A 72089-nucleotide genomic window follows, 5' to 3' on the forward strand; every position below is an offset into this window, starting at 1 on the left:
GTGAATGTTATGGACGAATAGGTGAGAATGGAGTGAGTGTGTGCGAGTGAATGGCAAATGCCTGGAGTGTTTGGTTCGGATCAGGTGAGTGGTGTGTGGTGGTTGATGAGCATATCATGTGTGTGCCAGGTGAATGATATCTGGTGAGTGGTGAGGGCGATAGGTCAGTTGTCATGCATGTGAGGTCACGCCACCTTATCCGTCCCCGAGTGTGTCAATAATAATAATAATAATGTCAACTTTCAACACGCCGCTACCGCACATCACTCGCTCGCTCTCGCAGAGAGGACAACGACTCTGAGGCGCGAGGAGGAACCACGGATGAGCGGGAAGGCAGCAGCCAGGCGACTAGTCGGCGCCAACGATTGCCCAAGCTCTGCGGTCCTCTACAATTTGAGGTGGTGTGGGCCAATCAATGTGGGAGGAAACCGGAGCACCTGAAGAATAACTAAACTAAAAAATGTTTACCAGGTAAAGTTCACTCAGCTTTGCAGCTCTTTTTTCAGAAACGACCTGGCCCCAAATGATAGCTCAACGAAGTGGCGTATCTTGTGGAAATTTATAGCAGTCAAATACTCAAAACGCTCGTTTATTCTCTATCTGAGGAGGTTAAAACCGGAGGACTCGGAAAAAATCAACGCGACCACGGGGAGACAGAGACATGCAAACTCCAAATATACATTCTAGATTTGAAGCTTTCGTGACTGCAATGATTCATATTCTCAGGTTTTTTCGGTAAAGTCACGTAGGTAAAACATTAAAAGTAATGAAAGTAAAATAAAACAAAACAAAAATAAAAAATAAAAATAAAAATAATAATAATAATAATAATATTTTTAATAATAATAATATATTATTTTTATTTTTTATTTTTGTTTTGTTTTATTTTACTTTCATTACTTTTAATGTTTTACCTACGTGACTTTACCGAAAAAACCTGAGAATATCCAAATATACAGCAGGCGTCTGGGTCGGGATCGAATCCACGACCTCCTGTATACCAGGCGTTGAAGGTAACATCTCACCACCGTGGTGCCCATGCGTGCGAAGGGGGCCAACACTCAATCCCATGCAGTCCACATTCTTTCTGTACCGCCTTCTCCTGGCATAGCCAGGGTATGGCACCTCCTCGACGCCCATGGCAAGGGAGTTTCACAACATCGAAGTGCGGTGATCCATTCGCTGCTGCCTCCACAGTGCTGCAGCCACGTGCAGCAGCGTCGCCGCCACCGCCCAGCTTTTGTTGTGTGCGTGTCTACACAGGAGACGGTAAAAAAACGAGGAATAAGCAAACAATAAATGCAATTGTAAATTCTGAATTGTGACGAATTGAATTATTGGTGGGCTACATAACTGCGTGCCTAGGAACCATCCGCCAGCAGCAGGTCTACCGATGTTTTCAATACTCTTAGTTCTTTCGGTAAAGTCACGTAGGTAAAAAAAAATTAAAAATTAATAATTATTTTTAGGTAAAAAAACATGAAATTTAAATTAATAATTCATTTTAATTTCATTTTTTACCTACGTGACTTTACCGAAAGAACTAAGAGTATGAATTTTTGCAGTCACGAAAGCTTCAAATCTAGATGTTTTCAATCTCAGTTTATACTAATGTTTTACATTTCCATGCATTTGTTTCCTTCTTCAGCACGCAGATGCTGATACATTAATCGAGAGATCATACGTCATTGTCTTCCTCGTCCAAGTATTAGCTACACTCATTTGATATATCGGTGTGTCTGATCCATACGTCACAGCAGGTGATAGATGCACCGTTTATAAACGTGATTCCCTGAGCACATAGCTACGTCGATATTCAGAATAACTTCAATCTAACGTCGTCCCCCTCTCTTTTGTCCTGGCTATGATTCCGGTCTGCCTTCAATAACTCCCCTAGGTACTGTTTACATGTGAGCATGTACTTTCCAGTTCCTCCAACATTGATTTCATAGGGAGCTACAATTATTTTACAATATTTTTCCACGGAAACTTTCACCACTCTACATGGTGAATAGGCCTGATTAGTTACGTACAGTATTGGCATGAGGTGGATGTGACTGTGATTCTCGTATTGTAAAATGTTTTAGCACTAAAGTCAGGACTGGAATTAGGAATGGACGATCGGGGCGGCTACGCACGGGCGAAAATCTGTAATGGAAAATAATGAGGGCATCGACATGGGCAAATAGGGGGGGGAGAGAAAGACACGGAGAGAAACAAACACAGCGAAAGATAGACACAGAAATAGTCAGTGAGAGTACAGTGAGAAACAAACACACAACAACAACAACAAATGCCATACGCAACTAAGTGGCGGTTACGTCACCACGACGCTTGTATCAGGCTATGTGCACCTTGAGGCCACGTGAAGTGTCGAACGCCCGCTGGCATGAGGTCACGGGGCAGACCCAGATGCCACGGGTCGACTGACTGAGACGACTGGCTGATGCACCACCTGTGCCCCCTACTGTGCCAACTTGCTGTGCTTTAGACACCCGGCACTCCGCGCATTGTTGTGAGCGTCGCTCCTCCGCCCTCCTTTGTTGTTGGAGGGCGACTGCATCCAACTGCACAGTAGCGTCCTTCACGAGTCTCCTCCACAGAGGCCGATCTTGACACCGCTGGTACCAGTCATCGGCAAGTCCACTCACCTCCACATCCTCTTATACCACATCACTCCATCTTTACTCTAGCCCGTACCGCGCCCGTTTCACCCCCTCGATCCGGCTGAACAAAAGCTGTTAAGGCATGTGGTGGCTGGGCATGCGGGCGACATGATCCAGCCAACGCAACCTTGCCTGCCGGAGGAGCTCACCAATGGGACTTTGTCCACATCTTTCAAGGAATTGTGAGCTCCTCACACAATCTAGCCTGGTTAAACCCAGGATGGATCGTAGGCAGGCCAGAAAAAATGTGTCTAACCGGCTAAGATGTTCCATTAAGGGTGTCCACGTTTCGCAAGCTTAGAGAAGGCAGGGAATGACCGTGGCTGAGAAGACCTGAAGCTTTGTGTGGAGTGATAGACCAAGTAGCTTCCAAACAGCGATATGCAACCAATGAAAAGATAATGCCGCTCGACTAATTCGGAGTGAGACCTCTGCTGTTAAACCGGAGACGGTCATGAGCACACTGCCAAGGTATGGGAAACTCTCCACTCTCTCCACAACTGTCCTATCACCAATTGGGAGTTGTGGGGTGGAGTGTCCGATGGTACAAAATACCCAGGCAGGTGCTAAGTTTTGGTGGGGCTGATGGTAAGGCCCCACCTCTTAGTGGCAAGCTCCAGGTTCAGCAGCAGAGCCTCCAACTCCTCCTCTGAGTGAGCAGCAATTACACGGGCATCGATTAGCCTTCCATTGTATCTGTACCAAATGGAAATTCCTCCGGTACAGCGTTGAAGGCTTCACGAACTACGTGGTCAAAATAGATGTTAAATAATGTGGGAGCCAGAGGACATCCCTGTCGCACCCCAAGGTGTACAGGGAATGGCTCTGACTCCCGGCCACGTAGTTTTACCCGGGCCCGCTCACCATCATGAAGGTCCTTAATGATTGTGAGCAGAGGGTTAGGGACTTCGAAAGCACGAAGAACTACACAGAGCCCAGGCCTACAAACACACACACACAAAGGGACACAGACACAGAGAAAAACCATCACGAGGACTCCGGTCATCCTCACAGTGGCTTTTGGCTGGCCATCGAACAAAGACAGTCACCGCATCGCGTGTTTTCTGATGCAGTTTTACGCCCGTCTGGAACGCTGTCCCGATATAAGGAAGCCACTGGAGGTATGCAATTTTAAATATAGATTGAAAACTAATTTCTTGAAACTTCTTTTTGTGTTTGATAGGCTGTATTTCCCTCGCACCTCCGATTAGCACGGTTGGCTATCCACGGTACAAAAGAAGTTCCACATGTATATAGAGACAGACACAGAGATAGAAACATAAATACAGAAACATAGGGAGAAAGATACAGACACAGAGTGATACACAGACTGACATAGAAACAGATAGAGAAACAGAAATGTAAAGAGAGATGCAGAGAGAGAGAGCGACATACAAGGACAGACGGAGACCACCCTGTTGCTAGTGACCTCTATCCCTGCTGGTGACCTCTAGGGGTACATGAGGTTGTTTTTGTTTCCCAAGGCCACCAAACACATGAAGACTGTACCTGTCTAGAATGTTTCCTGTGTGGTATGCAGTCACATCCGATGACAGGATTCCAAGCTTTCTCGCTATCATTGGTAGTGGGTGACAGACTGTCAGCGCAGCAGGTTCGCCGAGTGGTTGCACGTCACAGCAAAAAGGGCTTTGGTTCAATTACCGACTAGGGTGCCTTTCTGAGTGGAGTTTGTATGTTCTCCCGCTGTTCTGCATGGTTTCCGGCCATCGTAAAACTGGTATTGGCCAAACATCCAATTGCTGATAAATGACCTGCATGTTATTCCATTGTGATGACACACACAGCCACATCTCCCCTACTGCGATGAAAACTGGGCAATATGGCCCTCCTGTTAAAGAGTCTGGAGACTTAATGAGGCTTTGCTGGGTAAACAAACACGTGTAATACTACTAACTAGCAGGAACCCGCGGAACTTCCGCGTGGATTTTATGATGGGGAGCAGAGCGCTATTCAGGAGTAAACTCTTAAAATTTAACACACACTCACACTTTCACATGCGAACACAAAGACAAATATCCCCCTTGTAACCTTAGCATACTCTTGGGGCAAGTGCACTTAGAGAGCAACATCTATGATGGCCGGCACGGCACACGAGGTGGATGGGCAGCAATAGGTCCGGTTGCCTGTCTACCCAGTGGGGATGTTGACACACCGCACTCGGTGCCCAATGAAGATGAGGTTGACCTCGGGGAGGCCGACCTCAGCAGGAACCTGTGGAACTCCCGTGAGGATTTTGTGAAGAGGAGCGGGACGCGACTTCAAAACTCCACTCGCATCACGATGTCCCCCAATGTCCTCCATCATCACCGCCCATCACCATTCCCTACCCAATCCCATCACACTGTACCCCCTCCACATCTCAGTTGCATACCTGTCAACCCATACGATTTACCTGTATTCTTGTATGGGGAAATTGAGTTTCCAGGTCCATAAGGCGTAAAAGCCCTTTTTTACGAGCAATTTTTTTCATGTACTATATATTACATATTCAATAATTATTTTTTATTTTTTGTCAATTTGTTTGTGTTTCTCCCTTTTGATGGGACTTTGTAGGATGAACGTTGAGATTTATAAGGGCACGGGGTGACTAATACTGTCTGAATTGGTCTGTAATAAGGTAGGCACTGATAAGGGGTTGACATGTATGTAGTTGCTTTCCCCATCAAACCTCAGCCACTCTCACAATCAGCATGAACCCCATCCTTCCTGCAATCACCCTCTCCAACCCCCACGAACATCACCAATCTCCATCACTCCATCCGCATCACCCGACCAACTCGAGTCCCATAATCACCATGAAGCTGGCCCATCACTGTAATCACTACCATCATACATTTTGATTTAAAATATTTTCGTGAATGCAGGAATATATTTTGATTCTTTCGGTAAAGTCACGTAGAAAGAAAGTAAATTAAATAATAATAGAATACGACATTTCGATTGCAACACAAGCAACCATCATCAGGTACGAATGAATGAGAAAACAAACATAGCAAACTTAGAAATATAATGCAATTAAAACGTCGTATTCTATTATTATTTAATTAATTTCCTTTCGAAATTACTTTACTAAAATAACTAAAGAGTAATTCCTGCAGTCACGAAAGCTTCGAATCTAGTTTAATATATTTTGAGCTTTTCTGAGTTCTTGGGGGTGGAGAAATCCCTCCGCTCATATAACAAAATGGGGCAAGGTGGGATTGACCCTGCTGGGCCTGCGGCACCTCAAATATTGGAGGAAATAGCCTTTACATTTTTACATGAAACTTTCGTGACTGCAGGAATTCATATTATATGGTTCTTTCGGTAAAGTCACGTTGATAGAAAAAATAATAACAATAACATAATTTTAAAAATAATTAAAATATCACGACGTTTTGATCGCAACACAAGCAATCGTCATCAGGAGAAAAAAGAGGGGGAACGCTGCTGAGGGAGGCTGTTTATAAAGGTTTAGAGATGGGCTGGGCAGCTGTTAATGTAAGAGAGGTCTCCGACACCGGCAGTAGTTCTACACCAATCATAGCATTGCACCTCGCTTCACACATCAACACTGCTGACGGTGGAGGTGGACAAGAAAACACAAATCAAGTCATGACCCAGAGTGGTTGATGACATTCTTCGAATGATTGCTGTGGTTAAAACCGTCGTCTCGGTTGAAATTGTGTCTGGGTCTGTATATATGGATGTCTTCGTGAACGAATCTTTGTTGATAGCCAGTCGGCTTGCAAAGTACCATCGTCTTTGAGAAATCAATTTCATGTGAGCCAGCCGCATTAAAGTAATGATCAGCCACAGCAGAAGTATTGGTCCTGCTATGTTTCAGATCTGCCTTATGTTCACGAACACGTTTCGAGACATGTCGTTTGGTTTCCCCAATATAACTGCTGCCGCAGATACAGCTTAGTTTGTAGACGCCTGGATATTGCATGTCAGGAATCTTGTCCTTCACAGATGGGTTCAAGTCACGAATTTTATGCACTGTGTTAAATCGGACCTGGATCTTGTGTTTGTTCATGATTTTGGAAATCTTTTTGGTTATCCCTGCGAAGTAAGATAAGGTGATGGTTTTCATTGGATCTTCAGATGGCTCCTTCCTCACGGTTGGGGTGATGGCTTTGTTGATTGCATAGTGTTTGAGTTCACTGGTCAGGTGTTCATGCTCGGAGATACATTGAGCTATATGGTGTAGCATTTTGATGAGGCAATTCTTCTGGGATGAATGGTGGTGGGAATCAGGTTTTAGGTAGGCGTCAGTATGGGTTACCTTCCTGTCGACAGAATGGCTCCGAGCCATCTGGTCTCTTTTTGATTAGGACATTCAAGAAAGATAGCATGCCATCCTTTTCTACCTCCATGGTGAATTTGATGGTTGGGTGTATGGAATTGATGTGGTTGAGGAATTGGTTAGAGCCGGTCGGCCATGTGGCTAGATGACAAACGTGTCATCCACGTACCACTTCCACAAGGACGGGCGTAGAGTGGATGCCTGGATGGCGTCCGTCTCAAATATTTCCATGAAAATATTGGCTACAACCGGAGAGAAGGGAGAACCCATTGGGTGCCTTCAGTTTTTTTGTTGTAAAATGATGGTGATAGCATTTGCTATTAAAATATAAAATAATTATTCTTTATTAGATGTTAAATAATGTTGAAGCCAGAGAACATCCCTGTCGCACATATACATACGCGCACAGGTACACACACTCTCAGCGGTGATGTTAGGACTCATTACAGCTGGCTCCGCCAAACCAAATGGTTGGGTGGTTCGTATCGCCAGTGCAATTCGGCGTTGTCAAGCTGTTATTAAAAGTTTTTTTTTCTCACGGAATGTGTTATCTCTGTGTTGTCATAAATGGGGCTTTCGTTCACTGAGTGTCAACTTACAATGAGTTGGATCAATGAACGGGCCTCAGGCACACAACCTGTTCGTGAAGCGGGAACTGGCCGTAAAGTGTTATGACGGTGAGTTGCAAATATATATATTTATCGCAAGTTTGTATCTTCACGTTTACAGGGCATGTATACGTGACATATCACTCAGCAAGCAGCCACTCAGCCTGTGCGATGGCGCTAAGTAAAAAAATTGTTAATGAGCCCTGTTGCAAGAGGTAAATTTGCCTCTTGCCTGTGAGCTGCTGGTGTCAAAAATTTTACCGTGTGTAACCCGTTTGTGATGTATAACATTTTTCCCACTCAAATTCGCAATGCAAAAATAATAGCAATGCAAATTGCTACTCTGATTAGCACGGTTGGCTAAGCGAAAGAAATTCAACATACATACATATGTAATAACAGCTATAGTGGGTTCACGTGGGGGATTGGCTTGCCGGTCCTGCTTGTAGCCAATAAGGGTCGAGATAGGGAGCGTGGGGCCGGCGTGATCACGGCATGTCATCAGGGGTGATTGGCCCAGCCATTGGGGCCCCAGCTAATGGGGATCCGGATAAGAGGCGTGGTCCCGGGAGTGACAGGGAACCATCGAGAACGGTCGAGATTGCCCATGGAGGATTGGCTGGGGGGACCACGTGACGAAGGGATTAAGAGGGAGGAGAGAGGGATGATCGAGAGGAGACGGGGAACTGAACGGGGTGAGAGCCACGCGCGAACGGGGCTCCGGGTGCCACGTGCGCGGTGGGAGTTGTGGGAGTCTGCCGCTCTCCGTTGTCTGCCAGCAACGGAGCGTGTGGGAACAAGTGTACCGTGAAGTGAAAATAAAGAAGACCGATTCCGAATCCGTCTCCGGAGAATTATTACATTGGTGTCAGAAGTACTTCTGCGACTGTTTGGACGATCGTCAAGATGTCCAAGCACCCCAGAAAAAAGAACCTACCTGTGCCTCTATCGGAGGAGGAGGTCGAGACGGATGAAGATGAGCTGTTGGGAGCTACAGCCCCTATGCCGCCTGCTGAAAATGTACTTCTCGACGTCTCTCAGCGTCGACCGACGGAAAATGCGACCGCTGCAGGAACAAAAGGCGAGTGGCGGCTGATGGCGGAGCAGATCGAGTCATTACGCGCCATTCTGCTTAGTCTGGTGACCGCGGTGGCATCCTCACCAGCCGCGGGCCGCCAGATTGCCGATCAACTGGACGCCGCGGGAAGGAGTCCGGTGAAAGAACCTGCGTCCGCCATTCCTTCTGCTACGCGGGAGGACGCCGTCATTCTGGGTGGAGCGGCTGCGCCGGAGCCGTCGGCCGCCATTTTGGGCGCGCCTACCGCCACGCGGCCGCCGGCCGCCATTTTGCCTGATACGGGTGGAGAGCGGGAACGTCAGTCGGAGACGCCCGCGGCGCGCGCTTGCCACCGCGGGCATCGCCTTCCACAAATCAAAGAATTCATCGCCGGGGGTGATTGGAGTGCTTTCACATGGCGCTTTGAATCGGCTTTTAGATCCGTCAATTGGACGGAGGATGAAGCGCTAGGAGCGCTACCTACACTGCTCGACGATGTTTCTCTGGGGGTCTTCCTTTCCATCCCGGCGGCCAAGAAGAAGACACTGCGGGACGCGTTCGCGGAGATGGCGGAATTCTATGACCCACCGACGTCGGCCACCAGAAAATTTATGTTACGTCGCCGAGCATCGGAGGAATCGCCGTTGGCCTATCGTGGGGCGTTGATGGCGCTGGCCATGGCTGCCTACCCCGACGCGACGGCCGACCATTTGGATCCTCTCATCCTCTCCCGTATGCTGGAGTTGGCTCAGGAACTCAAGATTTCGCTGCCAGTTTGCGGCCACGAACCACTTACATCGCGATGGGTGGCGCGCTGCCTGGACGCAAAATTTAATATCAGGCGTTGGGACCAGATGGCGGCGTGGACGGGGAAACCAGAGATCGACGGGCCACCTTTGGGGTGGTCTCCACGACTGGTGGTCCACTGCTCCGACGACTCGGGCGACAACGACATGCTGGCTGCTGCTGTTTCGCACGGGATTCCGGGACGGCGGCTGCGCGACCAGCGTGGCAACTACATGGGCCGTCCGTGTGCAAGGGCCGGGTCGTCCGACCGCCGGCCGACGTCGGCGGCGTGCTTCAAGTGCGGCAGACGGGGCCATTTCGCCCGTGACTGCCGCTGTCGACCTCTACTGTCGCCTCCTCCGACGAGGGGACCTCCATCTCCTCCACCTACTGCGGAGCCGCAACAACCTCGGGCGAGTCGGCACACATCGGACACCCGGCAGGTCCTGTCACATCACCCATCCATTCGCACTCATTCTCACACTCCTCAGGAAAAATTTACTTCCCCCGCTACAGTTACGCGCTCTGCTACGCAGTGGAAAAAATTGGCTCGCAGGGTTGTAGCTGCGGCTTCGGGCTCGTCGACGGTACGCGGTACCATCGACGGCGTTGATGTGCGCATCTTGGTGGACACGGGCGCGTCGACCACCATCATTTCTGATGTTATTTTTCATTTGTTGTCCATCCCTGCGTCGCAGATACGTAAGGTTAATGATGCGTGTGTCGCCGCGAATGGGGGAAGCATGGGTATCTGTGGCCAGGCAGATGTGAGCATCACTATCGGGAATATTACCGCCGCAGGACCTGTATTGATCTCTCGCTCGCTAGCTGTTCCATGCTTACTCGGTACTGATTTCCTGCGTCGGATGCCGCTGAAAATACGAGTCGACCAGGACTGTTTGGAAATGCCGGGGGGTCGTCGAATGGCGTTCCTGCCTTCCTTGCTGGCCAGCGCGCCTGCAAGTAACGCAGTTACTGCCGTTGTTGCTACGGTAGAAGTACCACCGGGAGCACAGATGCTAATACCGTTGCGTTATCGTAAACCCCTTCGAATGGGGAAGGGTGCAGAAGGCGTGCTGCTATCCCCATCGAATTCGGCATCTAAATCCTTTTCTTTAGCGGCGGCACAAACGATCGTGCGACCGGGTCAAGCACCTTTTATACAGGTGTTAAATGGGGGACCTGACCGCGTTATTGTTCCGGAGGGGTCGGTGTTGGCTCACGCCACTACCGACTTCGCCTCTTGCAACGCAGCGCCGCGCGCACGAATGCCCGCTGGTAGGCCCCCACACGATCGCTCTCAAGAACGTTGGATCGCTGATTTGTGCGGAGAAAATTCTTCCTTGTCGAACGAACAAAGGAACGCCCTGCGTTCATTATTGATACAGTACACTGATGTTTTCAGTAAAAATGATTTGGACCTCGGCCGCACGTCGCTTTTGTCGCACCATATTGACACCGGTGCGACGCCTCCCATCTGTATGCACCCTCATCGCATGAGCCCGGCGGAAAGGGATCACGTGCGCGGAGCGGTAAATGAATTGTTGGCGGCGGACATCATTTCGCCGTCCAACAACCCTTGGGCCGCGCCCGTCGTTCTGGTAAAGAAGAAAGATGGTGGTACAAGATTTTGTGTTGATTTCCGCCGGTTAAACAAAGTTTCGGTGGCAGATGCATACCCCTTACCGAGGATGGATGATTCGTTGGACGCTTTATCGGGTGCTAAGTTTTTTTCCACCCTTGACCTGTCCTCGGGGTTCTGGCAGCTTCCCCTCGACGATGAGTCGAAGGCGAAAACGGCGTTCCGCACGCCGCAAGGTCTCTTTGAATTTAATCGGTTGCCTATGGGCTTGAATGCGGCACCGGCGACGTTTCAGCGGCTCATGGAATTGGTGTTGACGGGACTGCAGTGGGAAACGTGCCTCATATATCTTGACGATATAATTGTTTTCAGCCGCACGTTCGAAGAACACCTCCAACGTCTAGAGGCGGTTTTTCAAAGAATGCGTACGGCTGACCTTAAATTTAAACCTAAAAAATGCCACCTTCTGCAACACTCTGTCCGTTACTTGGGTCATATTGTCAGTTCGGACGGTGTATCCACTGACCCTCTGAAAACGAAATGTGTACGAGAGTGGCCCACACCCACTTCGGTGGGAGATGTTCGGCGGTTTATTGGGTTCGCTTCCTATTATCGCCGCTTCGTTAAAAATTTTGCGACGTTGGCAAAGCCATTACACGTTCTGACTGGCAAAAATCAAAGGTTTAAATGGGGAGCGGAAGAGGAAAAATCTTTTATGGCACTTCGGGACCACCTCGCCACGGCGCCAACGCTGGATTACCCAGATTTCTCACAGCCGTTCATCCTCGATACGGATGCTAGTGATATCGGCATTGGGGCCGTTTTGTCGCAACGTAAGGACGGGGTAGAGCGAGTAGTGGCGTACGGCAGCCGGGTTTTGTCCCCTGCGGAAACACGCTATTGTGTGACAAGACGGGAACTTTTGGCAATTGTTCACTTTGTCCGATTGTACCGGCCGTACCTGTATGGACGGAAATTCCTAGTTCGCTCAGATCATGCGGCTTTACAATACTCCTTGAAATTAGATCAACCGTCAGGCCAATTGGCTAGGTGGTTGGAATCGCTACAGGAATTTTCCTTTGATATTACATACAGGAAGGGGACCCGTCACACGAACGCTGACGCGCTCTCACGGCTGCCGCCCCTTCCTCAGTGCACTTGCCTGACGGGCACGCACCGCTGTGCGGCACCAGCCACCTCGCCTTGTCCGGTTATGGGGGCGATAGCGGATGAGGATGCAGGGGCGAAAGCGAAGGAGGACGACCAGCAAGGGTCGGTGGACACGGATGATATCTTACGGCTACCACACGCGGTCTGGCTACGTGAGCAGGAGGCTGATGCCTCGCTGTCTCCGCTACGGAAATTGATAGGGAAACAAAAATCTCAATTGGCGGGTTGGAAATGGCAGATGTTCCGAGGCAAGTCGGGATTGTTAATGTGTACTGACGGGTTGTCTGACCGACCACGCTTGGTGGTGCCTACTTCGCTTCGCTACGACCTGCTTCGTGCTCTGCACGCTGATAAGTTGATGCACCTCGGTGTCCAAAAGACTTTGGCCGCGCTGCAGAAGGATTTCTTTTGGGCCGGTATGACGGCAGACGTCAAGGACTTTATTCGCTCATGCCAGGACTGTGCAAAGAGAAAGCCGCCTCGGAACCCCTATGTACCACCGTTACGTTCCATTGAGGTGTCCCGCATTAACGAATTGGTTGCTCTCGATATTCTGGGCCCGTTTCCCCCGTCGGCGAGGGGCAATAAATACCTTCTCGTCGGGGTGGAATATTTTTCTCGATGGCCGATGGCCTGGCCTCTGCCCGACCAGACGGCAGCATCCATTACCGACGCTTTCTTGCTTAAGGAAGTTTGTGACGCGTTGGGTACGAAGAAAATTCAAACTTCTCCTTACCACCCACAAACAGATGGTATGGTGGAACGATTCAACCGCACCCTCTCGACTATGCTTTGTCACACGGTCAGTGAAAAGCAAACCGATTGGGACCTGCACATACCAGGCGTCTTAGCGGCTTATCGCATGGTTCCACACACGTCCACGGGATACTCACCATTCTTTTTGATGTATGGCCGTGAAAATGTTCCACCCATCGATGTGCAATTGGGTGAGCCGAGTAAGCGACCGTCCCGTTCCTTGCCTGACCACGTGCGTGACTCGCTTGAATGAGTGACGGAGGCGCGAGAGGCTGCCCGGTGTGCGACGGCCCGTGCTCAGGCAAGGAACGAACGTTATGCGCGTCAATCGCATACTCACATGTCTTGGTCAGTGGGGGACCGGGCGTGGCTCCACTGCCCCCGGTACCGGCGGGCACATCCCCCAAGCTGCACAGGCCGTGGCGAGGGCCTGTGACACTAGTGGATGTTCGGAACTTGCAGAGTATCCGTGTTCAGTACGAAAATCGGCGGTGGTATGTCCACTCCTCCCGGCTTAAACCCTATGTTGACGCGCGTGTCGGCCCTTCATCCCCACTAGTTGACCTGCCGGGTTCCGTCGAGCCGACCACGCCGATTGTCACATCCATTGATCCCAAGGGGGACTGTGTTGTGCCTCCTACAGATGAACAGGTTCTGAGGGCTGAGGCGGCCCCAGCCGCCCCCCCTCCAATGAGACCTGCCCTGGACGTGACCGAGCATCAACAACCTACTTCTTCTTCGAGCCTACCACCTCCTGTCCATCCGGAAGCAAGGGGATCATGCGCTGGAAGCGGAGGGGGTCCCGCGTCGCGTACGCGGTCGAAATCTCTTCCGTTTCGTTAACGTTTGATCGTTCGTTTATTTCCCTGTTGTTACTGCGCTGCAGGGGCGCCCTAATGTATGTGGTGATTCTTGTTGTATGGGTGACTTTTTTAAATGTTGTTGGGCGCAGGGACGCCGGTTCACCCTCGTATCGTTAAATGCACCTTGGTGCCCTAATAATGTGTTCGGAATTGGTTTATCACCCTTTCCCAGCCGAGAAGGCTACTTTTTTTCACCGGGGGGGGGGGGGGGGGTGATGTAATAACAGCTATAGTGGGTTCACGTGGGGGATTGGCTTGCCGGTCCTGCTTGTAGCCAATAAGGGTCGAGATAGGGAGCGTGGGGCCGGCGTGATCACGGCATGTCATCAGGGGTGATTGGCCCAGCCATTGGGGCCCCAGCTAATGGGGATCCGGATAAGAGGCGTGGTCCCGGGAGTGACAGGGAACCATCGAGAACGGTCGAGATTGCCCATGGAGGATTGGCTGGGGGGACCACGTGACGAAGGGATTAAGAGGGAGGAGAGAGGGATGATCGAGAGGAGACGGGGAACTGAACGGGGTGAGAGCCACGCGCGAACGGGGCTCCGGGTGCCACGTGCGCGGTGGGAGTTGTGGGAGTCTGCCGCTCTCCGCTGTCTGCCAGCAACGGAGCGTGTGGGAACAAGTGTACCGTGAAGTGAAAATAAAGAAGACCGATTCCGAATCCGTCTCCGGAGAATTATTACACATACAAACGAACTCGAGTCAATGTGAATTATCAAGACAATTTATTTACAGTTGGTAATACATAACATAGGTTTCATGAGTTAGATTGCGTAAATATAAATGTGTCGCGGAACACGCCACCACCCGACACAGTAAGGTTTGTCACGTAAACAGAACATGCCAATTAATTACAAGTACAGCAGACCGGTGTGTTGGAGAGCAAATCCACAACATTTACAATCTGAATATGACGTTTGGCCAGTAATTACAAACAGCTTCATCAGGCGACCGGAGATTTGTGTATAAATCCTCCTGTTTCATTCCTTAAAGAGGGATAGATGTGATGACGTCACTTGTGAGCCCTTCTTGTGCGAAGGGGGAGGGGGTGGATTCATGTATGCATATGAATAACAATGGGGGTATCTATTGCCGGTTGGGTTATTGATATGTTAATCAACGTACATTGTGCATGAACATTATTCTTGTACCTCCTGTCGTTTGAGTGCAATAAAATAACAGCACCTGGTATTGTCTGCATACAGTTGATCCCCATTTATGTATGGTGACCTGTATAGGCATGCATTTAAACAATTATTTGAACATTCAATTCTGAGCAGCACTAAGGCTGTAGCTATCCGAATGGTTAAGATTATTTGTATTTAACACGTAGGCTTTCGCGACCAATATTATTCATAATAAAGGTTTTTTGGTTAGATCACGTTATTAATAAATGTGTCCTAACTCTCCACCAAAATTGAGTCACGTTGACAAAAGTCAAATAGTTCACGACAATTTGTCTTTTGTCAACGTGACAATTTTTTACTGTTCAGCTGTGTCGGGTGGTGGAGGGTTACGACACATTTATAAATAACGCGATGAATCCCAAAAATCTTTATTATTAATTATTTGTATTTATCTCCATTTCGATAGATTCTCTAATTAGTCTTGGCCAGTAGTAACTAGTCTTGCACAGAACGTCAATGAGTGTCCTTGTTGGCATGCGTGTTCTAACACTGCTGACAGTTGTATTTGGGAGTATTTCATATTTCTTTGGTGTTAATTTAGTCTCGTGCTGATCATTCTTACTGTCTGCTCAACATAGCATTGGGCACAAGTGCAATTCATCCGTTATAGACCTTCTGTTAAATGCTTCGTTAATAAATCTTCTGACTCAGATGTTTTTTTTTCTCCAAAAATCTCACTAGTTTTTCCATTACTCCCACAATGTACGGTATTTTAAATATTTTTAATTAATAACACGAGTTAAACTGACCAAGTAATTCAAACTACTAAAATACCGTACATCAACTAGCCAGATTTTTGGAAAAACAAAACATCCGAATCAGAGTTGGCGCAGTACACAAAATACAAAAACGAATATCTGGTACTAAAGATGTTTTACCGAATCTTGATTTGAAGTTTTCGTGACTGCAAGAATCCATATACTCTTTGGTTCTTTCGGTAAAGTCACGTAGTTAGAAATAAAATAAAACAAATCACGACGTTTCGATCACAACACAAGCGAACTTCATCAGGTGGGACAACCACAGCAAGAAAATATTTGCTGAAGTGGGCGAGAGAGCTGCCGTGGCATGAGGTTATATAGGTAAGAAAGGGGGGAGGAAAAAGGGGGGAAAGAGAGATAGAGAGAGGGGGGGAGCGCTGCGTGAGTGCTCGGGGGAGAAAGGATGTGAGGCCAGAGGTGGGGGAGTGGGCAGGGCTGGAAGTGGGAGGCTGGGACAGCTGGGGATGCGGGGAGAAATTATCTCGGAAAAATAGGCAAGTACCCGGCAGATAAACATCCATAAAGAGTTAAGGTTTTACCTGGTTAATAACACCCTTCCAATGAGTGCTCCATTTGTATCCATCTTCTCGGTTGAAGTTATGTTTATATATCTGGATGGCTTCATGAACAAACGTTTTATAGTAGCCGAAAGGTTTGCAGAGTACCTTGGTCTCGGAAAAAAACATTATCATGCGAGCTCACAGCATTATAACAAAGGTCAGCCATGGCAGAGGTATTGGTTTTCTGCCGTGTTTCAGATCTGCCTTGTGTTCGCGAACACGGTCCGAGAGATGTCGTTTCGTTTCCCCAATGTAACTGCTACCGCAAGTTTGTAAACTCCAGGATATTGCATGTCAGGAATCACATCCTTCACAGATGCGATTAGATAACGGATTTTGTGTACTGTATTGAATCGGACCTGGATTTTGTGTTTGTTTAAGATTTTCGAAATATTTTTGGTAACACCTGCTATGTATGGTAACGCGATAGTTTTGATCGGCTTCTCAGGGGGTTGTTTCTCCATGGTTGGAAAAACAGCTTTGGGAATAATGCGGTCCGAGTACCCATTCATCTTGAGGGCCTGGTGTATGTTTGTCTAAATAATCAAGTTCAAGACGGGGTAGTCTTATCCTCTCTGAGATTAGAGAAAGGCTAGCTCTGAATAATATTAGTTTGGCGTTAGAAGTGACAGAAGCAGATGTTAGTGTAAGAGTATGGATGCCTGCAGTCACGAAAGCTTCAAATCAAGATTGAACCACCTCTACGGGTAGGGTTTTCACACATCTGTTAGAGCTTTTAACAGACTACGAGACAAGGTGGCTCACATGATCGAGTCTTTCACCTTTCTGAAGAGATGCTGCGACAACAAGGTAATACCGACCACATTTACACTGTGGTCGGTATTACCTTGTCACTACTCCTAACGCCAAACAGATCTAATTCAGAGCGAGGCTTTCTCTAATCTCAGAGAGGATAAGACTACTCCGTCTTGAACTTGATAATTTAGACAAATGTCTCCTACAATCACACTTAACATTAACAGATAAAATGTCCGCATTTGATTGGAACCTTGTAGATAACATGACTACTTATTCTGCCGCAACAATGTCCTCCAAATGTAAGGTTAACCTTATTGCTAAATTCAATAACTTGTCAAAAAATAAAAATCAGATCCACACATTAAAAAGCTAGATGTTAACAAGACTTATCAATCAGAGTAGCAGCACAATCTCCGATAGCCTAAAATCGGTACTAGCTAGAGGGATGAATTTTGCTGTCACCCCCAAACACATCCCAGTCGATTATATAATTGCCCAGGTAGATGTAGCCCTCAAATGCTTGGGGCACATCCCGACAGACGTGGCAACATCTGAAATTGCCACCATCCTTAAAAATGCTAAGAAACCCATTAGTAACATCACCAAAGACGAGCGCTCTGAACTCGCTAAATTGAAAAAGAGAGATGACATAGTCATCCTCTCAGCCGACAAGGACAATGCTCCTGTCATCATGGATAAAACCACATACAACAACAAAATCCAGGACCTTCTTAATGATGGAAGTTACACTAAAATCAACAAAGATCCTACCAACCGCCTGGGTACAAAAACCAACAATATCATTACCAGTTCAACTCCTCTAATAGAGCCATTCAAACGGCTCTCCCTAAAACCTTCTGCTACTAGACCACCCAGATTCTATGGTCTTTCAAAATTCCATAAAGAAGGTACTCCACTTCGGCCCATCGTTTCCACTATCAACTCACCTACCTACAAACTGGCCCGTTGTCTGTCTGATACCTTGCTTCCATTCACGGGCAAGACCACCTCAGCAGTACATAACTCAGCTCAATTGGGCTCTCTAATCAAGGGCATTTCACTGTCCCCAGATGATTTGCTCGTCAGCTTTGATGTAGTTTCTCTGTTCACCAAGGTTCCTGCACCTGACACCTTAGCAATAATTGAAGACTTAGTCCAACATGGACTGAATCCTGATGTACATACTCTGGTTAGGCACTGCCTTACCAACACTTACTTCACCTGGAATGGTACTTTCTAGAAACAAAATGAAGGTTCCCCCCCTTATCACCAGTGATTGCGAATGTTTTCATGGAGAAATTTGAAACAGATGCCATCCAGATATCCACCCTACGTCCTTCATTGTGGAAGAGAAATATAGACGACACTTTCGGTGTTTGGCCTGCCAGTATTGAACCAATTTCTCAACCACATCAATTCCATACACCCATCCATCAAATTCACCATGGAAGCAGAGAAGGATGGTAAGCTACCATTCCTGGATGTTTTATTTGAGAAGAGACTTGATGGCTCGTTGGGACACTGTCTACAGGAAAGCCACCCACACAGATTCCTACCTGAAACCGGATTCCCACCCCCATCCGGCACAGAAGAATTCTCATCAAAACACTACACAATAGGGCCAACTGCATTTACGACCGACACCACCTAGCCAGTGAACTGGAACACGTACACCAGCCCTCAAGATCAATGAGACCGCATTATTCGCTAAGCTGTTTCTCCAACCATGGAGAAACAACCCCCTGAGAAGCCGATCAAAACCATCACGTTACCATACATAGCAGGTGTTACCAAACAGATTTCCAAAATATTAAACAAACACAAGATCCAGGTCCGATTCAATACAGTAGACAAAATCAGTGATCTAATCCCATCTGTGAAGGATGTCATTCCTGACATGCAATATCCTGGGGTTTACAAATCGAGTTGTACCTGTGGTAGCAATTACATTGGGGAAACGAAACGACATGTCTCGGACTGTGTTCGCGAACACAAGGCAGATATATAAACATAACTTCAACCAAGAAGATGGATACAAATGGAGCACTCATTGGAAGGATGTTATTAACCAGGTAAAACCTTAACTGTTTATGGTTTCATCATATCTGCCGGGTACTAGCCTATTTTCCGAGTTAATTTCTACCCGCATCCCCAGCTTTCCACTTCCAGCCCCGCCCACTTCCCCCCCCCCCCCCACCTCATGTCCTCTCTCCCCCGAACGCTCACGCAGCGCCCCGCCCCCTACCCCATACCCCCCCCCCCTCTCTCTCTCCCCCTTTGCTGCTCCCCCTTTTCTTACCTACATAACCTCTTGGCACGGCAGCTCTCTCGCCCACTTCAGCAAATGTTTTCTTGCTGTGGTTGTCCCACCTGATGATGGACACTTGTGTTGCGCCCGAAACTTCGTGATTTGTTTAATTTTATTTCTTACTACGTGACTTTACCGAAAGAACCAAAGAGTATATGGATTCCTGCAGTCCCGAAAGCTTCAAATCAAGATTCGGTAATACATCTTTAGTACCAGATATTAGATTTTGTATTTTTTGTACTGTACCAACTCTGATTCGGATGTTTTGTTTTTCCAAAAATCTGGCTAGTTGTTGTTCGATATTTTAGTAGTTTGAATTACTTCGTCAGTTTCAACTCGTGTTAATAATTAAAACTATCCAAAATACGTACATTGTGGGAGTAATGGATAAACTAGTGATATTTTTGGAAAAACAAAACATCCGAGTCAGATTTGGCATGGTACAAAACATACATAAATTAATATCTAGTACTGAAGATTTATTAACGAAGCATTCAACAGAAGGTGTGCAACGGATTAATTGCACTTGTGCCAAATGCTATATTGGGCAGATATGACGAATGATCAGCACGACCAAAAGAACACCAAATCAATATCAAATACTCCCAAATACAACTGTCAGCAGTGGCAGAATACGCATGAGGAGCGATCTCCCAGAGTTTCCCAGCGGAAGAACCGTGTTCACCGGAGGTGCCGAACCAGCAGCACACTCAATCTCCCATCTCGCAGGCGGCGGGGTCGGGGTGGGGCGGACGCTCGTGGCTGCTTACCACAGTTGGCTGGCGCAAGGCGCAACGTTGATAAATCTGCGGAAGAAAACGAGCGTCAAGCCGCACAGTCCGTTGGTGCCCCCCCCCTCCCATCTTTCCCACCTGGCACACGCAAGCTGAGTCAGCGCAGCAGGAGGGGTACGGCGCGGGGGTGAGGCCGAAAGAGGTCCCGTGTCCGTGCCTGGACGGGATGTGGCGCCGGGTGTGAACGGCGATGCTCTCGTGACCGTGCGTTCGTTTGTGTGTATGCACGCGTGCGTCTCACCTGTGGCCGTCCTTCTGCTGCACGAACCCCGGTGGCTGTTGGTTTTCATACAATGGGGAAGCATTTCCCTCCCGGGGCTGGGAGACCTGTGAAGGAGACCGCCATGGACATTAGCTCGTCGAGAACGCCCGAGGCAAACGAGCGATTCGCTCGCACATCCGAAACCCATGCTCTGGGCTTCACAGCGAACACCTTAACATGGCTATCATTGCATGTGTGTGTACGCATATGTTGGTACTTGTACGTGTGTGTATGTACGTGCGGAGCAGTAGTGTAGCGGATAGCGCGCTGCCCTACTAACCCGGTGGCCCGACTTCTATGGCCGCTTATGGACAATACCAGTGACGATTATCTGAATGGGTCCTGGGGCTTCCCGAAGTCGACTGAGCCTCAAATGAGTACTTTGTGAAGTGTGTCAACATTGTCATTGGGAAGACAAAGGCGGCCGGGCGTAGTATTGGCCACCTACCCCCTTGTGTGCCACAATGACGACCTTCATAAATGCTTGCTAACAGCACTTGCTCCAAAAGTCTTTTAGGCTCTGTAGGGGATCTTTGTCTTTTTTACAGTTCTGTATGTGTTTGCATATGCAAGTAACTCCCTACCGATTCATGGCCAAACTTCCAATCAGCTAGCCGTGGCTTGCTGGAAGTGCCCCGGTCAAGGTACAGCATACCACTTGCATCCACAACCGTGGTGTCCGGGTTCACGAGTTCCTGCAGTAGGGAGAATAGGAAATCAGCACGCCCAAGTGCCATTCGTCACGACGTCCCGGTGATAGTTTGCCTCTCGAGAAGAAACATTAACTCACACTCATCAACGATACTGTGGCCTTGAAATAAAAAAACATAAACATGCATATGTGTAATTGGCGAGATACAAAGTTATATTCACCATTTCGAGAGGTGGAGGGGCACAAGGGTCGTCCTTGAGGAGGCCATCATCATCTGTATCGATGGGCGTGGAGTCTGTTAACATCTCGGACTCAGACTGTGGCAGGTAGCCACTGCTGCCCCCGCTGCTGGCGCCACTGCTGCTGCCGCTGCTGCTGTTGCTTTTGCAGAAGCTGCTACCACAGCCGACGTACATGTCGATGCTGATGCTGGCGTGGCTCGTGTGCACACTGTTGCTGCTTCCCTCGAGGAGCAGCGCGTCCGCAGTGTGGACGGGGTGGAAGCTCATCGCCTCATCCACGAGCTCGATCAGCGCATCCCGATCTATCTCTCGCCGGGCGGTTGTTCCTGCGACAAAAGGACCACCCCCCTCGTGACTCACGCGCACTCGCAGCGCCCGAGAAGGTGGCATCGCAGAACGACTTTCAAAACCGTTTGGACGAGAGCCTCTGTCCGCATTAAAGGCACTGCTTCAACATGTCTTACCTTTATCCCGACCCTGATGCCTGTTGTATATTGGGAATTTGCATGTCTCTCTCCCTGTGGTCACGTATATTTTTCTCACGGTCCTTCGGTTTTTCCCTCCACATTTAGAATCAACATCACGTGTTTAGCAACACCTTAGACTGGGCGAGTCTCTCATCGCGAGCTGAGCTCAATCTCCTCACCTGGTCTCCTACCCTTGCCAGACAAGTCCATCGTGCGCCTCCATCTGCCGAGCGCCTTCTTGACATCTCCTTCCATGCTCTCCTTCTCCTCCTCCTTCCGCTCCTTGGCGGCATCGACCGCGGCGGCGTCCCGCCACAGCTCCTCCAGGACCTGGCGCGCCCTCATCTGGGTCTTGGCGAGCTTTCTCTGCGCCTTGAGGAGGGCTTTATCCGCCGCTGACCGACGTGACCCCTTCCCACAAAAAAGGCCCCAGCAGAACAGGCTGCTCTCCTCCTTCTCCGGCAGGTCGTTGTCGGGCGACAGGTTGTAACGCGTCGCGGTCGGAATGTGGTCAATGGCCACTTGTCTGCAAAGACAGACGGAGTGTAATTTGGGGTCACAGATGCTTTGCAGCCGTCGCGCCAACAGTCACGGGCTTCTGTCAACTTGCATTCACACTCGAGTCAAGTGAAATTAGAATCTTTATTTATATTGGAGGAATACGATGAACTATGAAGCTATTTTGGGGCCGTCCATAAATGACGTCTCGCACCTAGGGGGAGGGAGGGGGGTCAGACATTTGTGACGATGTGTGACGAGGGGGGGAGGGGGTTTTGATAAATGTGACGTCACATCAAAATGCGCAACTTTAAATAAACTTAATTAAATAGAATTGTTATAACAACACTAATTTTGATTAATTTTCATTAATAACTATTCGATTATTTATATTTACTAAGGTCACCTTTTTATTTATTCCATGAAGGAGCATTTTGCTTCTCCATGGGAAAATGGAGAAACATAAATTAATAAAAAATTTGAATTATTGTTAATAAACATTTTGATTCTAATGATTCTACCAGGACTTTTCATTCTGTGGAATGAATATGTGATTGTTATAATTGTACTCTCCATTTTGCTTATTTCTACTACTAAATTTCAACTATTTTTTATAGTTATAATTACCTAAAAAAATGTATAATCATAAGAAAATTTCAATATAATATTCTGAACATCTACAGTTTTATTTAGGCGTTGAATATTTATAAATGAATTGTATGCTAAATTTCAGCTTTCTAATGCCTCCTTTTAAATAAATGTTTCTCCTATAAGTGCAGCACCACGTAAAATACGCACTACAATGACAATAGTTTAAAGCGATTTGAAGCATGTTTTAGTTTCAAAATGTAAATATGGTTGGGGGGGGGGGGGCAGAGCCTAGTGACGTCATATTTGAAGGGGGTCTGACTTTTTTGTGACGCCGTGTGACGAGGGGGGGGGGGGAGCAAAAATCGGCCAAAATCGCGTGACGTCATTTATGGACGGCCCCTATTCATAGATGTCTAGTTGGGGGTTGCTCAAAAAGTTACAACAATAGAAAAACACGATAGGAGTGCAAAGTACAGGAAAGGTAAGCAAATCACTTCAAAAATATATACAAATGAAACTCAACTAGGTTCATCCTAACAGGTAAAGCCCACAGAGCTATTAGCTTTTTTCAGAAGCCAGATGGCCACAAATGGTAGAGGGGGCCGTCGGGATAAGAGGGGATGTCGGCAGGAGGAGTGGATGAGAGCAGCTGATGAGGAGGAGAGAGCAGTGCATGAGGAGGATGAGAGAGAGTTGCGTGTGAAGGAGGGATTGGAGGACTGGAACGCTTTGCCTGTCTCCGTGTGTTGGTGCGGAGTGTTCGCTCCCAAGAGAAAAGCAACTTATAGTCTGCCTCCTGTGTCTCTGTTGTGTCCACGTGTCTCCCTCACGGTCTGTATCAATGTCCGTCTGAAAGCAACGAGCGATCTGACGAAGGCCTCGGCCACAACACAGGCGGCGTGTGCCGTGTCCAGGGCCGTCGTCTCCCTCGCCCGCTGCACACGAGTCACAGGCGTCTTTGTCTCTCTCCCCAGTGCCGTCTCACACTCACCTCGGAGATGTTCTCATCCTTCGACCGTCTGCGGCAGCAAGTCGGCGAGAAGGGTCTTCAGTGAAGCTGGGAGAGCGAGGCGAGTGAGAGGCTCCCCCAGAGAGGCGAGTCTCGGCGTCGTGAGTCTCGGAGTGAACCGACTGGAGCGGGAGCCTCCACTGCAATGTCGCAGAACGGGCGGCAGTTGGGCGTGACGTCACGCGACGGTGGGCGGGGCCTGTGTCTGTGGGGGGGAGGGGCGCGTGGGACTGGGGGGAGGGTTGTGAGGGGGAGGGGCTTGCGGGGGATGGGGGGGCGTGCGGGGCGGGGCTCTCCAACGGGCGATGCACCAAGCGTCCCCAATAGCGTGTTTGTGTTGTTGTTACATGATAACAACAACACGTGTTTGTGTTGTTGTTACATAACATAACAACAACACTTGTTTGTGTTATATTCTTGGTTCTTTCGGTAAAGTCACGTACGAGGGAAATAATAAAGTAATAAAAATATCAAACAACAAAATTCTCACGACGTTTCGACTGAAACACAAGCAATCATCATCAGGTGTGAAATTCACAGAAAGAAATTTTGAAAAAAGTGGCGTTTTTTCTTAACTTTAACAACCCAGGACAGCGATTGCTCAGCCAGAAACCATCTTCTCGGTTGAAATTGTCTTTTTGTTTGTATATGTGGATAGCCTCATGAAAGAATCTCTTCTGGCTTAGCAATCATTGGATGTGATTAACCATTTCGGGTCTTAATTGATTGTGTTCACGCTAACGGTGACTTTCAGACCGCATTCCATTCTCCTTCTCTCCCCCCTCCTCCGTTCCGAGCATAGATGGACTCGTCCGTCTGAACGACCGCTAGTTGCTGTCCGTGGTGCTGACGTTAAGAAAAAAACGCCACTTTTTCAAATCTTCTTGCTGTGGTTTTCACACCTGGCGATGATTGCCTGTGTTGCAATAGAAACGTCGTGAGAATTTTATAGTTTTATTTTTATTATTTTATTATTTCCTTTCTACGTGACTTTACCGAAAGAGCCAAGAATATGAATCCCTGCAGTCAGGAAAGCTTTAAATCGAAATTTAATTGCACCATTACTATAAATTCCCTAACATCAGAACCATAATCTTCATTTAGGCTGGAGGGATCCGATGAGCTATGAATCTCTTCTTTACAGATGTCCAGTTCGGGCTGGTTACATGTAATTGCGGTATTGCTATCAATATCAGCAGGAATCCGCGAAACTTCGGCGAGGATTTGGGCAGTCCTCGATTTACGAAGGGAATCTGTTCTAACGACATACAAGAGAAAAACAAAGATCCCCCGTGTAGCCTTGGTAGACTGTCGGGGCAAGTGCTGTTAGTGAGCACCTATGAAGGCCGGCACGGCACACGAGGGGGTGGGTACCATGCCCGGCCACCTTTGTCTCCCCAGTAGCGATGTTTACACACCACACCAGGTACTCATTTCAGGCTGAGTCGACCTAGGGGAGGCCCAGAACGCATTAAGATAATCCTCACTGGTGTTGGCCTTGAGCGAGAATCAAACTCGGGTCGCTGGGTTCGTAGAGCAGCGCGCTAACGTCTTCATTACAACAAAGCGCTCACAACTACACTACTGCTCCCGACCCAACTTTCACGTACACACAAAAAAAGACAAAGATCCCCCTATAGCCTTAACAGACTGGTGGGGCAAGTGCTGTTAGCGAGCAGCACATCTGAAGGACCGAATGGCACACGAGGTGGGTGGCCAGCACCACGCCCGGCGACCTTTTTCTCCACAGTGGCGTTGTTTACACACCGCACCAGGTAGGCATTTCAGACTAAGTAGACCTAGGTGATCGGGGATAATCGTCACAGCTGTTAAGGCACATTCACATGCACACAGACTAAGATCCCTCACATAGCTTTAACAGACTGTTGGGGCGAGTGCAGTTAGCGAGCAAATATGAAGGCCGACACGGCACACAAGAGGGTGGGTGGCCAGCACCACAGCGGACCGCCTTTGTCTCCCAAATGGCGATGTTTACTGGTACTCATTTTAGGCCGAGTCTTCAGTGCAGGTGTTCCTCAGGCGGGTGCTCATACGTCGGGTGTTCGTAAGTCGAGGGTTTCCTGTAATTTTCATTTTACGGTCCAGCTGATTTTAACTAGAAACTGATAACCTATGGCAGATAGCCTCTAAACTAGCTTAAAGAAAAATCTGTGGTTCATGTGGTGGATGGAGCTGAACAGGGCCAACTGTTGGAGGGGCGATTCCAAGGCAAGGAGTGAGGCCAGCCTCTGGAGAGGCAAAAAGGGAGACATGTGTGAGTTATGGCACAATTAGCAGGCAACAAAGTCAACGTGAACATTCTACAGGTTTATGCTCCAACAGCAGATAAACAAGATCATGAAATCGAATCGTTCTATGAGCAACTAACCAACACGCTGAAGCCGCTGAAGAAGCAAGACATCACTATAATCCTCGGCGATTTCAATGCCAAGGTTGGCCACGGTCGAATGCAGAACATTGTCGGAGAACACGGACTAGGAACAAGGAATGAACGAGGCGACAGACTGGTTCAATTCTGCCAAGAAGAACGTTTCAGTATTGCTAACACGTGGTTCCAATTACCACCTCGACGACTGTACACGTGGACCTCGCCGCAAGACTCCGACAACAACATCGTCAGGAACCAAATCGATTATATCCTAATTAACATCAGGTTTAAGTCCAGTGTGATTACAGCAAAAACCTACCCTGGAGCCGATATATCGTCAGATCATAACCCAGTAACAGCTACAATAAGACTCAAATTGCGATCAATACAATGTACAAAGACGAGACGAACAGACCTGGAGAAACTGAAGAACAGCGCCGATAAAAGACAAGTACAGCAACATCTCAACGATAGCATCCGCTCAATAACAACAGAAACAGCAGATGTTCAGGAGTACTGGCGCTCGTTCAAACAATGCATCACAGAAACAACAGAAGTCATGCTGGGACATCAGCCACCGAAAAAGAAACAACGATGGATGACACATTGTATTCTCGATCTAATGAGCCAACGAAGAATGTACAAAAACAACAACTTGGAGAAGTACAAACAAATGCAACAGAAGATCAGAGAAGCAATCCGACATGCAAAAGAAAAGTGGATGGAAGAACAATGCGCCGAGATTGAAGAACTAATTAAAAAACATGACAATTTTACTCTGCACAAGAAGCTCAAAGAAGCTGGTAACATCTACAGACCAGCCCCAACAGCTACCTTGTATGCGGACAACAACCAACCAATCCTAAATAAACAAGAAAAAATGGACACCTGGACAAACTATATACACAAGCTCTATGGCGCCATTAGAACACCTGCAGAAAAAGACCAACAGATATCGAAAGACGCTCTACACATTTTAACATCAGAAGTAGAATATGCAATCAAAACAGCTAAGTCAGGCAAAGCGTGCGGGCCCGACACAATCCATGTAGAATTGCTCAAACTATTAGACAGTAACAACATACGACAACTGACTAATTGGTACAATCAAATATACAATGGCAATAAAATTCCATCCGACTGGCTACAATCCATCTTTGTGGCCATACCAAAGAAAGCAACAAGCCGGAAATGCGAGGACTACAGACTGATAAGCTTGATGAGCCACGTGCTGAAAGTCTTCCTGAAGGTGATCCAACAGCGCATACGCTCCACATGCGAAAATGCATTGAAGAACACACAGTTTGGCTTCTGCAAAGGACTAGGCACAAGAGAAGCAATCTTCTGTCTACAGATACTACTACAGCGATGCTACGAACATCAGAAAGAAGTGTACATCTGCTTCATAGATTACGAGAAAGCCTTTGACTCAGTCGACCACGACCGACTAGCAGCTCTATTAAAACAACTGGGACTAGATAAAAACGACATCAACTTCATCATTGCTCTTTATTGGAAGCAAACAGCCCAACTCCGATATGACAACGAATTGACAGACCCAACACCAATACAAAAAGGTGTACGACAAGGCTGCCCACTTTCACCCAGTCTTTTCAACATCTACTCGGAGCAGATTTTTGATCGAACACTAGCAGATAGAAACATTGGTATTAAAGTCAATGGACAATACATCAACAACATCAGGTATGCCGACGACACTGCACTGCTGGCCGATTCGGAACAAGACCTACAACAAATCTTGGACGAGGTTGCCACAGAGAGTCAAATATGGGGCTTACGAATTAATAAAAAGAAAACAAAGGTTATGAAGGTCAGCCGAACTACAAGCGAAATAACAATCAAGCTTGGTAGCGAAAAATTGGAACAAGTACACCGATTTAAATACCTTGGTGTAATCATTGACGATCAGTTGAACCATGAAGTCGAAATCAAGAGCAGAATTGAACAAGCAAGGCAAGCATTTATTAAATGGAAAACACTCCTTGCAGACCGCAACTTGAGTACATCACTGAAACTGCGCACACTGAAATGCTACATCTGGTCAATTTTGCTGTACGGAGTTGAGACGTGGACACTGACAACAACAGCAACAAAAAGGCTCGAAGCTTTCGAGATGTGGCTGTATCGAAGAATGCTGAAAATCCCATGGACAGCCAAAACCACCAATACACAAGTTCTGCAAGATATGGGCACTGACAGGCAACTGCTGAAGACCATCATTAGCAGGAAGTGTTACTACCTAGGCCACATTGCCCGAAACGACCACAAATACCAGCTATTAAAGCTAATCCTGGAAGGAAAAATCGAAGGGAAAAAACGACCAGGACGGCCAAAAACGACATGGCTCAGTAACATCAAAACATGGCTACAATTAACAACAGCACAAACTCTACACGCCGTGCTAGACCGGGACCAATATCATCGTGAAGTCGCACACGCCGTTAGGCAGCACTAAAGAAGAAGATGAATCGGTTTACATAAGCCGGTGTTTTTCGCAGCATTAATTTGAGTAGTTCTCAAAGAATATAATCGGAAGATAACTTATTTTGACCGTATTAATCCAGCTGGCTATGGTATTAAATGTGAACTTTGTACGACGTATGAATTTTATCTCAGAATTTAAAAAATATATATAATCCAGTGCGTGACACAGGTCGGGTGTTTGATGGCAATCTGAAACACCCACCATAATCACCCATGGGGGTCTTTGGAATTGCACATTGCCTATGTTATGACTCTTGACCTCGATTAAAAAAACAAGTCACGTGCTGCAGTGCAATGACAACTCAGTGAAAATTCGTAAATAACAAACTGTGGTCTTAAAAGTATTTATTTTTTAATACGCGACATCTGGTCAATTGCTCTTCTTCATAGCACGTAAAGCCAACACGTGCGTCAACAAAACTGCCGAAGCAGCCCCTGCTGGACTAAACGCGCTATTGTGCCACGGAGACAATACGCATTAGACGGCCAAAAGCGAGTGGTGTCAAGTATGATCGTGATTATTATGAGGCTTTTCGATTTAAAGCTTTCGTGACTGCAGGGATTCATCTTCTTGGTTCTTTCGGTGAAGTCACGTAGAATGGAAATAATAAAATAATAAAAATAAAACATAATCAAATAATTCTCACGACGTTTCGGCCACAACGCAAGCAGCCGTCCTCAGGTGAAGAACAGGTCTGTCGAGAAGACAGCGTCTGAATGAAACACCCCAGGCTTGGAGCGTATATTTAAGCTGGTGTTGGAGGGGGAAGAGCGCCTTGACAAAATAATTTGCATATCAAGAGGAATTTAGCATATTTATGGGAAATACAGATGTAGTGGTGATACGCGCTGGGGTAGGGATCGTGTGTCAGCGTGTAGTGATTGGCTGTGTGTGATGGTGACGCGCGCTGACGGTGGGGGATCAGGGGTCAGCGCGGGGTCATGGGTTGTGTGGTGGTGATTGGCTGTGTGCCGGTGACGCGCTCGAGAGGGAGTGATCGTGTGGCAGCGCGGCGTGATTGGTTGTGTAGTGGTAACACGCGCTGGGGAAAACGGATCGTAGGAACAGCGCGGCGTGATTGGCCAACTAAGGAGCGATGCTCACGTCGAGGTCCGCATACACTCCGTCTCCCGTGAGTGGGGACTATATAAGGGGATGCGCACAGACGCACGGGGAGAGAGTACCAGCGAAGACGGAAGACGGAGGAAGAGGCGGAACCCTGGGACCCGGGGCCGAACGTCCGTGGGAGAGCCGGCTCGTGGGACTCGGAGGTGGTGGCCCACGCCCAAGCCGGGGTGGGCCTGTAGGTTTCACGGACGTTACGGGGCCAAGTGAAGTGTGTGTAGCCGGAGGAGTAGAAGCTACACGAGTCAAGCGAAGTGTGTGTAGCTGGAGGAATAGATGCTACACGAGTCAAGTGAAGTGTGTGTAGCTGGAGGAATAGATGCTACACGAGTCAAGTGAAGTGTGTGTAGCCGGAGGAATAGTAATTACACGTGTCGAGTGAAGTGGGTGTAGTCCGAGGAATAGAGACCACTCGTTGTATAGTGACAAGTCAAGATTTAATAAAAAGTGTGTTACCCGTCAAGGAGTTTCCTGCCGTCATTCAAATACTTCAACTGGCGTCAGAAGTGAAACAGTCTTCCAAGCATGGATACAAGGAAGACCCGTCGGACTCACGAGATTGACCGCGAGGATAACCTTGACGACTCGGGCCAGCTGGCATCGGGGGGTGAGGAAGAAGAAATGCCGACGCCGCAGGATCCGCTGAGGGTACCGGACGAGCGATTGGGGACCGAAGCCGTGCTCCGCGAGGCGCATTCCCGTCTGGCGGAGCTGCTGCTCGCCGCCGCGTCCATCCTGGCGGAGATCAGCACGTCGGGAGGAGCGGGGACGTCGGCGGACATTCAACAGGGTCGCCCCGCGGATTCCCGCCAGAATGACTGGGGGATTCCCGCCCTTTCTACTGCGCGGCCATCTTTTGGCGGGAACGGCGAGCACCACGTGGCGGCGGTTCTCCAAGCGCGCCCGCTTACGTCATCAACGCGCGCTGCGGACCGCCATCAGACACCCGCCATTGGGGCCGCCATCTCGCACACCGACGGAGCGGCGGAGAGGAACCACGAGGCAGAGGACGCCTTCATCTTTCAACAGCGCCTTCCAACATTGTCAGCCTTCAAGGCGGATGGTGGGGATTGGGCCCAATTCCAGCGCAGATTTCTGGCGCATCAGGAAATGTCCGCCTGGTCCGACGCTACGGCGCTGCGGGCACTGCCTGCCATGTTGGACGACAACGCGCTCGCAGCCTTCACGTCAGCACGGAGGTCCGACCGCTCCACGCTTAAGGCCGCGTTGGGTCTCATGGCCAGGGTCTACGGACCTCCCTCGGCGTGTCGCCATCATTTTTACGCAAGGCGGAAGGCAGACACGGAGACCGTGCTCGCCTACCGGACGGCGTTGCTGGCTCTCGCCGACGCCGCGTTCCCTCGTATGGACGAGGAGGGCCAGGACGCGATGGTCTTGGAGCAACTGCTCAAGTTGGCGCAGGACCTGGGGGTCCCCATCAACACGGCCGACGAGATCGATATTTCTTCCTTGCGGGTCGCAACAAGTATACAGGCGCACGAGGTCCTTCAACGTAAACAGGGAGTCGTCTGCAACGCTGCCGTGGCCTCAGCTCCGGGCCCGGTGGTCACCGAACCCCAAGTTGTCAGCCCACGAGAGGAGGCGTTCACCACGGGACGACCGGGGGACTGGAGGTCGGGGGGTCGTTCGCCTCTGCGATCGGCCCGCAAGCTGGAGCAACCGAGATCTCCGACGACCCTCATCACGTGTTATAACTGCGGCCTCCGGGGCCACGTGGCGTCCGGTTGCCGCGCTCCACGTCAGCGCGCCATTTGACCTCGGCTGGACGACGACCAAGGCCCCAAGTCGTCCCTACTAAACCCGGCAAGTCGCGGCACCTCACATGCTCGGCCTACGTGCACGACACACATGGGCCGTCGCGTTGCAGTAGAGGAGAGCCGGTTAGGGTTCGGGAATTCGGTTCGGCGAGGGGGGTTCGGCCGGGACCGGGGGGACATTAAATGGTCGGAGTTGGGGCACAGAATAGTGGCTGCCTCGGCGGGATCATCCGTCGTTACGGGATTCATTGATGGGGTCGAGGTCAGGGTGTTAGTGGACACGGGGGCGTCGGCGACTATTATATCGGACCTCATTTACAACATTCTCCCCGTCCAATGTCGACCGCTGCTCCCAGTGGACGTGCCATTTTTCGCCGCTAATGGGGGATCGTTGGGCATTATCGGTCAGATTAGGGCGTCCATTTGCATTGGAGATATAAAATTGTCGGGACCCGTTTTCGTTTCTTCTTCCTTGGCGGTTCTTTGTCTATTGGGCACAGCTTTTTTGGCTAAAATGCCCATTAAAATTCTCATCGATCAGCGTTGCATTGAACTACCATCAGGTCGCCGTATTTCATTTTTGACGAACCCTACTGAAATTCGGACGGCGTGCGCTACGATACAAGCGTTAGTGACACAGACCGTGCACGTGCCCCCGGGTTCACAGATGTTAATTCCCCTCCGGTTGCGGAAACCGTGGGTGGGGGAGACCTCGGAACAAGGCATGCTGTTGGGTCCTTCAAATAGGGCTGTCGGAGGTCTCGATTTGTCGGTGGCTCACACTTTGGTTCGGGCTGACAAGGACCCGTTTGTGATGGTTTTAAACGCTGGGTCGCGGCCGGCCGTTATTCAGCAGGGCACTGTGCTAGCTCACGCGGCACGGGTCCCTGCGGAAGAGCGGCTGGTTGTGCAGGTTGATCCGAGCCCCACGCGGAACATTACAGTGAGGGAGGACCTTGTATGGGTTGATTCGCTGTGCGCGGACTCGAACGATTTGTCAACGGTACAGTTGGGTGCGCTGCGGGTGTTGCTGATAGAGTTTTCTGATGTGTTTAGTAAGCATAAGTATGACATTGGGTGCACGAACCTGTTACGCCACCATATTGAAACGGGCGATGCGGCACCGGTCAGGCAAAATCCCTTCCGACTGAGTCCTGCTGAGAAGGAACACGTTCAGTCGGCCGTCAACGATATGCTGGAAGCCGACATTATTTCGCCTTCTTCCAGTCCTTGGGGAGCACCTATTGTGCTGGTTAAAAAGCAAGACGGGTCCTTGCGATTTTGCGTAGATTTCCGTCGCCTGAATAAAATCTCTGTGGCTGACACGTATCCGCTCCCCAGAATGGACGAGTCCCTCGATGCATTGTCTGGTGCGCGATATTTTTCGATTCTTGATTTATTATCGGGATTCTGGCAGTTGCCACTCGACGACGAGTCTAAACCTAAGACAGCGTTTCGGACTCCAGGGGGCCTGTTCCAGTTTAACCGGTTACCCATGGGACTTCATTCCCTCCCGCGACGTTTCAGCGCCTTATGGAGTTGGTTTTGTCGGGCTTGCCATGGGATACGTGCTTGATTTACCTTGACGATGTCATTGTTTTCAGTAAGACGTTTGAGGAACACCTCCAGCGATTGAGAGGGGTGTTCTTGAGAATGCGATCGGCTAATTTAAAGTTTAAACCGGCCAAATGCCACCTTCTTCGTAAGCCCGTTAGATACTTGGGCCACATTGTCGACTCTTCGGGGATCTCTACCGATCCCGCGAAGACGGACTGTGTCAGTTCATGGCCGACGCCCACGTCAGTTTCGGACGTGCGCAGTTTCATTGGGTTTGCTTCTTATTACCGCCGATTGGTTGAGCATTTCGCCACCATTGCAAAACCCTTGCATGCTCTAACGGCAAAAGGAATCAAGTTCCGATGGGGACCGGAGGAGGAGGCTGCGTTCTGCTCCCTCCGGGACGCCTTGGTGGGTGCCCAACCCTTGCGTGATCCTGACTTTGCGAGTCCCTTCTTGCTAGACACGGATGCTAGCAACACGGGCATTGGGGGGGTGCTCTCACAAGTCGTTGGAGGAGTCGAAAGGGTGGTCGCCTATGGTAGCAGGGTATTGTCACCGGCGGAGCAGCGCTACTGCGTCACTCGTCGCGAGCTGCTTGCTATTGTTTTTTTTGTACAACAGTTTAGACCGTATCTCTATGGCCGTCACTTTACGGTCCGGACGGACCACGCGGCGCTTCAGTATTCATTCAGGGTCGCCCAATCCTCGGGCCAATTGTCACGGTGGTTGGAAGTCCTCCAGGACTATCAGTTCACGACTACATACCGTAAGGGGTTGCGCCACACAAACGCCGATGCCCTGTCGCGATTGTCGCCTTGTCACAAATGTGCGTGCTTATCGGGATCGGCGCGCTGTAAACCGACAGTTCGGGAAGGTAGGTGGGCGTTGGTTGTGACCGCGGGTGCACCGATTGGGGATGTTCCCACTACCCCTGAGGGAGAGGATTCGCTACTCTCACTGTCGCTGATTGAGTGGGGCCGTCTCCAAATGGAAGACAGCTAGCATTGCGCCGCAGGGTGGGGGGTCCCGAGGAGGGCCGGGAGCGAACTGGCTCCTGGGTACTTAAGCAAGGCCTATTAATGAGATGAGATAGTTTGTCCCGGCGGCACGCACTTGTGGTGCCTTCCGCTGTGAGGGGGAAAGTTGTCCTGGCCGCACATGAACGCCTCTTGCATTTGGGAGTAAACAAAACGCTTGCTCTGCTTCAGCGTGACTATTATTGGCCGGGGATGGGGAGTGACGTGGTAAATATTCTAAAGGGATGTGTTGATTGCGCCAGACGGAAACCACCGCCCGTGGCATCTAATCCACCGCTGCAATCTATTCAGGTCTCGCGCACTAACGAGCTCGTTGCGCTCGATATTTTGGGGCCTTTTCCAGTCACGCCTAGGGGTAATAGGTACCTGTTGGTGGGTGTCGAATATTTTACCCGGTGGCCTATGGCGTGGCCACTCGCCAACCAGTCGGCGGCGGCTGTGACGGACGCCTTTGTCCAGGGCTACGTCCTGGACAAGGGGGCTCCCGAACGCTTGCTGACCGACCAAGGGAAATTTTTTTCAAGTAAATTGCTGCAAGAGGTGTGCGACCTATTGGGTACTAAGAAGGTGTGTACCTCCCCGTACCACCCACAGACGGACGGGATGGTGGAGAGACTCCACAGGACTTTGACTTCTATGCTGTGCCAGCAGGTGTGTGAGGCACATGTTGATTGGGACCTGCAGGTCCCGGGGGTCCTCGCCGCGTATAGAATGGCCCCCCATTCAGCAACGGGATTTTCCCCATTCTATCTGATGTACGGTCGGGAAGCCGACCCGCCCATGGAAACGCAGCTGGGCCTGTCCGCACCACGAACAAATTCGAAATTGGCAGCACATATTAAATTTAATATCCATAAGCTGACAGAGGCAAGGGAGGCCGCACGGCTTAATTCGCGGGCTAGCCAAATTGCAAACGAGCGGTTGCGTGCACGGAAGGTGTCCGTGCACGACTGGAAACCTGGTGATAGGGCCTGGCTGCATTGCCCTCAGGCACCTTTGGCTACGTCGCCTAAATTGTTGAAGCCATGGCGGGGACCCGTGGAGGTCGTGCGGGTTGCACGCCCCCAGTGCGTTCAAATAAAATGGGGAAAGCGTCGTTGGTACGTCCACCCCTCCCGACTGAAACCGTTCTCGCCTCCATATGGCCTCCCTTTGTGTCGTGAGGGCCGAGCATGTGACGTGACCGACGACCCAAGGGGGGAAATGTCTCTGCCTGATCCTCACGTGTCTCCGCCTGATCCGCTCCCAGGTGTCTCGGAACTGACAGCTGCCGACCACCGGCGGCCGGATCTCCGCGGCGCGACCGGTCATTCCAGGCCCGATCCGCGCCGTCCAGAGCAGCCGGAGCCACCGGACGGTCGTCAGCGTCCCATCCCATACGATGGACCGGCCAGGCGGATTCGCGCTAGGTCGCGCTACTTGTTATGATCTACCGATTGAGGAGTCGAGGCGGCCGGAGCGCCTCGTCACTGCATGTAGTCGCAGAGACACTGGACGCGTTCATTTTCTGGAATTCGCTTTTATTGTGTTGTTCGTCGGGCTGTACATAGCTTCTTATCTGGGTGTTGTGTGTGTTGTTGTTGACTTTTATTGCGTTGGTTGTCGATTTGTACATAAGTTGTTGTTGTTGTTGTGTTGTTGTTGTTGCATTACGGGGCACACTGGGGGGTGGGGTTTTCTTGTGTTGACGTTGTGTTGTGTTGTTGTTTAGCAGCCGGGCCGGCTGCGAGCTATGTGGGAGGGGGTGATGTAGTGGTGATACGCGCTGGGGTAGGGATCGTGTGTCAGCGTGTAGTGATTGGCTGTGTGTGATGGTGACGTGCGCTGACGGTGGGGGATCAGGGGTCAGCGCGGGGTCATGGGTTGTGTGGTGGTGATTGGCTGTGTGCCGGTGACGCGCTCGAGAGGGAGTGATCGTGTGGCAGCGCGGCGTGATTGGTTGTGTAGTGGTAACACGCGCTGGGGAAAACGGATCGTAGGAACAGCGTGGCGTGATTGGCCAACTAAGGAGCGATGCTCACGTCGAGGTCCGCATACACTCCGTCTCCCGTGAGCGGGGACTGTATAAGGGGATGCGCACAGGCGCACGGGGAGAGAGTACCAGCGAAGACGGAAGACGGAGGAAGAGGCGGAACCCTGGGACCCGGGGCCGAACGTCCGTGGGAGAGCCGGCTCGTGGGACTCGGAGGTGGTGGCCCACGCCCAAGCCGGGGTAGGCCTGTAGGCTTCACGGACGTTACAGGGCCAAGTGAAGTGTGTGTAGCCGGAGGAGTAGAAGCTACACGAGTCAAGCGAAGTGTGTGTAGCTGGAGGAATAGATGCTACACGAGTCAAGTGAAGTGTGTGTAGCTGGAGGAATAGATGCTACACGAGTCAAGTGAAGTGTGTGTAGCCGGAGGAATAGTAATTACACGTGTCGAGTGAAGTGGGTGTAGTCCGAGGAATAGAGACCACTCGCTGTATAGTGACAAGTCAAGATTTAATAAAAAGTGTGTTACCCGTCAAGGAGTTTCCTGCCGTCATTCAAATACTTCACAGATATGGGATTAGTACTACTTGTGAAATGCGTAGGAGGTGGGCGGGGGGTTTCAAAGTCATATTATGCCCGTGCATTATGCAGGATTAGCAGCATCAAAGGGAGGGGATAGGGGTAGCATTAATAAAGGGAAGGAATGTTAATAGTATGTAGCTGCAGTAACTAAACCACCACGTAAAAAACTAAAGTATAAACTACATAGTATCATCAGTATACTAAATATACTCTCCAATAAGCTGAGCTACTAACAGTAAGTAATACATTACAATTCTATGTCGCAAAAAATATAATATGCTTCCAGCTAAACTTTTTTCTCTTACATCACACGGGTCTACCCCGTACTATATACTGCCATAGACAAACCCAACATTAAATTATATACTGTATTACTATACACCACCCTATAACTTCGACTATACATTGTAATATTACACTATGTATTATTCTACACATCCTACTGTATATCACACTGCTGTATATTCACTATACAATTACGATACTATATGCCAGTTTTTACAGTATAATCCCAATTGAGTAATGTGTACTTTATATCAGAATATATCACACTACAGTATATATTTTGCGTGACAACTTGGACTCATTATCTTGAAGTTAGCGGGGGTGGGGCGTCTTTGCTTATTAGCATCTTTAGTATCTTGCGATTCACCAACGTTGGTTGGGGCAAGCCTGACTACTGATGAGACGCTGAATGTCGAAGCGAGCCCATAGCTTGCTTTGTATTGAACTAATACTGCTGACTTTAAGCACTCCAAGAAGACCGTGGGGCTGATGGGATAAAAAAAAACATTGATTTTGTTGTTTTATGCGATGAGACAGATACAGGATTGTGAATGAGACGTGTTTTTTGTCAATGTTATGGACGAATAGGTGAGAATGGAGTGAGTGTGTGCGAGTGAATGGCAAATGCCTGGAGTGTTTGGTTCGGATCAGGTGAGTGGTGTGTGGTGGTTGATGAGCATATCATGTGTGTGCCAGGTGAATGATATCTGGTGAGTGGTGAGGGCGATAAGTCAGTTGTCATGCATGTGAGGTCACGCCACCTTATCCGTCCCCGAGTGTGTCAATAATAATAATAATAATGTCAACTTTCAACACGCCGCTACCGCACATCACTCGCTCGCTCTCGCAGAGAGGACAACGACTCTGAGGCGCGAGGAGGAACCACGGATGAGCGGGAAGGCAGCAGCCAGGCGACTAGTCGGCGCCAACGATTGCCCAAGCTCTGCGGTCCTCTACAATTTGAGGTGGTGTGGGCCAATCAATGTGGGAGGAAACCGGAGCACCTGAAGAATAACTAAACAAAAAAATGTTTACCAGGTAAAGTTCACTCAGCTTTGCAGCTCTTTTTTCAGAAACGACCTGGCCCCAAATGATAGCTCAACGAAGTGGCGTATCTTGTGGAAATTTATAGCAGTCAAATACTCAAAACGCTCGTTTATTCTCTATCTGAGGAGGTTAAAACCGGAGGACTCGGAAAAAATAAACGCGACCACGGGGAGACAGAGACATGCAAACTCCAAATATACAGCAGGCGTCTGGGTCGGGATCGAATCCACGACCTCCTGTATACCAGGCGTTGAAGGTAACATCTCACCACCGTGGTGCCCATGCGTGCGAAGGGGGCCAACACTCAATCCCATGCAGTCCACATTCTTTCTGTACCGCCTTCTCCTGGCATAGCCAGGGTATGGCACCTCCTCGACGCCCATGGCAAGGGAGTTTCACAACATCGAAGTGCGGTGATCCATTCGCTGCTGCCTCCACAGTGCTGCAGCCACGTGCAGCAGCGTCGCCGCCACCGCCCAGCTTTTGTTGTGTGCGTGTCTACACAGGAGACGGTAAAAAAAACGAGGCATAAGCAAACAATAAATGCAATTGTAAATTCTGAATTGTGACGAATTGAATTATTGGTGGGCTACATAACTGCGTGCCTAGGAACCATCCGCCAGCAGCAGGTCTACCGATGTTTTCAATACTCTTAGTTCTTTCGGTAAAGTCACGTAGGTAAAAATAAATTAAAAATTAATAATTATTTTTAGGTAAAAAAACATGAAATTTCAATTAATAATTCATTTTAATTTCATTTTTTACCTACGTGACTTTACCGAAAGAACTAAGATTATGAATTCTTGCAGTCACGAAAGCTTCAAATCTAGATGTTTTCAATCTAAGTTTATACTAATGTTTTACATTTCCATGCATTTGTTTCCTTCTTCAGCACGCAGATGCTGATACATTAATCGAGAGATCATATGTCATTGTCTTCCTCGTCCAAGTATTAGCTACACTCATTTGATATATCGGTGTGTCTGATCCATACGTCACAGCAGGTGATAGATGCACCGTTTGTAAACGTGATTCCCTGAGCACATAGCTACGTCGATATTCAGAATTACTTCCATCTAACGTCGTCCCCCTCTCTTTTGTCCTGGCTATGATTCCGGTCTGCCTTCAATAACTCCCCTAGGTACTGTTTACATGTGAGCATGTACTTTCCAGTTCCTCCAACATTGATTTCATAGGGAGCTACAATGATTTTACAATATTTTTCCACGGAAACTTTCATCACTCTACATGGTGAATAGGCCTGATTAGTTACGTCTTCATGCTACGTATATGGTACAGTATTGGCATGAGGTGGATGTGACTGTGATTCTCGTATTGTAAAATGTTTTAGCACTAAAGTCAGGACTGGAATTAGGAATGGACGATCGGGGCGGCTACGCACGGGCGAAAATCTGTAATGGAAAATAATGAGGGCATCGACATGGGCAAATAGGTGGGGAGAGAAAGACACGGAGAGAAACAAACACAGCGAAAGATAGACACAGAAATAGTCAGTGAGAGACATAGGAGTACAGTGAGAAACAAACACACAACAACAACAACAAATGCCATACGCAACTAAGTGGCGGTTACGTCACCACGACGCTTGTATCAGGCTATATGCACCTTGAGGCCACGTGAAGTGTCGAACGCCCGCTGGCATGAGGTCACGGGGCAGACCCAGATGCCACGGGTCGACTGACTGAGACGACTGGCTGATGCACCACCTGTGCCCCCTACTGTGCCAACTTGCTGTGCTTTAGACACCCGGCACTCCGCGCATTGTTGTGAGCGTCGCTCCTCCGCCCTCCTTTGTTGTTGGAGGGCGACTGCATCCAACTGCACAGTAGCGTCCTTCACGAGTCTCCTCCACAGAGGCCGATCTTGACACCGCTGGTACCAGTCATCGGCAAGTCCACTCACCTCCACATCCTCCTATACCACATCACTCCATCTTTACTCTAGCCCGTACCGCGCCCGTTTCACCCCCTCGATCCGTCTGAACAAAAGCTGTTAAGGCATGTGGTGGCTGGGCATGCGGGCGACATGATCCAGCCAACGCAACCTTGCCTGCCGGAGGAGCTCACCAATGGGACTTTGTCCACATCTTTCAAGGAATTGTGAGCTCCTCACACAATCCAGCCTGGTTAAACCCAGGATGGATCGTAGGCAGGCCAGAAAAAAATGTGTCTAACCGGCTAAGATGTTCCATTAAGGGTGTCCACGTTTCGCAAGCTTAGAGAAGGCAGGGAATGACCGTGGCTGAGAAGACCTGAAGCTTTGTGTGGAGTGATAGACCAGGTAGCTTCCAAACAGTGATATGCAACCAATGAAAAGATAATGCCGCTCGACTAATTCGGAGTGAGACCTCTGCTGTTAAACCGGAGACGGCCATGAGCACACTGCCCCACCTCTTAGTGGCAAGCTCCAGGTTCAGCAGCAGAGCCTCCAACTCCTCCTCTGAGTGAGCAGCAATTACACGGGCATCGATCAGCCTTCCATTGTATCTGTACCAAATGGAAATTCCTCCGGTACAGCATTGAAGGCTTCACGAACTACGTGGTCAAAATAGATGTTAAATAATGTGGGAGCCAGAGGACATCCCTGTCGCACCCCAAGGTGTACAGGGAATGGCTCTGACTCCCGGCCACGTAGTTTTACCCGGGCCCGCTCACCATCATGAAGGTCCTTAATGATTGTGAGCAGAGGGTTAGGGACTTCGAAAGCACGAAGAACTACACAGAGCCCAGGCCTACAAACACACACACACAAAGGGACACAGACACAGAGAAAAACCATCACGAGGACTCCGGTCATCCTCACAGTGGCTTTTGGCTGGCCATCGAACAAAGACAGTCACCGCATCGCGTGTTTTCTGATGCTGTTTTACGCCCGTCTGGAACGCTGTCCCGATATAAGGAAGCCACTGGAGGTATGCAATTTTAAATATAGATTGAAAACTCATTTCTTGAAACTTCTTTTTGTGTTTAGTAGGCTGTATTTCCCTCGCACCTCCGATTAGCACGGTTGGCTATCTACGGTACAAAAGAAGTTCCACATGTATATAGAGACAGACACAGAGATAGAAACATAAATACAGAAACATAGGGAGAAAGATACAGACACAGAGTGATACACAGACTGACATAGAAACAGATAGAGAAACAGAAATGTAAAGAGAGATGCAGAGAGAGAGAGCGACATACAAGGACAGACGGAGACCACCCTGTTGCTAGTGACCTCTATCCCTGCTGGTGACCTCTAGGGGTACATGAGGTTGTTTTTGTTTCCCAAGGCCACCAAACACATGAAGACTGTACCTGTCTAGAATGTTTCCTGTGTGGTATGCAGTCACATCCGATGACATGATTCCAAGCTTTCTCGCTATCATTGGTAGTGGGTGACAGACTGTCAGCGCAGCAGGTTCGCCGAGTGGTTGCACGTCACAGCAAAAAGGGCTTTGGTTCAATTACCGACTAGGGTGCCTTTCTGAGTGGAGTTTGTATGTTCTCCCGCTGTTCTGCATGGTTTCCGGCCATCGTAAAACTGGTATTGGCCAAACATCCAATTGCTGATAAATGACCTGCATGTTATTCCATTGTGATGACACACACAGCCACATCTCCCCTACTGCGATGAAAACTGGGCAATATGGCCCTCCTGTTAAAGAGTCTGGAGACTTAATGAGGCTTTGCTGGGTAAACAAACACGTGTAATACTACTAACTAGCAGGAACCCGCGGAACTTCCGCGTGGATTTTATGATGGGGAGCAGAGCGCTATTCAGGAGTAAACTCTTAAAATTTAACACACACTCACACTTTCACATGCGAACACAAAGACAAATATCCCCCTTGTAACCTTAGCATACTCTTGGGGCAAGTGCACTTAGAGAGCAACATCTATGATGGCCGGCACGGCACACGAGGTGGATGGGCAGCAATAGGTCCGGTTGCCTGTCTACCCAGTGGGGATGTTGACACACCGCACTCGGTGCTCAATGAAGATGAGGTTGACCTCGGGGAGGCCGACCTCAGCAGGAACCTGTGGAACTCCCGTGAGGATTTTGTGAAGAGGAGCGGGGCGCGACTTCAAAACTCCACTCGCATCACGATGTCCCCCAATGTCCTCCATCATCACCGCCCATCACCATTCCCTACCCAATCCCATCACACTGTACCCCCTCCACATCTCAGTTGCATACCTGTCAACCCATACGATTTACCTGTATTCTTGTATGGGGAAATTGAATTTCCAGGTCCATAAGGCGTAAAGCCCTTTTTTACGAGCAATTTTTTTCATGTACTATATATTACATATTCAATAATTATTTTTTATTTTTTGTCAATTTGTTTGTGTTTCTCCCTTTTGATGGGACTTTGTAGGATGAACGTTGAGATTTATAAGGGCACGGGGTGACTAATACTGTCTGAATTGGTCTGTAATAAGGTAGGCACTGATAAGGGGTTGACATGTATGCAGTTGCTTTCCCCATCAAACCTAAGCCACTCTCCCAATCAGCATGACCCCCATCCTTCATGCAATCACCCTCTCCAACCCCCACGAACATCACCAATCTCCATCACTCCATCCGCATCACCCGACCAACTCGAGTCCCATAATCACCATGAAGCTGGCCCATCACTGTAATCACTACCAGCATACATTTTGATTTAAAATATTTTCGTGAATGCAGGAATATATTTTGATTATTTCGGTAAAGTCACGTAGAAAGAAAGTAAATTAAATAATAATAGAATACGACATTTCGATTGCAACACAAGCAACCATCATCAGGTACGAATGAATGAGAAAACAAACATAGCAAACTTAGAAATATAATGCAATTAAAACGTCGTATTCTATTATTATTTAATTCATTTCCTTTCGAAATGACTTTACTAAAATAACTAAAGAGTAATTCCTGCAGTCACGAAGGCTTCAAATCTAGTTTAATATATTTTGAGCTTTTCTGAGTTCTTGGGGGTGGAGAAATCCCTCCGCTCATATAACAAAATGGGGCAAGGTGGGATTGACCCTGCTGGGCCTGTGGCACCTCAAATATTGGAGGAAATAGCCTTTACATTTTTACATGAAACTTTCGTGACTGCAGGAATGCATATTATATGGTTCTTTCGGTAAAGTCACGTTGATAGAAAAAATAATAACAATAACATAATTTTAAAAATAATTAAAATATCACGACGTTTTGATCGCAACACAAGCAATCGTCATCAGGAGAAAAAAAGAGGGGGAACGCTGCTGAGGGAGGCTGTTTATAAAGGTTTAGAGATGGGCTGGGCAGCTGTTAATGTAAGAGAGGTCTCCGACACCGGCAGTAGTTCTACACCAATCATAGCATTGCACCTCGCTTCACACATCAACACTGCTGACGGTGGAGGTGGACAAGAAAACACAAATCAAGTCATGACCCAGAGTGGTTGATGACATTCTTCGAATGATTGCTGTGGTTAAAACCGTCGTCTCGGTTGAAATTGTGTCTGGGTCTGTATATATGGATGTCTTCGTGAACGAATCTTTGTTGATAGCCAGTCGGCTTGCAAAGTACCATCGTCTTTGAGAAATCAATTTCATGTGAGCCAGCCGCATTAAAGTAATGATCAGCCACAGCAGAAGTATTGGTCCTGCTATGTTTCAGATCTGCCTTATGTTCACGAACACGTTTCGAGACATGTCGTTTGGTTTCCCCAATGTAACTGCTGCCGCAGATACAGCTTAGTTTGTAGACGCCTGGATATTGCATGTCAGGAATCTTGTCCTTCACAGATGGGTTCAAGTCACGAATTTTATGCACTGTGTTAAATCGGACCTGGATCTTGTGTTTGTTCATGATTTTGGAAATCTTTTTGGTTATCCCTGCGAAGTAAGATAAGGTGATGGTTTTCATTGGATCTTCAGATGGCTCCTTCCTCACGGTTGGGGTGATGGCTTTGTTGATTGCATAGTGTTTGAGTTCACTGGTCAGGTGTTCATGCTCGGAGATACATTGAGCTCTATGGTGTAGCATTTTGATGAGGCAATTCTTCTGGGATGAATGGTGGTGGGAATCAGGTTTTAGGTAGGCGTCAGTATGGGTTACTTTCCTGTTGACAGAATGGCTCCGAGCCATCTGGTCTCTTTTTGATTAGGACATTCAAGAAAGGTAGCATGCCATCCTTTTCTACCTCCATGGTGAATTTGATGGTTGGGTGTATGGAATTGATGTGGTTGAGGAATTGGTTAGAGCCGGTCGGCCATGTGGCTAGATGACAAACGTGTCATCCACGTACCACTTCCACAAGGACGGGCGTAGAGTGGATGCCTGGATGGCGTCCGTCTCAAATATTTCCATGAAAATATTGGCTACAACCAGAGAGAAGGGAGAACCCATTGGGTGCCTTCAGTTTTTTTGTTGTAAAATGATGGTGATAGCATTTGCTATTAAAATATGAAATAATTATTCTTTATTAGATGTTAAATAATGTTGAAGCCAGAGAACATCCCTGTCGCACATATACATACGCGCACACGAACACACACTCTCAGCAGTGATGTTAGGACTCATTACAGCTGGCTCCGCCAAACCAAATGGTTGGGTGGTTCGTATCGCCAGTGCAATTCGGCGTTGTCAAGCTGTTATTAAAAGTGTTTTTTTCTCACGGATTGTGTTATCTCTGTGTTGTCATAAATGGGGCTTTCGTTCACTGAGTGTCAACTTACAATGAGTTGGATCAATGAACGGGCCTCAGGCACACAACCTGTTCGTGAAGCGGGAACTGGCCGTAAAGTGTTATGACGGTGAGTTGCAAATATATATATTTATCGCAAGTTTGTATCTTCACGTTTACAGGGCATGTATACGTGACATATCACTCAGCAAGCAGCCACTCAGCCTGTGCGATGGCGCTAAGTAAAAAAATTGTTAATGAGCCCTGTTGCAAGAGGTAAATTTGCCTCTTGCCTGTGAGCTGCTGGTGTCAAAAATTTTACCGTGTGTAACCCGTTTGTGATGTATAACATTTTCCCACTCAAATTCGCAATGCAAAAAGAATAGCAATGCAAATTGCTACTCTGATTAGCACGGTTGGCTATGCGAAATAAATTCAACATACATACATACAAACGAACTCGAGTCAATGTGAATTATCAAGACAATTTATTTACAGTTGGTAATACATAACATAGGTTTCATGAGTTAGATTGCGTAAATATAAATGTGTCGCGGAACACGCCACTACCCGACACAGTAAGGTTTGTCACGTAAACAGAACATGCCAATTAATTACAAGTACAGCAGACCGGTGTGTTGGAGAGCAAATCCACAACATTTACAATCTGAATATGACGTTTGGCCAGTAATTACAAACAGCTTCATCAGGCGACCGGAGATTTGTGTATAAATCCTCCTGTTTCATTCCTTAAAGAGGGATAGATGTGATGACGTCACTTGTGAGCCCTTCTTGTGCGAAGGGGGAGGGGGTGGATTCATGTATGCATATGAATAACAATGGGGGTATCCATTGCCGGTTGGGTTATTGATATGTTAATCAACGTACATTGTGCATGAACATTATTCTTGTACCTCCTGTCGTTTGAGTGCAATAAAATAACAGCACCTGGTATTGTCTGCATACAGTTGATCCCCATTTATGTATGGTGACCTGTATAGGCATGCATTTAAACAATTATTTGAACATTCAATTCTGAGCAGCACTAAGGCTGTAGCTATCCGAATGGTTAAGATTATTTGTATTTAACACGTAGGCTTTCGCGACCAATATTATTCATAATAAAGGTTTTTTGGTTAGATCACGTTATTTATAAATGTGTCGTAACTCTCCACCAAAATTGATTCACGTTGACAAAAGTCAAATAGTTCACGACAATTTGTCTTTTGTCAACGTGACAATTTTTTACTGTTCAGCTGTGTCGGGTGGTGGAGGGTTACGACACATTTATAAATAACGCGATGAATCCCAAAAATCTTCATTATTAATTATTTGTATTTATCTCCATTTCGATAGATTCTCTAATTAGTCTTGGCCAGTAGTAACTAGTCTTGCACAGAACGTCAATGAGTGTCCTTGTTGGCATGCGTGTTCTAACACTGCTGACAGTTGTATTTGGGAGTATTTCATATTTCTTTGGTGTTAATTTAGTCTCGTGCTGATCATTCTTACTGTCTGCTCAACATAGCATTGGGCACAAGTGCAATTCATCCGTTATAGACCTTCTGTTAAATGCTTCGTTAATAAATCTTCTGACTCAGATGTTTTTTTTCTCCAAAAATCTCACTAGTTTATCCATTACTCCCACAATGTACGGTATTTTAAATATTTTTAATTAATAACACGAGTTAAACTGACCAAGTAATTCAAACTACTAAAATACCGTATATCAACTAGCCAGATTTTTGGAAAAACAAAACATCCGAATCAGAGTTGGCGCAGTACACAAAATACAAAAACGAATATCTGGTACTAAAGATGTTTTACCGAATCTTGATTTGAAGTTTTCGTGACTGCAAGAATCCACATACTCTTTGGTTCTTTCGGTAAAGTCACGTAGTTAGAAATAAAATAAAACAAATCACGACGTTTCGATCACAACACAAGCGAACTTCATCAGGTGGGACAACCACAGCAAGAAAATATTTGCTGAAGTGGGCGAGAGAGCTGCCGTGGCATGAGGTTATATAGGTAAGAAAGGGGGGGGGAGAAAGGGGGGAAAGAGAGATAGAGAGAGGGGGGGAGCGCTGCGTGAGTGCTCGGGGGAGAAAGGATGTGAGGCCAGAGGTGGGGGAGTGGGCAGGGCTGGAAGTGGGAGGCTGGGACAGCTGGGGATGCGGGGAGAAATTATCTCGGAAAAATAGGCAAGTACCCGGCAGATAAACATCCATAAAGAGTTAAGGTTTTACCTGGTTAATAACACCCTTCCAATGAGTGCTCCATTTGTATCCATCTTCTCGGTTGAAGTTATGTTTATATATCTGGATGGCTTCATGAACAAACGTTTTATAGTAGCCAGAAGGTTTGCAGAGTACCTTGGTCTCGGAAAAAAAACATTATCATGCGAGCCCACAGCATTATAACAAAGGTCAGCCATGGCAGAGGTATTGGTTTTCTGCCGTGTTTCAGATCTGCCTTGTGTTCGCGAACACGGTCCGAGAGATGTCGTTTCGTTTCCCCAATGTAACTGCTACCGCAAGTTTGTAAACTCCAGGATATTGCATGTCAGGAATCACATCCTTCACAGATGCGATTAGATAACGGATTTTGTGTACTGTATTGAATCGGACCTGGATTTTGTGTTTGTTTAAGATTTTCGAAATATTTTTGGTAACACCTGCTATGTATGGTAACGCGATAGTTTTGATCGGCTTCTCAGGGGGTTGTTTCTCCATGGTTGGAAAAACAGCTTTGGGAATAATGCGGTCCGAGTACCCATTCATCTTGAGGGCCTGGTGTATGTTTGTCTAAATAATCAAGTTCAAGACGGGGTAGTCTTATCCTCTCTGAGATTAGAGAAAGGCTAGCTCTGAATAAGATTAGTTTGGCGTTAGAAGTGACAGAAGCAGATGTTAGTGTAAGAGTATGGATGCCTGCAGTCACGAAAGCTTCAAATTAAGATTGAACCACCTCTACGGGTAGGGTTTTCACACATCTGTTAGAGCTTTTAACAGACTACGAGACAAGGTGGCTCACATGATCGAGTCTTTCACCTTTCTGAAGAGATGCTGCGACAACAAGGTAATACCGACCACATTTACACTGTGGTCGGTATTACCTTGTCACTACTCCTAATGCCAAACGGATCTAATTCAGAGCGAGCCTTTCTCTAATCTCAGAGAGGATAAGACTATTCCGTCTTGAACTTGATAATTTAGACAAATGTCTCCTACAATCACACTTAACATTAACAGATAAAATGTCCGCATTTGATTGGAACCTTGTAGATAACATGACTACTTATTCTGCCGCAACAATGTCCTCCAAATGTAAGGTTAACCTTATTGCTAAATTCAATAACTTGTCAAAAAATAAAAATCAGATCCACACATTAAAAAGCTAGATGTTAACAAGACTTATCAATCAGAGTAGCAGCACAATCTCCGATAGCCTAAAATCGGTACTAGCTAGAGGGATGAATTTTGCTGTCACCCCCAAACACATCCCAGTCGATTATATAATTGCCCAGGTAGATGTAGCCCTCAAATGCTTGGGGCACATCCCGACAGACGTGGCAACATCTGAAATTGCCACCATCCTTAAAAATGCTAAGAAACCCATTAGTAACATCACCAAAGACGAGCGCTCTGAACTCGCTAAATTGAAAAAGAGAGATGACATAGTCATCCTCTCAGCCGACAAGGACAATGCTCCTGTCATCATGGATAAAACCACATACAACAACAAAATCCAGGACCTTCCTAATGATGGAAGTTACACTAAAATCAACAAAGATCCTACCAACCGCCTGGGTACAAAAACCAACAATATCATTACCAGTTCAACTCCTCTAATAGAGCCATTCAAACGGCTCTCCCTAAAACCTTCTGCTACTAGACCACCCAGATTCTATGGTCTTTCAAAATTCCATAAAGAAGGTACTCCACTTCGGCCCATCGTTTCCACTATCAACTCACCTACATACAAACTGGCCCGTTGTCTGTCTGATACCTTGCTTCCATTCACGGGCAAGACCACCTCAGCAGTACATAACTCAGCTCAATTGGGCTCTCTAATCAAGAGCATTTCACTGTCCCCAGATGATTTGCTCGTCAGCTTTGATGTAGTTTCTCTGTTCACCAAGGTTCCTGCACCTGACACCTTAGCAATAATTGAAGACTTAGTCCAACATGGACTGAATCCTGATGTACATACTCTGGTTAGGCACTGCCTTACCAACACTTACTTCACCTGGAATGGTACTTTCTACAAACAAAATGAAGGTTCCCCCCCTTATCACCAGTGATTGCGAATGTTTTCATGGAGAAATTTGAAACAGATGCCATCCAGATATCCACCCTACGTCCTTCATTGTGGAAGAGAAATATAGACGACACTTTCGGTGTTTGGCCTGCCAGTATTGAACCAATTTCTCAACCACATCAATTCCATACACCCATCCATCAAATTCACCATGGAAGCAGAGAAGGATGGTAAGCTACCATTCCTGGATGTTTTATTTGAGAAGAGACTTGATGGCTCGTTGGGACACTGTCTACAGGAAAGCCACCCACACAGATTCCTACCTGAAACCGGATTCCCACCCCCATCCGGCACAGAAAAATTCTCATGAAAGCACTACACAATAGGGCCAACTGCATTTACGACCGACACCACCTAGCCAGTGAACTGGAACACGTACACCAGCCCTCAAGATTAATGAGACCGTATTCTCAGGTTTTTTCGGTAAAGTCACGTAGGTAAAAACATTAAAATTAATGAAAGTAAAATAAAACAAAACAAAAATAAAATTCACAATTTTATTTTACTTTCATTAATTTTAATGTTTTTACCTACGTGACTTTACCGAAAAAACCTGAGAATATGAATCATTGCAGTCACGAAAGCTTCAAATCTAGAATTAATGAGACCGCATTATTCGCCAAGCTGTTTCTCCAACCATGGAGAAACAACCCCCTGAGAAGCCGATCAAAACCATCACGTTACCATACATAGCAGGTGTTACCAAACAGATTTCCAAAATGTTAAACAAACACAAGATCCAGGTCCGATTCAATACAGTAGACAAAATCAGTGATCTAATCCCATCTGTGAAGGATGTCATTCCTGACATGCAATATCCTGGGGTTTACAAATCGAGTTGTACCTGTGGTAGCAATTACATTGGGGAAACGAAACGACATGTCTCGGACTGTGTTCGCGAACACAAGGCAGATATATAAACATAACTTCAACCCAGAAGATGGATACAAATGGAGCACTCATTGGAAGGATGTTATTAACCAGGTAAAACCTTAACTGTTTATGGTTTCATCATATCTGCCGGGTACTAGCCTATTTTCCGAGTTAATTTCTACCCGCATCCCCAGCTTTCCACTTCCAGCCCCGCCCACTTCCCCCCCCCCCACCTCCTGTCCTCTCTCCCCCGAACGCTCACGCAGCGCCCCCCCCCCCTACCCCATACCCCCCCCCCCTCTCTCTCCCCCTTTGCTGATCCCCCTTTTCTTACCTACATAACCTCTTGGCACGGCAGCTCTCTCGCCCACTTCAGCAAATGTTTTCTTGCTGTGGTTGTCCCACCTGATGATGGACACTTGTGTTGCGCCCGAAACTTCGTGATTTGTTTAATTTTATTTCTAACTACGTGACTTTACCGAAAGAACCAAAGAGTATATGGATTCCTGCAGTCCCGAAAGCTTCAAATCAAGATTAGGTAATACATCTTTAGTACCAGATATTAGATTTTGTATTTTTTGTACTGTACCAACTCTGATTCGGATGTTTTGTTTTTCCAAAAATCTGGCTAGTTGTTGTTCGATATTTTAGTAGTTTGAATTACTTCGTCAGTTTCAACTCGTGTTAATAATTAAAACTATTCAAAATACGTACATTGTGGGAGTAATGGATAAACTAGTGATATTTTTGGAAAAACAAAACATCCGAGTCAGATTTGGCATGGTACAAAACATACATAAATTAATATCTAGTACTGAAGATTTATTAACAAAGCATTCAACAGAAGGTGTGCAACGGATTAATTGCACTTGTGCAAATGCTATATTGGGCAGATATGACGAATGATCAGCACGACCAAAAGAACACCAAATCAATATCAAATACTCCCAAATACAACTGTCAGCAGTGGCAGAATACGCATGAGGAGCGATCTCCCAGAGTTTCCCAGCGGAAGAACCGTGTTCACCGGAGGTGCCGAACCAGCAGCACACTCAATCTCCCATCTCGCAGGCGGCGGGGTCGGGGTGGGGCGGACGCTCGTGCCTGCTTACCACAGTTGGCTGGCGCAAGGCGCAACGTTGATAAATCTGCGGAAGAAAACGAGCGTCAAGCCGCACAGTCCGTTGGTGCCCCCCCCTCCCATCTTTCCCACCTGGCACACGCAAGCTGAGTCAGCGCAGCAGGAGGGGTATGGCGCGGGGGTGAGGCCGAAAGAGGTCCCGTGTCCGTGCCTGGACGGGATGTGGCGCCGGGTGTGAACGGCGATGCTCTCGTGACCGTCCGTTCGTTTGTGTGTAGGCACGCGTGCGTCTCACCTGTGGCCGTCCTTCTGCTGCACGAACCCCGGTGGCTGTTGGTTTTCATACAATGGGGAAGCATCTCCCTCCCGGGGCTGGGAGACCTGTGAAGGAGACCGCCATGGACATTAGCTCGTCGAGAACGCCCGAGGCAAACGAGCGATTCGCTCGCACATCCGAAACCCATGCTCTGGGCTCCACAGCGAACACCTTAACATGGCTATCATTGCATGTGTGTGTACGCATATGTTGGTACTTGTACGTGTGTGTATGTACGTGCGGAGCAGTAGTGTAGTGGATAGCGCGCTGCCCTACTAACCCGGTGGCCCGACTTCTATGGCCGCTTATGGACAATACCAGTGACGATTACCTGAATGGGTCCTGGGGCTTCCCGAAGTCGACTGAGCCTCAAATGAGTACTTTGTGAAGTGTGTCAACATTGTCATTGGGAAGACAAAGGCGGCCGGGCGTAGTGTTGGCCACCTACCCCCTTGTGTGCCACAATGACGACCTTCATAGATGCTTGCTAACAGCACTTGCTCCAAAAGTCTTTTAGGCTCTGTAGGGGATCTTTGTCTTTTTTACAGTTCTGTATGTGTTTGCATATGCAAGTAACTCCCTACCGATTCATGGCCAAACTTCCAATCAGCTAGCCGTGGCTTGCTGGAAGTGCCCCGGTCAAGGTACAGCATACCACTTGCATCCACAACCGTGGTGTCCGGGTTCACGAGTTCCTGCAGTAGGGAGAATAGGAAATCAGCACGCGGTGAACATATGGACACGGGCCACTTGCCCAAGTGCCATTCGTCACGACGTCCCGGTCATAGTTTGCCTCTCGAGAAGAAACATTAACTCACACTCATCAACGATACTGTGGCCTTGAAATAAAAAAAACATAAACATGCATATGTGTAATTGGCGAGATACAGAGTTATATTCACCATTTCGAGAGGTGGAGGGGCACAAGGGTCGTCCTTGAGGAGGCCATCATCATCTGTATCGATGGGCGTGGAGTCTGTTAACATCTCGGACTCAGACTGTGGCAGGTAGCCACTGCTGCCCCCGCTGCTGGCGCCACTGCTGCTGCCGCTGCTGCTGTTGCTTTTGCAGAAGCTGCTACCACAGCCGACGTACATGTCGATGCTGATGCTGGCGTGGCTCGTGTGCACACTGTTGCTGCTTCCCTCGAGGAGCAGCGCGTCCGCAGTGTGGACGGGGTGGAAGCTCATCGCCTCATCCACGAGCTCGATCAGCGCATCCCGGTCAATCTCTCGCCGGGCGGTTGTTCCTGCGACAAAAGGACCACCCCCCTCGTGACTCACGCGCACTCGCAGCGCCCGAGAAGGTGGCATCGCAGAACGACTTTCAAAACCGTTTGGACGAGAGCCTCTGTCCGCATTAAAGGCACTGCTTCAACATGTCTTACCTTTATCCCGACCCTGATGCCTGTTGTATATTGGGAATTTGCATGTCTCTCTCCCTGTGGTCACGTATATTTTTCTCACGGTCCTCCGGTTTTTCCCTCCACATTTAGAATCAACATCACGTGTTTAGCAACACCTTAGACTGGGCGAGTCTCTCATCGCGAGCTGAGCTCAATCTCCTCACCTGGTCTCCTACCCTTGCCAGACAAGTCCATCGTGCGCCTCCATCTGCCGAGCGCCTTCTTGACATCTCCTTCCATGCTCTCCTTCTCCTCCTCCTTCCGCTCCTTGGCGGCATCGACCGCGGCGGCGTCCCGCCACAGCTCCTCCAGGACCTGGCGCGCCCTCATCTGGGTCTTGGCGAGCTTTCTCTGCGCCTTGAGGAGGGCTTTATCCGCCGCTGACCGACGTGACCCCTTCCCACAAAAAAGGCCCCAGCAGAACAGGCTGCTCTCCTCCTTCTCCGGCAGGTCGTTGTCGGGCGACAGGTTGTAACGCGTCGCGGTCGGAATGTGGTCAATGACCACTTGTCTGCAAAGGCAGACGGAGTGTAATTTGGGGTCACAGATGCTTTGCAGCCGTCGCGCCAACAGTCACGGGCTTCTGTCAACTTGCATTCACACTCGAGTCGAGTGAAATTAGAATCTTTATTTATATTGGAGGAATACGATGAACTATGAAGCTATTTTGGGGCCGTCCATAAATGACGTCTCGCACCTAGGGGGAGGGAGGGGGGTCAGACATTTGTGACGATGTGTGACGAGGGGGGGAGGGGGTTTTGATAAATGTGACGTCACATCAAAATGCGCAACTTTAAATAAACTTAATTAAATAGAATTGTTATAACAACACTAATTTTGATTAATTTTCATTAATAACTAATCGATTATTTATATTTACTAAGGTCACCTTTTTATTTATTCCATGAAGGAGCATTTTGCTTCTCCATGGGAAAATGGAGAAACATAAATTAATAAAAAATTTGAATTATTGTTAATAAACATTTTGATTCTAATGATTCTACCAGGACTTTTCATTCTGTGGAATGAATATGTGATTGTTATAATTGTACTCTCCATTTTGCTTCTTTCTACTACAAAATTTCAACTATTTTTCATAGTTATAATTACCTAAAGAAATGTATAATCATAAGAAAATTTCAATATAATATTCTGAACATCTGCAGTTTTATTTAGGCGTTGAATATTTGTAAATGCTAAATTTCAGCTTTCTAATGCCTCCTTTTAAATAAATGTTTCTCCTATAAGTGCAGCACCACGTAAAATACGCACTACAATGACAATAGTTTAAAGTGATTTGAAGCATGTTTTAGTTTCAAAATGTAAATATGGTTGGGGGGGGGGCAGAGCCTAGTGACGTCATATTTGAAGGGGGTCTGACTTTTTGTGACGCCGTGTGACGAGGGGGGGGGGGAGCAAAAATCGGCCAAAATCGCGTGACGTCATTTATGGACGGCCCCTATTCATAGATGTCTAGTTGGGGGTTGCTCAAAAAGTTACAACAATACAAAACACGATAGGAGTGCAAAGTACAGGAAAGGTAAGCAAATCACTTCAAAAATATATACAAATGAAACTCAACTAGGTTCATCCTACCAGGTAAAGCCCACAGAGCTATTAGCTTTTTTCAGAAGCCAGATGGCCACAAATGGTAGAGGGGGCCGTCGGGATAAGAGGGGATGTCGGCAGGAGGAGTGGATGAGAGAGAGCAGCTGATGAGGAGGAGAGAGCAGTGCATGAGGAGGATGAGAGAGAGTTGCGTGTGAAGGAGGGATTGGAGGACTGGAACGCTTTGCCTGTCTCCGTGTGTTGGTGCGGAGTGTTCGCTCCAAAGAGAAAAGCAACTTATAGTCTGCCTCCTGTGTCTCTGTTGTGTCCACGTGTCTCCCTCACGGTCTGTATCAATGTCCCTCTGAAAGCAACGAGCGATCTGACGAAGGCCTCGGCCACAACACAGGCGGCGTGTGCCGTGTCCAGGGCCGTCGTCTCCCTCGCCCGCTGCACACGAGTCACAGGCGTCTTTGTCTCTCTCCCCAGTGCCGTCTCACACTCACCTCGGAGATGTTCTCATCCTTCGACCGTCTGCGGCAGCAAGTCGGCGAGAAGGGTCTTCAGTGAAGCTGGGAGAGCGAGGCGAGTGAGAGGCGAGTCTCGGCGTCGTGAGTCTCGGAGTGAACCGACTGGAGCGGGAGCCTCCACTGCAATGTCGCAGAACGGGCGGCAGTTGGGCGTGACGTCACGCGACGGTGGGCGGGGCCTGTGTCTGTGGGGGGGAGGGGCGCGTGGGATTGGGGGGAGGGTTGTGAGGGGGAGGGGCTTGCGGGGGATGGGGGGGCGTGCGGGGCGGGGCTCTCCAACGGGCGATGCACCAAGCGTCCCCAACAGCGTGTTTGTGTTGTTGTTACATGACAACAACAACACGTGTTCGTGTTGTTGTTACATAACATAACAACAACACTTGTTTGTGTTATATTCTTGGTTCTTTCGGTAAAGTCACGTACGAGGGAAATAATAAAGTAATAAAAATATCAAACAACAACATTCTCACGACGTTTCGACTGAAACACAAGCAATCATCATCAGGTGTGAAATTCACAGCAAGAAATTTTGAAAAAAGTGGCGTTTTTTCTTAACTTTAACAACCCAGGACAGCGATTGCTCAGCCAGAAACCATCTTCTCGGTTGAAATTGTCTTTGTGTTTGTATATGTGGATAGCCTCATGAAAGAATCTCTTCTGGCTTAGCAATCATTGGATGTGATTAACCATTTCGGGTCTTAATTGATTGTGTTCACGCTAACGGTGACTTTCAGACCGCATTCCATTCTCCTTCTCTCCCCCCTCCTCCGTTCCGAGCATAGATGGACTCGTCCGTCTGAACGACCGCTAGTTGCTGTCCGTGGTGCTGACGTTAAGAAAAAAACGCCACTTTTTCAAATCTTCTTGCTGTGGTTTTCACACCTGGCGATGATTGCCTGTGTTGCAATAGAAACGTCGTGAGAATTTTATAGTTTATTTTTTATTATTTTATTATTTCCTTTCTACGTGACTTTACCGAAAGAGCCAAGAATATGAATCCCTGCAGTCAGTAAAGCTTTAAATCGAAATTTAATTGCACCATTACTATACATTCCCTAACATCAGAACCATAATCTTCATTTAGGATGGAGGGATCCGATGAGCTATGAATCTCTTCTTTACAGATGTCCAGTTCGGGCTGGTTACATGTAATTGCGGTATTGCTATCAATATCAGCAGGAATCCGCGAAACTTCGGCGAGGATTTGGGCAGTCCTCGATTTACGAAGGGAATCTGTTCTAACGACATACAAGAGAAAAACAAAGATCCCCCGTGTAGCCTTGGTAGACTGTCGGGGCAAGTGCTGTTAGTGAGCACCTATGAAGGCCGGCACGGCACACGAGGGGGTGGGTACCATGCCCGGCCACCTTTGTCTCCCCAGTAGCGATGTTTACACACCACACCAGGTACTCATTTCAGGCTGAGTCGACCTAGGGGAGGCCCAGGACGCATTAAGATAATCCTCACTGGTGTTGGCCTTGAGCGAGAATCAAACTCGGGTCGCTGGGTTCGTCGAGCAGAGCGCTAACGTCTTCATTACAACAAAGCGCTCAAAACTACACTACTGCTCCCGACCCAACTTTCACGTACACACAAAAAAAGACAAAGATCCCCCTATAGCCTTAACAGACTGGTGGGGCAAGTGCTGTTAGCGAACAGCACATCTGAAGGACCGAATGGCACACGAGGTGGGTGGCCAGCACCACGCCCGGCGACCTTTTTCTCCACAGTGGCGTTGTTTACACACCGCACCAGGTAGGCATTTCAGACTAAGTAGACATAGGTGCTCGGGGATAATCGTCACAGCTGTTAAGGCACATTCACATGCACACAGACTAAGATCCCTCACATAGCTTTAACAGACTGTTGGGGCGAGTGCAGTTAGCGAGCAAATATGAAGGCCGACACGGCACACAAGAGGGTGGGTGGCCAGCACCACAGCGGACCGCCTTTGTCTCCCAAATGGCGATGTTTACTGGTACTCATTTTAGGCCGAGTCTTCAGTGCAGGTGTTCCTAAGGCGGGTGCTCATACGTCGGGTGTTCGTAAGTCGAGGGTTTCCTGTAATTTTCATTTTACGGTCCAGCTGATTTTAACTAGAAACTGATAACCTATGGCAGATAGCCTCTAAACAAGCTTAAATAAAAATCTGTGGTTCATGTGGTGGATGGAGCTGAACAGGGCCAACTGTTGGAGGGGCGAGGCCAAGGCAAGGAGTGAGGCCAGCCTCTGGAGAGGCAAAAAGGGAGACATGTGTGAGTTATGGCACAGATTATGAATCGGTTTACATAAGCCGGTGTGTTTTCGCAGCATTAATTTGAGTAGTTCTCAAAGAATTGAATCGGAAGATAACTTATTTTGACCGTATTAATCCAGCTGGCTATGGTATTAAATGTGAACTTTGTACGACGTATGAATTTTATCTCAGAATTAAAAAAATATATAATCCAGTGCGTGACACAGGTCGGGTGTTTGATGGCAATCTGAAACACCCACCATAATCACCCATGGGGGTCTTTGGAATTGCACATTGCCTATGTTATGACTCTTGACCTCGATTACAAATAAACAAGTCACGTGCTGCAGTGCAATGACAACTCAGTGAAAATTCGTAAATAACAAACTGTGGTCTTAAAAGTATTTATTTTTTAATACGCGACATCTGGTCAATTGCTCTTCTTCATAGCACGTAAAGCCAACACGTGCGTCAACAACACTGCCGGAGCAGCCCCTGCTGGACTAAACGCGCTATTGTGCCACGGAGACAATACGCATTAGACGGCCAAAAGCGAGTGGTGTCAAGTATGATCGTGATTATTATGAGGCTTTTCGATTTAAAGCTTTCGTGACTGCAGGGATTCATCTTCTTGGTTCTTTCGGTGAAGTCACGTAGAATGGAAATAATGAAATAATACAAATAAAACATAATCAAATAATTCTCACTACGTTTCGGCCACAACGCAAGCAGCCGTCCTCAGGTGAAGAACAGGTCTGTCGAGAAGACAGCGTCTGAATGAAACACCCCAGGCTTGGAGCGTATATTTAAGCTGGTGTTGGAGGGGGAAGAGCGCCTTGACAAAATAATTTGCATATAAAGAGGAATTTAGCATATTTATGGGAAATACAGATATGGGATTAGTACTACTTGTGAAATGCGTAGGAGGTGGGCGGGGGGTTTCAAAGTCATATTATGCCCGTGCATTATGCAGGATTAGCAGCATCAAAGGGAGGGGATAGGGGTAGCATTAATAAAGGGAAGGAATGTTAATAGTATGTAGCTGCAGTAACTAAACCACCACGTAAAAAACTAAAGTATAAAGTACATAGTATCATCAGTATACTAAATATACTCTCCAATAAGCTGAGCTACTAACAGTAAGTAATACATTACAATTCTATGTCGCAAAAAATATAATATGATTCCAGCTAAACTTTTTTCTCTTACATCACACGGATCTACCCCGTACTATATACTGCCATAGACAAACCCAACATTAAATTATATACTGTATTACTATACACCACCCTATAACTTCGACTATACATTGTAATATTACACTATGTATTATTCTACACACCCTACTGTATATCACACTGCTGTATATTCACTATACAATTACGATACTATATGCCAGTTTTTACAGTAGGAGGATGGCTATGTATAATCCCAATTGAGTAATGTGTACTTTATATCAGAATATATCACACTACAGTATACCATTTTGCGTGAAAACTCATTATCTTGAAGTTAGCGGGGGTGGGGCGTCTTTGCTTATTAGCATTTTTAGTATCTTGCGATTCACCAACGTTGGTTGGGGCAAGCCTGACTACTGATGAGACGCTGAATGTCGAAGCGAGCCCATAGCTTGCTTTGTATTGAACTAATACTGCTGACTTTATGCACTCCAAGAAGACCGTGGGGCTGATGGGATAAAAAAAAAAACATTGATTTTGTTGTTTTATGCGATTAGACAGATACAGGATTGTGAATGTTATGGACGAATAGGTGAGAATGGAGTGAGTGTGTGCGAGTGAATGGCAAATGCCTGGAGTGTTTGGTTCGGATCAGGTGAGTGGTGTGTGGTGGTTGATGAGCATATCATGTGTGTGCCAGGTGAATGATATCTGGTGAGTGGTGAGGGCGATAGGTCAGTTGTCATGCATGTGAGGTCACGCCACCTTATCCGTCCCCGCGTGTGTCAATAATAATAATAATGTCAACTTTCACTTTCAACACGCCGCTACCGCACATCACTCGCTCGCTCTCGCAGAGAGGACAACGACTCTGAGGCGCGAGGAGGAACCACGGATGAGCGGGAAGGCAGCAGCCAGGCGACTAGTCGGCGCCAACGATTGCCCAAGCTCTGCGGTCCTCTACAATTTGAGGTGGTGTGGGCCAATCAATGTGGGAGGAAACCGGAGCACCTGAAGAATAACTAAACAAAAAAATGTTTACCAGGTAAAGTTCACTCAGCTTTGCAGCTCTTTTTTCAGAAACGACCTGGCCCCAAATGATAGCTCAACGAAGTGGCGTATCTTGTGGAAATTTATAGCAGTCAAATACTCAAAACGCTCGTTTATTCTCTATCTGAGGAGGTTAAAACCGGAGGACTCGGAAAAAATCAACGCGACCACGGGGAGACAGAGACATGCAAACTCCAAATATACAGCAGGCGTCTGGGTCGGGATCGAATCCACGACCTCCTGTATACCAGGCGTTGAAGGTAACATCTCACCACCGTGGTGCCCATGCGTGCGAAGGGGGCCAACACTCAATCCCATGCAGTCCACATTCTTTCTGTACCGCCTTCTGCTGGCATAGCCAGGGTATGGCACCTCCTCGACGCCCATGGCAAGGGAGTTTCACAACATCGAAGTGCTGTGATCCATTCGCTGCTGCCTCCACAGTGCTGCAGCCACGTGCAGCAGCGTCGCCGCCACCGCCCAGCTTTTGTTGTGTGCGTGTCTACACAGGAGACGGTAAAAAAACGAGGAATAAGCAAACAATAAATGCAATTGTAAATTCTGAATTGTGACGAATTGAATTATTGGTGGGCTACATAACTGCGTGCCTAGGAACCATCCGCCAGCAGCAGGTCTACCGATGTTTTCAATACTCTTAGTTCTTTCGGTAAAGTCACGTAGGTAAAAAAAATTTAAAAATTAATAATTATTTTTAGGTAAAAAAACATGAAATTTAAATTAATAATTCATTTTAATTTCATTTTTTACCTACGTGACTTTACCGAAAGAACTAAGAGTATGAATTCTTGCAGTCACGAAAGCTTCAAATCTAGATGTTTTCAATCTCAGTTTATACTAATGTTTTACATTTCCATGCATTTGTTTCCTTCTTCAGCACGCAGATGCTGATACATTAATCGAGAGATCATATGTCATTGTCTTCCTCGTCCAAGTATTAGCTACACTCATTTGATATATCGGTGTGTCTGATCCATACGTCACAGCAGGTGATAGATGCACCGTGTGTAAACGTGATTCCCTGAGCACATAGCTACGTCGATATTCAGAATTACTTCCATCTAACGTCGTCCCCCTCTCTTTTGTCCTGGCTATGATTCCGGTCTGCCTTCAATAACTCCCCTAGGTACTGTTTACATGTGAGCATGTACATTCCAGTTCCTCCAACATTGATTTCATAGGGAGCTACAATGATTTTACAATATTTTTCCACGGAAACTTTCACCACTCTACATGGTGAATAGGCCTGATTAGTTACGTACAGTATTGGCATGAGGTGGATGTGACTGTGATTCTCGTATTGTAAAATGTTTTAGCACTAAAGTCAGGACTGGAATTAGGAATGGACGATCGGGGCGGCTACGCACGGGCGAAAATCTGTAATGGAAAATAATGAGGGCATCGACATGGGCAAATAGGGGGGGAGAGAAAGACACGGAGAGAAACAAACACAGCGAAAGATAGACACAGAAATAGTCAGTGAGAGACATAGGAGTACAGTGAGAAACAAACACACAACAACAAATGCCATACGCAACTAAGTGGCGGTTACGTCACCACGACGCTTGTATCAGGCTATGTGCACCTTGAGGCCACGTGAAGTGTCGAACGCCCGCTGGCATGAGGTCACGGGGCAGACCCAGATGCCACGGGTCGACTGACTGAGACGACTGGCTGATGCACCACCTGTGCCCCCTACTGTGCCAACTTGCTGTGCTTTAGACACCCGGCACTCCGCGCATTGTTGTGAGCGTCGCTCCTCCGCCCTCCTTTGTTGTTGGAGGGCGACTGCATCCAACTGCACAGTAGCGTCCTTCACGAGTCTGTGAGTGTCGCTAGCCCCCGAGATCCCTCCCTCGGTACCCCTAACGGCCGGGTTAACCTCATTACTCGCCCCCTCGCTGCTAGGCGAACCGCTGCTGCGTTCTTCACCCATGGGGTGAGAGCCGTCGCTCCAGGATTCCCCTCCCCCGCGGGTCCGCGTAGTAGGCATGTTTAATTACGTACGCGCACACCCACACACAGCTCTGCGCGGCACTCACTCAACCCTGACCACTCACGCTAGGATCGCGCACCTGTATTATACACGTCGTGAACGTGCGCGCACACACGCATACAGCTCCACACGCGATACCCACTCTTGCGCCACTCTGCGCCGCGCTCGCCGCTCACGTTATGATCGCGCACCTGGGGTACGCTGATTACGCACGCCGCGAGCTTACGCATACACAGTACCACACGCGTTCACACTTATAACACGAGATCACACGAGGCCACGATCAGCTATTAATGATTTATTGTCTGCTACGTGGGACTGGTTGTTGAGTCAGTATGAATCGACGAGGCTGCCTACTCTACTAGCCCGGAACCTATTCCCTATTTATCGTTCACGAAACACTTTTACCTCCTTACTCACGGTTTGAGGCACTCGACGTTCCGTGGGTTTTCCTCGCTGCTCGCCTCGACACGTCGCACGGACGTCCGGAGGGCAGAGCTGGGGCAGTCCTGGACGTTGGCTTCTCGGAGCAAGAGCGCGATTTCCCCTTCGCGCTCCCCATTTATCCTCCCTACCTCAAAGGGAATGCGACTCTGGACAATAGGCTCGCGACCCTCTCGCATGCGCACCGCCGTTCCGGGCGCTTTTGATATGCTACTTAATGCTCAACCTGCGCGGCGCAAATTCTAATTAATCCCTTACCCTTCCTAACATTGGGGCCTGCGCGCTCAAGCATAATGATCCCAACCCTCCATGACTATGCGCAAGAGCCCCTGCGGTCCCGCTATTCATGCTGTCCCCTCCCTCCGCCTGTCTCGTCGACCCGTGGGGGTGTGTGTGGGGGGAAAATGCGCCTCAGCCGCGGTGGCCGAATGCCCCATGCCGCGACCACACCATATTAAGGCTGGTCGCAGCGCCGCGGCGCAACGTAGCATGGGGGAGGTCGTCCAATTCCCTGATCGCCGGAAACCGTGAGAGTTAACCCCGATAAGGGTTTCTCGGATAAAAACCGGTCGATCAGGTAACCTTCCCTTCCAGCTCTATGGGGGGGGGGAAAATGCGTGCGGGTGTGTGCTTATGTGGGGGGGGGGGGGGTGATGGGGGGCAGTGCGGTGGGGGAAGCCGGGCGGCTCCCTGGCTCGGCGGAGCGGCCCCGTCGCTGTGGCACCACATAGCCCCCCGGGGTGCCAGTTCCCGTCCCGGGTTGACTGGAGCACCTCGCCTGGGTTGCCCCCACGAGGTATCGCAGCGGGGTCCGCGGGATTCGCCCGGCCCTTGTGGCTGGCCTCGGGGGTGGCGGCTCCGTCTCCTGGGGCTCCGGCGGTGGTCTCCTCCTCCATTCCAACGGCTCCCCTCGGCCTCTGGCACCTGCGGGCTGGGGAACAAACTCAGAGGCGGTGGGGTTTAAGGGTCGCCGTCCTCGTCGCCCCCGGCCCCGCCCGGGGCCCCTCGGAGCCCGGGGCTCCGTGGGGCCCATATACTGCGCGAGGCCCCCGGGCACGGGGGGTGGGGGGACCCCGGGGTTTCGGGGTACTTGGACGGCGGGGCTCCCCCCCTCGGGGGCTGCTCGCCACGGCTTCAGTCGGCGGATGTTGACCACCATCTCCCGGCCCCTCTCTCCTCCCTGAATCAGCACCGTCCATGGTGAGATCTGCCGTCTCACAATCCAGGGTCCTCGCCAGTAGGTGGACAGCTTCCCCACCTGTCCGGCACCGACGCGGGGAGTGTACAGCCACACCTCGGAGCCCGCAGTGTAGAAGGGGGGCTCCATACGGGGTCGGGCGCCCTGCTCTTGCCGCTGGTGCGCGGCCTCTCCGTGCGGGTAGGCTCGGCCCCTGGCCCCTCGGAGGGTCTCCAGCAAGTGCTCCACGGGGTGGCTCCCTTCCTCCCGTTGCGGCTGGGGGACACCGAACAGCAGATCTGCGGGCAGGCGAGACTCGCGACCAAACATCATTAGGAACGGGGTCTGTCCTGTAGATGTGTGAACGGCGGTGGTGTAGGCGAACAGGGCGTAGGGGAGGTGTTCGTCCCAGTCCTGTTGATTCGCGGCCGCCATGCGTTTAAGCTTCCCGGCCAGAGTCTGGTTCATCCTCTCTACCATCCCGTTCGCCTGGGGGTGATACGCCGTGGTTCGGTCCTTCTGGATCCCGAACTCTCGGCACAGCGCCTGGAATAGTTCGGCCTCGAATTCACTACCCTGGTCGGTAATGACTCGTTCGGGGATCCCGCACTTAAGTACGTAGTTTTCCACGAAGGCCCGGGCCACTACGAGGGCTGTTTTATCCGGGATAGCCACCGCCACGGGGTAGCGGGTGAAGTACTCCACCGCTACGAGAATATATCGGTTGCCTCGATGGGATCGCGGGAATGGCCCCTGTAGGTCAATCCCGACCAGCTGATTCGTGCGGCTGACGCGGAACGGCCTTAGGGGTACCTGGTATCGTGCCGGTTTCGGCCCGCACTGCTGACAGGCGCGGCAGCCCTGTACCCAGGCCGCCACGTCTTGTGCCAATTTGGGCCAGAGATACTGGCGACGCAGGGTCTCTCGAGTGCGTCGTTCCCCATCGTGGCCCCCTAGTGGGTGGTCATGCACCAGCCGAAGCAGCTGGGGTCGCACCTGGGCAGGAACACAGATGCACCCCGGCTGGCCGGCCTCGGTTAACTCCCGTACCACTCCGTTCTGCACACACAACCGGGCATACAAACCGCTCCAGGGTCCTGGTAGGGCGCTCTTTTCCTCCCGCAGTGCCGCCTCCACTGCCGCCAGATCGGGATCTCGCTGCTGGGTCTGTCTCAGCTGCTCGTCGTTCAGGCCCGGGAAGGCGCAGCCGACGTCCTCCTGGATCCGTCCGATCGGGTCCCGAGCCGCGGGTCCCGCGCTTGCCGTGCGGTCGACGGGATCCTCGGTGCCACCTGTGAGGGCCTCTGTGGCGCACACTGCACTCTCTCTCGCTGGGGGGGGGTCAGTGGCCGCGGCCGCTCGGGGGTCCGTTGCCTGCCGGCAGCGTCCCCCCGTGAAGCACGGGCAGGCCTCCTCCGCCCTTGTCTCGGCGTCCACCGTGGGTCGCCTCGACAAGGCGTCCGCGTTTGCATGCGTCCGGCCAGCCCGATACTCGATTTGCAGGTTGTACTCCTGCAACTGCGCCAACCACCGGGCCATCTGCCCCCGCGGCTCCTTGAATGTAAGAAGGAACTGCAGAGCATAATGGTCAGTGCGTACGCGACATTTCCTGCCGTACAAATACGGCCGGAACTGCTTACATGCGAAAATCACGGCGTACAACTCTTGGCGGGTCACGCAATAGTTCAGCTCGGCCCCACTCAAGGTCCGGCTGGCGTACGCGATGACTCGTTCCGTCCCATCCTGTACCTGTGACAACACCGCGCCCAGCCCGCTGCTGCAGGCGTCGGTGTCCAAAATAAAATCGGTGGTAAAATCGGGGAAAGCGAGGGTGGGGGCGTGGGTGAGGTGGTCTTTGAGAGTGGTGAAGGCCGTCTGGCAGGCCCCCGTCCACTGGTAGGGGTGCTTAGGGGAGGTGAGTTGGGTGAGGGGGCGTGCAATCTCGCTGAATCCCTTTACAAATCGGCGATAATAGGTGGCGAGCCCCAAAAATGATCTGATCTCCGTCAGATTCCTTGGCCGTGGCCACTCCACTACGGCGCGTACCTTCTCCGGATCGGTGTGCACACCTGTCTCGCTGACGCGATGCCAGAGGTACCCCACCTCGCGTTGTGCGATGTAACACTTACGTGGCTTGAGCTTGAGATGAGCCGCTCGCAGTCGCTGGAACACCTCTCGAAGCCTGGACCAATGCTCAGACAAAGATCTACTGAACACTATCACATCGTCCAAGTAAATCAGGCACTGTTCCCATTGCAAGCCCCGCATCACCAACTCCATCAGCCGCTGGAACGTCGCGGGCGCATTGGTGAGTCCGAACGGGAGTACTCGAAACTCGAATAGCCCCATCGGGGTGGTGAATGCGGTTTTCGGCCGATCCTCCTCCGCCATCTCCACCTGCCAGTACCCGGACGCGAGATCGAGGGTGGAAAAATATCGCGCTCCAGCGAGGCTGTCGAAGGTGTCGTCGATGCGGGGTATGGGGAAGGCATCGCCGAGCGTGACTGCATTTAGTTTACGGTAATCGACGCAGAACCGGGTTGACCCATCCTTTTTCGTCACTAGTACCACTGGGGCTGACCAGGGGCTCGCCGAGGGCTGAATTATGTTATCGCGAAGCATGTCCCCAACTGCCTCTTTGATTTGGGCGCGTTCGGGTGCGCCCACTCGGTACGCAGGGAGTTTGATGGGTCGGGCTGCACCGGTGTCAATTTGGTGCTTAACAAGATCGGTCCGACCCACGTCCGAGTCGTGCTCACTGAATACGTCGCCATACTCCCGCAGTAACTCGCGCAGCCGATCGGCCTCTCCCTTAGGTAAATCCGCCCATGGTACATGTAACGCGTCGAGCAGGGGAATGACCTCGGCTCGGGGAGTCGGGCCGACTCGCCAGGCCAGGTCCTGGTCACCCTCAGGACGACCGGGGTCTTCAGCCCAGAGTGCGAACACCGAGTCGTTAGAGTGGCGTGCGTGCAGGGGGTGTACGGTGGCTATCGGGGTGCGCCGCCGCAGTATCGCTGGGGTACTGTGGGGGTTAAACATCCGCATAAACAATCGGCCCCCATCTGCGTTTACCAACGTGGCGGATCCCACAACCCCATACCATTTTGCCAACTTCGGGTGAGGAGTTAGCATTACCTCCCCTGATGGTCGGAGCGCGGGGTCGGTGGGGGATGTTGCCACCGGCACCAGCATCTCGGTGAGCGGGCCGATGGTGACTGCCGTCGCCAGGATAGCGGCCACAGGTGCGAAGCGGGGGCGCGTCGGTTCTCGTCCCAGGAACGGTATCCGCTCGCCGTTGCTCTCCATGGTGGCGCATCGCTGGCGGGGTTGCACGTTGAGTCCCAACCGTTCTAGGAGGTCGGTACCTGCGATACACTCGTGACACAACGCACTCGACACGTAGAACTCCTGGGTGCACACCTGGCTGCCTATGCGGACCTCTAGGGTGGCTCTCCCTAGCAACCCCATTCCGGCTCCGCTCGCCGTGTGCAGCGCGCGGTCCGGGGCCTGCAGGTGACGCACGTCGACCCCGATCGCGCTGCAGTGCGCTGCGCTCACGAGCGAGGCCACCGCCCCCGTGTCCAGCAGAATTCGGGTACGCACTCCGTTTACCTCCCCTTCCACCAGCGACGTGGCCCCCGTGATCCCCGCCACCAGCTCCCGCAGCCAGTCGTCAGGAGTCATCGTTTCCGTTGGCATTGTTGCTGGAACCTGTGTGGAGATCACTCGCTCGCCATTATTCTCACAGCTTGTTTGTGTCGGGGCTACGTCGATTTGACCCCCCGGTGGTCCCCTCTCTAGGGGGGCCTTAGTGTTTGACCTTAGCTCTTGTCTAGCTCGGGCGACCTGCGGACAGTCCCTCCTGAGATGCCCTCGCCGATCGCACACATAACACGCCCGGGGAGGGGTGGCAGCTCCGTAGTGGGCCCCCTGCCCGCTCCCTCTCCCTCCCCCAGTACGCAGTTGTCCCAAATCGGACTCTAATTGGGACACCCTCCCGGCTAGTCCCCCTACTGTCGAGCGTAGTTCACCCATCTCAGACTGGAGGGTCTTCATATTTTTATTTGCTTCCTCGCGTACCTGGGTTACCCTCTCACCTACGTGGGTTACCTTACCGTCCATTCGGTCTACCCGGCCAGCAATATCTCCAATGCCGGTCTGTAACCCGGCTACCCACCCCGGGGTAGTCTCGCTGGGTCTCTGGGGCTCCCTTGCCCGTCCCCTTCCTGCGATGGCGAGCTCCTCCTCCTCGTCCGAGAGTAGGCTCGCTACGGCGCACTCTCGTCCCCTCCCTCGAGGCTGCGCGCGCTCACCAGAGAGCTTCTCGCATTTACGCGCGCGCTCGACAAGTGTGTTAAAGGAGAGGCGTGCACCGTCTATATTTGGCTGCCACCACGGGGTGCGTGCCAAATATCGCTGGACCTTCCCGGCGGCGAGGCTCTCAATTACTTTCGCCTCGTGCTCCGGGTACGCGAGCTGGGTCAACATGCGTACGTCCTCGGCGTAATCTCGCAGATCCTCGCCGGGCTGGCGGCGGCGTGCCTCTAAGGCCGCCTGCGCATCCTCCTCGTCATAGGCGCCGAAGCGCCGTTCGAGTTCGCACATTAATTTTTCCCACTGAGTTTGTACGCTTGCGGGCAAAGCTTCCACAAAGTCAGCTGCCCGTCCATCTAAATGTATCTCTAACTGCTGCAACGCCTCCTCATCCGACCACCCATTAACCTTTTTAGCCCCCCTGATGCTGCGGGCAAACGATTTCCATGATGGAATTCCTTTGCCCGTAAATGTGCATTTGATTTTAACCTGGGTTGGGGGGCCTCTTTCCCTTGGGGGTGCGGGGGATCGTCCCGCTTCTGACACCAATATGTGAGGGTCGCTAGCCCCCGATATCCCTCCCTCGGTACCCCTAACGGCCGGGTTAACCTCATTACTCGCCCCCTCGCTGCTAGGCGAACCGCTGCTGCGTTCTTCACCCATGGGGTGAGAGCCGTCGCTCCAGGATTCCCCTCCCCCGCGGGTCCGCGTAGTAGGCATGTTTAATTACGTACGCGCACACCCACACACAGCTCTGCGCGGCACTCACTCAACCCTGACCACTCACGCTAGGATCGCGCACCTGTATTATACACGTCGTGAACGTGCGCGCACACACGCATACAGCTCCACACGCGATACCCACTCTTGCGCCGCTCTGCGCCGCGCTCGCCGCTCACGTTATGATCGCGCACCTGGGGTACGCTGATTACGCACGCCGCGAGCTTACGCATACACAGTACCACACGCGTTCACACTTATAACACGAGATCACACGAGGCCACGATCAGCTATTAATGATTTATTGTCTGCTACGTGGGACTGGTTGTTGAGTCAGTATGAATCGACGAGGCTGCCTACTCTACTAGCCCGGAACCTATTCCCTATTTATCGTTCACGAAACACTTTTACCTCCTTACTCACGGTTTGAGGCACTCGACGTTCCGTGGGTTTTCCTCGCTGCTCGCCTCGACACGTCGCACGGACGTCCGGAGGGCAGAGCTGGGGCAGTCCTGGACGTTGGCTTCTCGGAGCAAGAGCGCGATTTCCCCTTCGCGCTCCCCATTTATCCTCGCTACCTCAAAGGGAATGCGACTCTGGACAATAGGCTCGCGACCCTCTCGCATGCGCACCGCCGTTCCGGGCGCTTTTGATATGCTACTTAATGCTCAACCTGCGCGGCGCAAATTCTAATTAATCCCTTACCCTTCCTAACAATGGGGCCTGCGCGCTCAAGCATAATGATCCCAACCCTCCATGACTATGCGCAAGAGCCCCTGCGGTCCCGCTATTCATGCTGTCCCCTCCCTCCGCCTGTCTCGTCGACCCGTGGGGGTGTGTGTGGGGGGAAAATGCGCCTCAGCCGCGGTGGCCGAATGCCCCATGCCGCGACCACACCATATTAAGGCTGGTCGCAGCGCCGCGGCGCAACGTAGCATGGGGGAGGTCGTCCAATTCCCTGATCGCCGGAAACCGTGAGAGTTAACCCCGAAAAGGGTTTCTCGGATAAAAACCGGTCGATCAGGTAACCTTCCCTTCCAGCTCTATGAGGGGGGGGGGAAATGCGTGCGGGTGTGTGCTTATGTGGGGGGGGGGGGGGGGGTGATGGGGGGCAGTGCGGTGGGGGAAGCCGGGCGGCTCCCTGGCTCGGCGGAGCGGCCCCGTCGCTGTGGCACCACAAGTCTCCTCCACAGAGGCCGATCTTGACACCGCTGGTACCAGTCATCGGCAAGTCCACTCACCTCCACATCCTCCTATACCACATCACTCCATCTTTACTCTAGCCCGTACCGCGCCCGTTTCACCCCCTCGATCCGGCTGAACAAAAGCTGTTAAGGCATGTTGTGGCTGGGAATGCGGGTGACATGATCCAGCCAACGCAACCTTGCCTGCCGGAGGAGCTCACCAATGGGACTTTGTCCACATCTTTAAAGGAATTGTGAGCTCCTCACACAATCCAGCCTGGTTAAACCCAGGATGGATCGTAGGCAGGCCAGAAAAAATGTGTCTAACCGGCTAAGATGTTCCATTAAGGGTGTCCACGTTTCGCAAGCTTAGAGAAGGCAGGGAATGACCGTGGCTGAGAAGACCTGAAGCTTTGTGTGGAGTGATAGACCAGGTAGGTTCCAAACAGCGATATGCAACCAATGAAAAAATAATGCCGCTCGACTAATTCGGAGTGAGACCTCTGCTGTTAAACCGGAGACGGTCATGAGCACACTGCCAAGGTATGGGAAACTCTCCACTCTCTCCACAACTGTCCTATCACCAATTGGGAGTTGTGGGGTGGAGTGTCCGATGGTACAAAATACCCAGGCAGGTGCTAAGTTTTGGTGGGGCTGATGGTAAGGCCCCACCTCTTAGTGGCAAGCTCCAGGTTCAGCAGCAGAGCCTCCAACTCCTCCTCTGAGTGAGCAGCAATTACACGGGCATCGATCAGCCTTCCATTGTATCTGTACCAAATGGAAATTCCTCCGGTACAGCGTTGAAGGCTTCACGAACTACGTGGTCAAAATAGATGTTAAATAATGTGGGAGCCAGAGGACATCCCTGTCGCACCCCAAGGTGTACAGGGAATGGCTCTGACTCCCGGCCACGTAGTTTTACCCGGGCCCGCTCACCATCATGAAGGTCCTTAATGATTGTGAGCAGAGGGTTAGGGACTTCGAAAGCACGAAGAACTACACAGAACCCAGGCCTACAAACACACACACACAAAGGGACACAGACACAGAGAAAAACCATCACGAGGACTCCGGTCATCCTCACAGTGGCTTTTGGCTGGCCATCGAACAAAGACAGTCACCGCATCGCGTGTTTTCTGATGCAGTTTTACGCCCGTCTGGAACGCTGTCCCGATATAAGGAAGCCACTGGAGGTATGCAATTTTAAATATAGATTGAAAACTCATTTCTTGAAACTTCTTTTTGTGTTTGATAGGCTGTATTTCCCTCGCACCTCCGATTAGCACGGTTGGCTATCCACGGTACAAAAGAAGTTCCACATGTATATAGAGACAGACACAGAGATAGAAACATAAATACAGAAACATAGGGAAAAAGATACAGACACAGAGTGATACACAGACTGACATAGAAACAGATAGAGAAACAGAAATGTAAAGAGAGATGCAGAGAGAGAGAGCGAAATACAAGGACAGACGGAGACCACCCTGTTGCTAGTGACCTCTATCCCTGCTGGTGACCTCTAGGGGTACATGAGGTTGTTTTTGTTTCCCAAGGCCACCAAACACATGAAGACTGTACCTGTCTAGAATGTTTCCTGTGTGGTATGCAGTCACATCCGATGACAGGATTCCAAGCTTTCTCGCTATCATTGGTAGTGGGTGACACTGTCAGCGCAGCAGGTTCGCCGAGTGGTTGCACGTCACAGCAAAAAGGGCTTTGGTTCAATTACCGACTAGGGTGCCTTTCTGAGTGGAGTTTGTATGTTCTCCCGCTGTTCTGCATGGTTTCCGGCCATCGTAAAACTGGTATTGGCCAAACATCCAATTGCTGATAAATGACCTGCATGTTATTCCATTGTGATGACACACACAGCCACATCTCTCCTACTGCGATGAAAACTGGGCAATATGGCCCTCCTGTTAAAGAGTCTGGAGACTTAATGAGGCTTTGCTGGGTAAACAAACACGTGTAATACTACTAACTAGCAGGAACCCGCGGAACTTCCGCGTGGATTTTATGATGGGGAGCAGAGCGCTATTCAGGAGTAAACTCTTAAAATGTAACACACACTCACACTTTCACATGCGAACACAAAGACAAATATCCCCCTTGTAACCTTAGCATACTCTTGGGGCAAGTGCACTTAGAGAGCAACATCTATGATGGCCGGCACGGCACACGAGGTGGATGGGCAGCAATAGGTCCGGTTGCCTGTCTACCCAGTGGGGATGTTGACACACCGCACTCGGTGCTCAATGAAGATGAGGTTGACCTCGGGGAGGCCGACCTCAGCAGGAACCTGTGGAACTCCCGTGAGGATTTTGTGAAGAGGAGCGGGGCGCGACTTCAAAACTCCACTCGCATCACGATGTCCCCCAATGTCCTCCATCATCACCGCCCATCACCATTCCCTACCCAATCCCATCACACTGTACCCCCTCCACATCTCAGTTGCATACCTGTCAACCCATACGATTTACCTGTATTCTTGTATGGGGAAATTGAGTTTCCAGGTCCATAAGGCGTAAAGCCCTTTTTTACGAGCAATTTTTTTCATGTACTATATATTACATATTCAATAATTATTTTTTATTTTTTGTCAATTTGTTTGTGTTTCTCCCTTTTGATGGGACTTTGTAGGATGAACGTTGAGATTTATAAGGGCACGGGGTGACTAATACTGTCTGAATTGGTCTGTAATAAGGTAGGCACTGATAAGGGGTTGACATGTATGTAGTTGCTTTCCCCATCAAACCTCAGCCACTCTCCCAATCAGCATGAACCCCATCCTTCCTGCAATCACCCTCTCCAACCCCCACGAACATCACCAATCTCCATCACTCCATCCGCATCAC

The sequence above is a fragment of the Lampetra fluviatilis genome, chromosome 16 (genome assembly GCF_964198595.1).
Source record: "Lampetra fluviatilis chromosome 16, kcLamFluv1.1, whole genome shotgun sequence".
NCBI classification, from domain to species: domain Eukaryota; kingdom Metazoa; phylum Chordata; class Hyperoartia; order Petromyzontiformes; family Petromyzontidae; genus Lampetra; species Lampetra fluviatilis.